The sequence below is a fragment of the Hibiscus syriacus genome, unplaced genomic scaffold, assembly GCF_006381635.1.
Source record: "Hibiscus syriacus cultivar Baekdansim isolate YM2019G1 unplaced genomic scaffold, ASM638163v2 tig00110303_pilon, whole genome shotgun sequence".
NCBI classification, from domain to species: Eukaryota; Viridiplantae; Streptophyta; class Magnoliopsida; order Malvales; family Malvaceae; genus Hibiscus; species Hibiscus syriacus.
The window spans coordinates 2,050,279-2,114,509 of record NW_024062672.1 but is presented as its reverse complement, the minus strand read 5'-3'; the positions used below and the strand labels follow the sequence as shown (position 1 = coordinate 2,114,509).

The 64,231-nt window shown below is 33.9% G+C and overlaps 6 protein-coding genes and 1 long non-coding RNA gene across 10 annotated transcripts; 2 read left to right on the top strand and 5 right to left on the bottom strand.

Annotated features, from left to right (window-relative positions):
* Positions 1 to 13,292: 13,292 nt before the first annotated feature.
* LOC120116720 (40S ribosomal protein S28) lies at positions 13,293 to 13,794 on the bottom strand. 2 transcript variants are annotated; one of them, XM_039137128.1, is made up of 2 exons: positions 13,756 to 13,794; positions 13,293 to 13,502 (listed from the first exon to the last, which is right to left on the bottom strand). In XM_039137128.1, exon 2 carries the CDS (start codon positions 13,499 to 13,501, stop codon positions 13,304 to 13,306), a length of 198 nt encoding a protein of 65 aa, XP_038993059.1. In that variant the 5' UTR covers position 13,502; positions 13,756 to 13,794; the 3' UTR covers positions 13,293 to 13,303. The 2 variants fall into 2 exon arrangements, with proteins under 2 accessions (XP_038993059.1, XP_038993060.1); XM_039137129.1 differs by having other exon boundaries at positions 13,746 to 13,764.
* A 1,766-nt stretch (positions 13,795 to 15,560) lies between these two features.
* On the top strand, positions 15,561 to 20,107 carry LOC120116879. Its single transcript, XM_039137270.1, has 3 exons — positions 15,561 to 16,185; positions 19,429 to 19,565; positions 19,673 to 20,107. Exons 1-3 carry the CDS (start codon positions 15,561 to 15,563, stop codon positions 20,105 to 20,107), a joined length of 1,197 nt encoding a protein of 398 aa, XP_038993201.1.
* Positions 20,108 to 20,888: 781 nt separating this feature from the next.
* LOC120116726 lies at positions 20,889 to 21,431 on the bottom strand. Its single transcript, XR_005515583.1, has 2 exons — positions 21,284 to 21,431; positions 20,889 to 20,987 (listed from the first exon to the last, which is right to left on the bottom strand). It is a non-coding gene; the product is annotated as an uncharacterized LOC120116726 (long non-coding RNA).
* Positions 21,432 to 25,707: 4,276 nt separating this feature from the next.
* On the bottom strand, positions 25,708 to 30,346 carry LOC120116783 (serine/threonine-protein phosphatase PP2A-4 catalytic subunit-like). 3 transcript variants are annotated; one of them, XM_039137194.1, is made up of 11 exons: positions 30,037 to 30,344; positions 29,381 to 29,437; positions 29,152 to 29,235; positions 28,648 to 28,719; positions 27,852 to 27,923; positions 27,633 to 27,673; positions 27,311 to 27,377; positions 26,657 to 26,848; positions 26,466 to 26,555; positions 26,251 to 26,358; positions 25,708 to 26,089 (listed from the first exon to the last, which is right to left on the bottom strand). In XM_039137194.1, exons 1-11 carry the CDS (start codon positions 30,127 to 30,129, stop codon positions 26,024 to 26,026), a joined length of 942 nt encoding a protein of 313 aa, XP_038993125.1. In that variant the 5' UTR covers positions 30,130 to 30,344; the 3' UTR covers positions 25,708 to 26,023. The 3 variants fall into 3 exon arrangements, with proteins under 3 accessions (XP_038993125.1, XP_038993127.1, XP_038993126.1); XM_039137196.1 differs by having other exon boundaries at positions 30,033 to 30,086; XM_039137195.1 differs by lacking the exons at positions 25,708 to 26,089; positions 26,251 to 26,358; positions 26,466 to 26,555; positions 26,657 to 26,848 and adding an exon at positions 27,095 to 27,169 and having other exon boundaries at positions 30,037 to 30,346.
* A 748-nt stretch (positions 30,347 to 31,094) lies between these two features.
* On the bottom strand, positions 31,095 to 33,349 carry LOC120116782 (protein WHAT'S THIS FACTOR 9, mitochondrial-like). The gene is made up of 2 exons (XM_039137193.1): positions 32,973 to 33,349; positions 31,095 to 32,410 (listed from the first exon to the last, which is right to left on the bottom strand). Exons 1-2 carry the CDS (start codon positions 33,248 to 33,250, stop codon positions 31,384 to 31,386), a joined length of 1,305 nt encoding a protein of 434 aa, XP_038993124.1. The 5' UTR covers positions 33,251 to 33,349; the 3' UTR covers positions 31,095 to 31,383.
* A 447-nt stretch (positions 33,350 to 33,796) lies between these two features.
* LOC120116801 (60S ribosomal protein L21-1-like) lies at positions 33,797 to 35,340 on the bottom strand. Its single transcript, XM_039137221.1, has 2 exons — positions 35,033 to 35,340; positions 33,797 to 34,212 (listed from the first exon to the last, which is right to left on the bottom strand). The coding sequence occupies exons 1-2, from the start codon at positions 35,267 to 35,269 to the stop codon at positions 33,955 to 33,957; spliced, it is 495 nt and encodes a 164-aa protein (XP_038993152.1). The 5' UTR covers positions 35,270 to 35,340; the 3' UTR covers positions 33,797 to 33,954.
* Positions 35,341 to 47,698: 12,358 nt separating this feature from the next.
* On the top strand, positions 47,699 to 50,155 carry LOC120116878 (vesicle-associated membrane protein 727-like). The gene is made up of 4 exons (XM_039137269.1): positions 47,699 to 47,829; positions 47,940 to 48,060; positions 49,894 to 49,956; positions 50,042 to 50,155. Exons 1-4 carry the CDS (start codon positions 47,699 to 47,701, stop codon positions 50,153 to 50,155), a joined length of 429 nt encoding a protein of 142 aa, XP_038993200.1.
* Positions 50,156 to 64,231: the final 14,076 nt, after the last annotated feature.

The following is a 64,231-nucleotide window of genomic DNA, read 5'->3' as shown; positions in this document are numbered from 1 at the left end:
ATCAAACTAGAAGAATTTGAAAAGAAAAATTTGGATTTGCAAAATTTACTTTCAAAGGTCAATGATGATCATCAAAAGAAAATTGATGATCTTAAAGCTTCTTTTAATAAAGTTGGAACAAAACATTTTGAAAATGGAGAAAATTCAAAATCCAACTTTGTTAGAAAAAGTTTTAAAAACTACAATCATAAAGGTCCCCAAAGAACCTCTAATGGAAAAATTATTAGAAGTATATGGGTTCCTAAAGAGCTCATTACTACTAAAGATAAGGATATCCTACACAAATGGATACCTCAGGGGACTAGGATTTTGGAAACTAATGAATATGGACCCAAAAGAATTTGGATACCAAAAATTAGAAATTAATCTATGTTTGTAGGAAAAGGAGCATTGTTACAAGGCACGGGAAACAAATCCAAATTCATGGTACCTTGATAGTGGATGCTCAATACATGACCGGAGACAAAAGCCGGTTCATTGAGCTTAACGCCAAAAATGGAGGAGAAGTGACTTTTGGTGATGATTCAAAAGGTCACATTGAAGGTATTGGTTCTATTGGTAATACCTCTTCCATACAAATTAAGAATGTTTTATATATGAATGGATTAAAGCATAATCTATTGAGTATTAGTCAATTTTGTGATAAGGGATTCAATGTCATGTTTGATATTAATGGTTGTAAAGTCATTGACATTGCATATAATCGGATTATGCTTGTTGGTCATAGAATAGGAAACATATATATGTTGCATTTAGATTCTATTGATATGACTAATTTGTGCCTAGTTGCTAAGGATGAACATGATAGTTGGTTATGGCATAGGAGACTAGGACATGCTAGTATGAGTGTTTTGCAACGGCTAATTCAAGGTGATTTAGTTCGAGGGTTGCCTAAGCTTAAATTTGATAATGATAAAATCTATGATGCATGTGCTAAAGGAAAATAAAAGAGAGTTTCTTTTAAATCCATTAATGACGTATCAACTAGTAGAGTATTACAATTGATCCATATAGATCTTTTTGGTCCAACTAGGACTACTAGCTTGGATGGAAAACATTATGCATTTGTCTTGGTAGATGATTATTCTAGATATACTTGGGTTCTATTTTTAAGCACTAAAAATGAAGCATTAGAACATTTCATTACATTTTCAAAAATAATCCAAAATAAAAAAGGTTACTCTATAACTAGTGTTAGGAGTGATCATGGCACTGAATTTGAAAATCTTGGATTTATTGAGTTTTGTAATTCTAATGGTATTAGCCATAATTTTTCAGCACCTAGAACCCCTCAACAAAATGGAGTTGTTAAGAGGAAAAATCGAACTTTAGAAGAAATGGCTAGAACCATGCTTTGTGAAAATAATTTGCCAAAATATTTTTGGACGGAAGCCACAAATACCGCTTGTTATATTATAAATCGAGTAATGATTAGGCCAATTTTAAACAAAACTCCATATGAAATTTTCAAAAATAAAAGCCTAACATTAGCTATTTTCATCCTTTTAGATGTAAATGTTTTGTTTTGAACAACGGTGAAGAAAACCTTGGCAAATTTGATGCTAAAAGTGATGAAGGAATTTTTCTGGGTTATTGCTTAAATTCTAAAGCTTATCGAGTATTTAATAAAAGAACTTTAGTTGTAGAAGAGTCTATGCATGTTGTTTTCGATGATAATCCCCTTCCGAGGAAGGATTCTTGTGTGAATGATGATGTAAGTATTATAAATACAAATGAAGTTAGACATGACGTTGAAGAACCATCATCAAAGGAAGAACCATCATCAAAGGAAGAAACAAAAGATTAGGTAACTCATGATCCTCTTGAGAATCCAACCATTGAAGAAAGGGAAGTATCTTATCCAAGAGAGTACAACTATGTCAATGATGGTGAAATTATAGGTGATCCATCCAAAGGGGTAACAACTCGATCTTCTCTTAGAAATATTTGTAATTATGTTGCATTTATTTCATGCATAGAGCCTAAGAATATTAAAGAAGCATTAAAATATGAACATTGGATTATGGCTATGCAAGAAGAATTAAATCAATTTGAGAGAAGTAAAGTATGGACATTAGTTGAAAGGCCTGATAATAAATCTACTGTAGGTACTAGATGTGTATTTAGGAATAAGCTTGATGAGAGTGGTAATATAGTGAGAAACAAGGCTAGACTTGTTGCTTAAGGGTATACTCAAGAAGAGGGCATAGACTATGATGAAACATACGCTCCCGTAGCTAGGATGGAAGCAATTAGAATGTTATTAGTATTTTCATGTTTTCATGAATTTAAACTATATCAAATGGATGTTAAAAGTGCATTTTTAAATGGTTTTATAAAAGAAGAAGTGTATGTAGAACAACCTCTAGGTTTTGAAGATTCAAAATTTCTGGATCATGTTCTTAAATTGACAAAAGCACTTTATGGTTTAAAACAAGCTCCTAGAGCTTTGTATGAAATACTGTCAAATTTTTTAATTGAAAAAGGTTTCTCAAAAGGGAAGGTTGATACTACATTGTTTTTAAAGCATAAATGTAAATATTTATTAGTAGTTCAAATTTATGTTGATGATATAATATTTGGTTCTACTAATGATGTTCTTTGCCAAGAATTTTCTAAGCTAATGCAAAGCGAATTCAAAATGAGCATGATAGGGGAGCTCTCATTTTTCTTGGGACTCTAAATCAAGCAAAGAAAAGATGACATCTTCATCAATCAAGCTAAGTACATCAAAGATATGCTTAAGAAGTTTGGACTGTAAAATGGGAAACCTCATGACACTCCAATGAGCTCTTCTACAAAGCTTGACTTGGATGAAGGAGGTAAATGTGTAGATGTTAAATTATATAGGTCAATGATTGGATGTCTACTTTATCTAACTGCAAGTAGACCAGGCATTATGTTTAGTGTTTGATTATGTGATAGATTCCAATCATGCCCTAAGGAATCACATTTACTAGTTGTTAAGAGAATCTTTAGATACCTTAAGGACACTCCTAATTTAGGACTTTGGTATCCTAGAGACTCTAGCTTTAGCTTTCATGCCTTTTCTGATGCGGATTATAGAGGATGAAAATTAGATAGGAAAAGCACCTCCGGTACTTGTCAATTCCTTGGAAATATGCTGATTTCTTGGTTTTCAAAGAAACAAAATTGTGTTGCATTATCTACCACTGAAGCCGAATACATTTCAGCTGGTAGTTGTTATGTACAAATTTTATATATGAAACAACAACTTTTTGATTATGGAATTGAAGTAGGTACCATTCCTATCAAGTGTGACAATACTAGTGCTATTTGTCTCACTAAAAATCCCATCCAACACTCTAGAACTAAGCACATTGAAATAAGACATCACTTCATTAGAGACCTTGTCACTAAGGAACATGTAGTTCTAGAATTTGTTGATACTTTGCACCAATTAGCGGATATCTTTACAAAACCTCTAGACAAGGAAAGATTTTGGACACTTAGGAGAGAATTAGGTTTGACCAACCTATCTTCACTTAGTGTTTAAAATAATTTTAGCACTTTTAAGACTAAATGAAAAATGCTTAGAATAGTAATTTTTGATTGCATTCATTGTTATTATTTAGGGGGAGTTTATGATTCTTGATGAAAATTAACTTTATGTTCAAATATAGTTTAAAGATTAATTTGATTGTTTAAACATGATTAATTTTCAATATATGAGTTGTCAATACCACTAGAGAAAGTTAATTTAGCATTTTGTGTGTCTAAAATCAGATTTTAGCATTTTGGTGCAGAGGGAATCGATACCCTCATGAGGGAACCGATTCCCCCTTTGAAGGGGAACCGATTCCCCCTAGGGGAATCGATACCCCACTGAGGTCTAGTTTTATCGGGCAAAACCCTTATTTTTGCCTCAAATCCTCTCTTCTCTTCACGCCGTTTCTCCCCTCTACTCTCTCAAATCTCCACTTTGCCTCAAAACAACGTTTTTAATCGGAATTCTCTTCAAATATCATCTTCTAAACTTGCTAGCATCATTAAAATCGTGCAAACAACATCAAAATCCACTCAATCTCATCTTTCAAGGTAAATTTTTTCAAAATTCTCTATTTCATTGATTTTGAACATAATACTAGTTTTAATTAGTTCTAGATAGAAATAGTGATCGGGCATTGATTGTTTAGTGATTAGAAACTAGATATTACAACTAATTTCATCAAAAACACAAGAATTTTTGAAAATTTCAAAATAAAAAAATTATTTTTCAAATTATTGTGTTTTGATTGAATTATGTTGTTGTTATGAAAACTATACATATATTTCAAAACCTTATTTTTAAATAGTTTTCAAAAACTTTGCCCATTAGGATTGGTTTAGAGAACCTTGAAATATTGAGGACTAAATTGAGTTTTGGGATTGATTGAATTGCATACATGTGTTTTCTAAATTGCAGGTTGTCCATTCTATTCCAATTTCCTAAACCATGTCCAATCCTAAACATGCTAGGTCATCATCTAGTCGCTCAAACCGTCAATCCAACCCACCTCCAAATCCTTCTCATATTCATGAAATTCTAATTCCTAATCCTAATCGCATTGATCCTAATATGACTATCCAAAACTCGTGCTTCAATCATCCTGGTCCTAGAAATCATCGTTTTTGGTATTATCAATATTTTGACTCTTACAAAATTAGAGAAGAATGTATCCCTTCTCGTCAAACTATGATAGATATCGATTTTAAATATCTTCCTCTTTTACAAGAGTGGAAATTTGATAAACTTTGTGACCTTGAACCTATAGTTTACCATCAACTTGTTCGCATCTTTTATTTTAATGCCGTTTGTGTCAAAAACCGAGCTCAAACTAAAACCATAGGAGTTTGTTCCTACCTCCTAGGACAATTCTTATATATTGACTCGGCTTACATAGCCAATGCATTAGGATTAGATAATGATGATATATCAAATGAAAAATAGGTTTTAGGTTCTCGTAATAAAAGAAGGGATAGTGTGAGTGTCTTAGACCTTCATGATCATTTTCTTCATCTAATGATTTCTTGGTGGTTTCGACCATCCGGAGGTCGTTACTCTACTCTTCGTGCTTTAGATCTTTGGTGGTTACATTGTTTCCAAAACAATATTAAAATAAATCTTCCTGAGATTATTTTTGCTGAAATCGTTGAAACCGTAAACTTAGTGCCAAATAAGAAACTTTGTTCCTCTCTAGTTTATGGTTGCATTCTAAGTAATATATTTTCTAAAGTCGGGCTTAGAGTAGGTCTAGATGCCGTTTTTCCTCTAAAGAAACAAATTAATCTTCTTTCCTTAACGAGAGCGGGATGGATAAAGGATAAGGAAACCGGTGAATGGGTTCGATCTTCTGAAAATACTCTGGGAGCTAGTTCTTCACGAGCTCCACCAGAAGCTGACGACGATCCCGAGCTTGAACAATTAATGCGAGACATCGATGAAGCCGAAGATGAGCCTGAGCAGCCCGAGGAAAAAGCACAACAAACGAATGAAATGCCTCCATATTTTCAATAGTTTATGGAGATATTCGATTTCCGATATGCTACCATAGATTCGCGATTTACTTCTATAGAGTCTCATTTATCCACAATGGGAGCTCAACAATTGGAAATTCTTCGGGAGATGCGTGCAAACAATGAAGCAACCAACGCTCGTATTAATGAGCTCACTCATGAAATGGCCGCTATGCGAGCTCGTTTTCCTCCTCCCGATCCTCCTACGGATGCTTGATTCTGTGCTTTGCTTTAGTACTTTGAACTTAAAGCTTATTGTTTAAACATTTTGAATGTTTTTGGATTGTTTTCTTTTTGTTGTTGGATATTTGAACTTATTTGATGGATTATGGATGTTTGAACTTATATATTTGGTGTGGTTAAATTTCTTCATTATTACATCATTTACATCATGTTAGATATATGACCAATTTTACCATGTCACATTGTTTATAAATATTGATTATGAAACTAATGGCTAACATTTCTCTTGATTGTGATCTTAGCAGCTTAAACTATATATATAATCAATTGGCTAAATGTTTTTAAATCCTTGTTTAAAATCTTTTCTGGATCTTTTTGATTTAACAAAAAGGGGGAGAAATGTTAAAAGCGTTTTATAGAGGAGTAGTGTTAAGAGTAGTGTTAAAGTAGTATTTTCAAAATCAAAATTCATTTTGAAATTAGAAAATCTTAAAATATTTTGTTATATCAAAAAGAGAGAGATTGTTGAAAATATTTTGATGTTTCGATATAACAAATTAAATTAAAAGAATTTTAATTTTGAAAATAATTTTTCTAAGCATATTCGATATATTAAATTGAATATCAAAATATTACTCAAAGTATTTCAAAGTTCATTTTAAATCCTTACTCAAGTGTAAAATTAAGTTTTAATCTTAAAATAATTTCAAAACGATTTTACAAAATATTTCGAACCATTTCAAAGCCAAAAATTCCAGATTGCTCAGAGGGAACCGATTCCCCCCCAAGGGGGTACCGATTCCCCCTGAATGGTTTGGCTCCGAGAATTTCAGTATGCTCATAGGGACCCAATTCCCCCCAGGGGTACCGATTCCTCCCACTGTTCAACTGTTGAAATATTTGAATTTTACACTTAGGGAACCGATTCCCCATGAGGGGTACCGATTCCCCCCACGCTCCAAGCAGAAATATTAATTGTTTTCACACTTAAACAGCTCCAAAAACTTCATTAATGATCCCCAACATTCAGAAGTGATTCAAGGTGTATTTAAGCAAGATTAGAAGCCATTGATCAATAAGAAGAAATATCAAGCAACTAGAATCAAGAGAGAATCAAAGAGAGAATCAAAGAGAAAACATCAAACCTCAAGTTTGAGCATTTCAAGCCTATTTTTCATTCAATATTCATTTTGCTTTCAAGAACACTTATTGTGCTCAATTGTATTCATTCTTGAGTGTTCTTTTCTTTGTTCTAGAATTGTGCAAACAATCTACCTTGTGAGGATTTCCTTGTATGTTTGCAAATTTATATTGTTCTCTTTGAGAGAGAGTGTTCTCAAGAATTTGGGGTATAATTCTTGAGGGTTTGTAAGGTTACTCTTTGTCCTCAAAAGAAAGACAAATTAGTGAATTTGTGGAAAATCCTTAGTGTGGATAGCTAAGGTAGTGGACGTAGACTTTGGTTGAGAAAGTCGAACCACTCTAAATCGCTGTGCAAATTTCTTTCAATTTTCTGCAAAAGCTTCCACCAAAATTTTAATTGCCAATTCACCCCCTCTTGGCCATATTCGTCAATCGATTAACTCAACATAGAGCGATGGAGGCCGGAGACCCACACATTCCATCTTCCGTACGGAGAGTGCACGATTACACTTGAGGATGTTTCTATGCACCTGAGGCTTCCAGTGGATGGAGATGTGATAACGGGGATGGTGCATGGTTCATGGACTGCTTTGTGCCGGGACTATCTAGGATGTGTCCAGGAAAGTTTTAACGGTGGTCGGATACCGTTAAATTGGTTAGATGCCAATTTTCGGGAGTTGAACGAGGACGCCTCTGATGATGAAGTTAAAATATATGCACGGAGATGCATACTTCAGCTGATATGAGGGTTGCTGATGTCGGAAAAATTGTGTAACCAAGTTCACTCAGTTGAGGTTCGACAGTTTTGGCTTTCCTGTACAGGGAGATGTGTCGAGCCACATACTACAAGAAAAATGCTATCGGCGGATGTCTCCTGCTGCTGCAGTTTTGGGCATTGTATCGATTGCCCTTTTTATGTCTCGTTGTCAAGAGAACGTTTATATTTACGCTACTATTGAGGTAATTATAAAAATGATTTCGTATATTAATCATTTTATACAGTGTATAATAAATTTTGTTTTCCTTGAATAGGTGGTCTACTGATAGGAAAAATTATCAAGAGCTACCTGATGATTTAGAAAAAATTAGGGTGCTAATCGATCATAAGGCTGGCACACAGGTATGTATTTTAATGTTTAAAAATTGATTTTAGATTATAGTTGTATAATTAGATTATTATTTTGATAAAAATTATATATATATGTTTTAGTTTGAATTAGTGTCATATTCTAATGATAATGTGAGGATGGTGATCCCACATGAGTTGAGGGGCCCATTAGATGTTTAGATGGCGATGATCCCTTTGATATGCTATGTAATCATCGAGTGGCACTCCACTGATCGTGTGCTCCGGCAATTTGGTTGTTTTCAACCAATTCCGGAAGCACCTCGCAATATGGACGAGTTGCATAGCACAGATAGACGCGGCAAGACCGATACATATTGGCTGGTGAGGCATCATGAGTGGGTCGTGCTGTGGGAGGATCGATATCAGCGCCTTCCCCGTAGAGAACCCATTTTTACTAACCTCTTGATGGTTGTTAACGATTATTATGAGTGGTTCAACAGTAACGGGAAATCATTTCTGCTTTCTGAGGATGCATGAAGGCAGACCTTTCAGCGACGTCGGCAGAGACGTTCACCGACACAGTACCATCGTCCCCCGACTCGTGAACGGAGAGCAGGTGCTTCCGGTTCATCCTCGGCTGCACCAGTATGACCTTTACAGCAGCCACCGTCTACAGCGACTTACATACCGTAGCCATATATGATGTCGCCACCGTCGTTCCCTTACCAGATGTCACCGCCATCACCGTCACCTGGTTTTATGACCCACTGCCGCCACCGTCACAGAGTTTTATGACCCCTCCTGGAGGATATTATGGGTCTATATTTGTAGATCCAACTTGGGGTTCATATGCCCACATTTTGGTGGGTTCAGACTCATCACCCATGGCCGCAGTACAGACACCTCATGTACAGTTTTCACACTCAGAGATGTCTGGGTTTTATGAATTTTCCCAGTTTTCACAGGCCGGTGGGATAGTCAGTCATACACCTCCAAGGTCCTTATTTTATGGAGGTGCTTCATCGTCATCAGCTCTTCATCAACCTAATGTTGCTGCTCACGATGACGACAACGATGACGATGATGGTGATGATGATGACAGCGAGGAGTTACAACCACTGATACGAATAAATCCTCCTCGAGATCGACAGCCACCGCCCTTCAGAACACATTCGCGTCGCAGACATCGATAGATTTTGTTTTTTTTATATATTTGTATTTAGTTATTTATTGTATATTTTTTATTGTAATTTTTTTTTATTTATCATTTAATACTTACTTTATTTCATTAATTTTGTTGGATTTATTTTAATTTATTTTGTTAAATTTGTTTGACTTTTTGTTAATATACTTTGGTTAATTTTGTTTATTATCATTTAATGTAATTTGTTTATCATTTACCATTTAATACTTATTGTAAGTTTGTTGTATTTAAAATTATATTCAAATACCAAATTGTTATTGTTTTGATAAAATTTAATAATTGTGTTCGATAACTTTCTTCAGTTTGTTACTTATTGTAAGATCGAATGACATTAACTTGAAGTAAATGCAAATTAAAGTACAAGAATTCTTATTTGATAAACAACTACATCAGTTCCTCATCAATTGTTACTTGATGACAGCAGAAGTGGACATGTTTTTCTAGTGTGTCCTGGGTTTCTACAATGTCCACATCTTCTGTCTTGTCTAGATCTTTCTCGAATATCCATATCACAATGAATTCGATTAGATTTTGGACGACCACGCTACCTTAATAAAGTTGGATTTGGTACAATCGAAAGCCAATCTTAAACCTCATCAGGGTCTTTGTCATTACCTATAGGGGGAACTTAAATTCGTATACCTTAAAAACTTCAGATAGTAGGTATACATGTTCCACAAAACAGTTATAGTCTTGATGCGTATGCGAGCAAGCTGCTATCACATGAGAGCATGGATACTTCAGAGCTTGAAAAAACCCGCAGTCGCACGATCTGTCCCGTAGATTTACTCTTAAAAACACAACTTCAATCCATTGAAGAGGTCGCAGCAACTCTGTGACACGAAACATTTCATGTCTTCTAGAGAAGCTTGTTACAGACATTCCATTTGATGCAACAATTTTTTTTGTAGATCTGCAACTAATCTAGGCTGATAAACATGACCACCTTGCATCTAGGTTTGAGCTTGTCCCCCGAGCTTCGCAAAAAGCGCCCCCAAACAAAAATACGTAGTTTTTACCAAAGCCACTACAGGTAAGTGACGTGTACCCTTTAAGGTTGAATTGATTGCCTCGGCCAAGTTGGTCGTCATGTGTCCATATCGATATCCACCGTCATATGCGTTCGTCCATATTTCTTTATCGACGAGGCTGATGTAATCGTATCCTTCCTCGTTTTTCGCCCGCAAATCTTGAAGCATTGATTCAAACGTTTGAGGAAGTAGTTCGTAACCTGATCAAAAAATGTATAACTTACTAACTTGTTTTCTTTGCAAAATTAAAATGATTGAAAAAAAACAAACTACATCAGTTTCACTTACCCATGCGCACAATTAATTGACGCTCATCATTCTTCTTGTACCTTCCATGGTAGTTCGCAGCAATGTGTCAGAGAAAATACCTATGTTGGACAAAGGGTGGTTGCCACATTGGATCCAAAGACTCCATTGCTGCTTTGATCCCAGCTTCGAGATCTGAAATGACATAGATTTTTTCCCTCGAGATAACATGTGCATGTAAGTTTCGGAGGAAAAAAGCCCAAGAATATGTATCTTCTCCTTCAACCAGAGCAAAAGAAACTAGAAGAATGTTGCGATTGTTATCTTGGATAACTACCAATAATAAAACTTGCTTGTATATTCCATACAAGAAAGTCCCGTCGATCTGGACTACAGGCTTGCAATATTTGACAGCATTAACGCACTGTGGGTAAGTCCAAAAAACCCGGTAGAATTGGCATCGGTCACGAAGAACTCGATCATTATGGTATGCATAGGAGGTTTCGAAGTCCCCAATTGTCCCAAGATTCAACCTCCGCACCAGCCTAAACTAGCCTGGAAGTTCATTGTAAGATGCATCTCATTCGTCATGAAGTTTGACAATGGCATTTTGTTTTGTCAACCAAGCTTTTTTATAGGAGACAGTGTACCCATACTGCGATTGTATAGCTGAAATCAACACAGCAACAGCTATATGAGAGCTTGCTTTTACCATGGGCACGATGGCTTGTCATATCACTTCAAAGTCCAAGTTGGGATGATCTTGGTTGACCCCTCCAACACAACATGTGTGAGGATCGTTGTATACTGTTAGTTCTCATATATTATTTTTCCTCTTCCTCTTCGATACGCGAACCATCTAATTGCATCTGTTTTCGTGTCGGACACAGTAGCATACATATTTTTCTGTCGTGGAGCGGTCGACTCTCGATTGAACATAATTACGGATATTGTAATTTTTTATAGCCATCATCGCTTCTTCTTTGCTTGAAAACTCAATGCCTAAAGATAATTCACCATTATTTATTGATGAGTAATATCCATAGTTACCGAGATGAGGCATATCCGCAAATTCTGGCCCGTACATTGCACCATAGTCAGTTTCATACATGTGTGCTGGAGGGTCAGTTTGTGCCACATTTAATGGAACTTCATCTACATTATCATCATCATCGGAGTTGAATTACGGTGATTATGGGTGAATAAATAGTCCAGTCTCAGCACCATCCGCACCAGGCTCATGAAGCGATTCTTCTAGTGGAGATGATGGTTCCTCCATGCTCTCCACATTTAGGTCGAAGAACCTACTACTTGCACGTCTTCCCCTTGAACTAGAAGACATATCGATATTGAGATCAAAAAAGCTCGTAGTGGAATGTCTCCCCTTGGAGCTTGAAGCCATCGTGTCAAATGGAAACTGCACAGATTGTTGCGTCGATGGCAACTTCATATTAAAGTCAAAGAAATTTACAGATGAATGTCTTCCCCTTGAATTGGACGCGATGTTTCCATACAGATTATTGATGGACCCACCTCGATATATATCGTAAGGAGTTACAGATGAATGTTTCCCCGTTGAAGTTGATGTGACATCACTATGATACGAATTTCCTATTATGACGTTAAAATCATTACACATTACTGTAGTCGGGCTGTAAACCTGATCAATTTGTTAAGTCATCTCATAGTGGGAGCTTAATGACAGACCCCGAACAACACGCACTTAAACAAACATTGCATACATCTCAATATCGACGTTTGAATAATTACTTTGAGAATCGGTCATCATTTCAACATCATCATTGTTCGATAGTTCGAACGATGTATAAGTTAATGACAACAATGATGTTGGAAATATGTACTGCAACGACGACATTCTTCTACTACTTCCAACATGAACCTTCCTCGAAATCTTCGTTATCAGCTCCTCAAGAGTTATGTTTTTCTTGAATGATATTTTAACACGCTCATTTGATACGAAAACAGCACCAGTTTCATCTTCTCGAATTTCTCCATCATAATAAACAATAGCTGAAAGTCGTGTCATTCTTAGAGTTTAAAAGTGCGACAATATTATATCTGTAAAAAAAACTGAAATAAACCTGATTAAATAAATAATATATGAACGAAAATATAACACAATAAAATTTTTACACATAAACGTAAATAATTTAAATAATATAATTTTATATTATTATCTGCACCGCAAAAATATTTCGACGTATGCTCTTGCTTTTCCCTTGAACTGACACAGAAATTAATTGAAAACAATTACTATAATATTTTTTCAAATAATCATAATAAACAATAAGTATAATAAAAAAAATATTATAACAAAGTTACCTTATAACGAAAGATACGGGGAGAGGGCTATTTATAGCAGAGAGAGAATTCTTTAAAGTCGAGAGGTCCGGGTAAATAATGCAAGGCGCGGTCCCTGCACAATGCCTTGCATTATGTATGTCTGATAATTGAGCATGTGATAATTGAAAAACGCGGCCTCTGACCCACGCTATAGCTCTACATGACGTAAGGCATGCCGCAGGGGTCGCGCTTTAGACACGAGTGTCTATGTCAGTGTAAAACGTACTGCAAAAGGTGTTAGATCAAAAAAAATAATCTGAAAGATGTCTGACAGTGAAAAATTATAAGGTATATATGATATTTCGAAAAAAACACCGATTATTCTTAGGTGATTGTTCTCAGGGGTTAAACAATTAAAAGATTATAGAGAAAAATACGTCTAGAAACAAATTCAGTTCATTTCATCATCATTAAAATTAAGCTTTTTTGGACAACAATTCACCCAAATCGGAAGAGTCGATATGCGAAAACATCTATCGGAAGCAATTCAGGAGAACACAGTAGATAATTCAAATCAATCCAAAATTAATTATAAAAAAAATCCGATCAACGAAGCCTCCTGGCTTCTCTCTCAGACTCGAGCAACGTCAGAATATCTCCTTCACGGACTGGTCCCTTCACGTTCCTCATGATGAACCGGTTCTGATCGTCCAAAAACTTAACTCGTACTTGAGTCACTTGACCTCGGGAACCGGTCCGTCCCATAATTTTTACCACCACAGCAAACTTAATCTGGCTATCCATTCTGCAAAAAAGAGGGTGAGATCTTAAATCATTAGCCCTTAAAACGAGATTATTTGATCAATAATTTGAAAACAGATTCCGCAAAACCAGATTAAAAGGAATGATTTCTCATAGAATCAACAAATATATTCCTAAAAACAGCTAAAAGGAAGCCAAGTATTCCTTAAAATAACCAAACGGAAGCAAATCTAATGCTAAATATAATAAAAACGATAACATGTAATGCAAGAGATTAAGAACTAACATGATCGAACCTTAAGGAGTAGTCGGATAGGTAGCGGCTGCTCTCTCTCAAGAGTATGAAGGAAGAGAGTGATATTTCCTCGATATGGTGTTTATATATTGACAAACTTTTGGAATGACGATTATGTCCATTAAGTTTGGCCTTTTCTAACCTGGCTATTTAGTCGTTTCATTATGATTTAGGGTTTCGGCACGAGTGAGGCCCACGGTTGCTGATTAGTAGCTCGTTGACGTGGCATGTTTAGGCCGCTCGATCAATATTCTCTCTCTTTTTAACAAAATATCCAAATTATTGTATTTTTAGAGTACATTACGCACTCAATTCTTTAATGAATCTAAACTTATAATTTTTTAAAAATCATATTTAAAGTTTAGTTTTAATTTTATTTTAATATTATATCATTAAAAAAATTATTTTTATTTTATTTTAATATCTCGTTCAAAAGTTAACATTAAATTTAAAAAATAAAAATTTAAGTATTAAAATGGACAAAAACAATTAGTTTATGTACTAAATGTGTTTAGGGTTATTAAAATAAAATGAAAACTAAAATTTAAGTATGATTTTGAAAAAAAATGAATATTTAGGTATTAAAACACGTAAAAAATTGATAGTTTAAGTAATAAAAATGTTCCTATAACATCATATGATATGTTTTGTATTTCCATTGTATGATGATTCATTGTATATCATCGATATGTTCTATTTTTATTACTGATTATGTCTCATTAAGTATATATTTAGTGTGTGATTATTTTCACGTGTAGGTAAAGAGCAGAGATTGGAGTAAGGAGTGTATGACATCTTATCTATTAAGAAGCACACTTACAATATAAGTAATAACACCCATCTAATCCATTTGATTTTTTGAGTTGGCATGTATATGCTATTAGTATTTTGTTTAAACTTTGCTTAGATATAGTTGGAATAAGTTATAAGCAGTTTTTAGGTAAATATATTGGTTACACTTTTTAGTTATGAACTGTTAGGTTGTTGCCTGAAAATGAACTCAATATGAATATTGTATAATTAGAAATGTGTTTTATGCGATTAAATGAACTATGGTTTATTGTTTAGCAATAATAGTTTTAAAGAAACAATTTTTTACCGATTTTCAATAAGAGAAGTTTTGTATGTTCTATGTGACATCTTTGACTTGTGCTCGATGACGGATATGGGAAGGAGGTGATAATTATTTGCGATCGCAAATTGTGTATCCAGATTCAATATTTCGAGGGTCTAAAGCATGGAAGATCAGCAGGATTAAAAATGAGCACCATCTTGATCAGTCATGGTGACGTCAAATTCAACTCTGAAAATATTAAACAATAAGTGATCATAAAAGAAAACAAAAAAATGTCAAAAGTCAAAAAAACGTACTATAAAAGTAGAGAAAATCATACAATGAAGATAGAGTTATTAGAAACTTTGAAAATATAATTATAAATATAGAGTATATTATGATTGACTTTATATTACGTGAATAAAAGTAACATACTCGTCACTCTGGAAAAAATGAGGATGCCTAGTAACTGCAATTTACGCTAATTAAAGGCTTATATAATTAATATTTATTGATTTTATTATAAAATAATGTTTGCAAAAACAAATAAAAATAAAGTCATTTTCTAATATCTTTCGGCACAAGTGTTTAATATAACTACGGTGACCTCCGATTCCAACTCAGTATCGGATTCCCTATTACAGCCGAACTGATTCACCTATAAAACACTAATATTATTTCTTTCACTTTAACCGACATATTAACTCAAGAAATCAGATCAAAATCCAGAAAATTAGATACAAAACCTTGCAATGGCTTGCCGTTACTTCATCAGTATCAGGCAAGAACACGAGAATGATTTAGAACAACTTGGTTTTACGATCCCACATGATCTTTTCCACATAGATGTAGAGATTCGTTGGATTTGGCCTCTTGACCCCCAAGTAACCTCAGAAACCTTCAACCAATCCATCGTCGGTCGTCGTGACTTGTTTTTATCCGAAGAAAATGGTCGAAACATCATACGTTCGACGGTCGCGGACTCGAGAGCATCCCCAGAACTCATTGATGCTGTCATTGTTCCTGATATATTGTCTTTCGCAAGGGATGTCGATAGTTTGCCTATGAACATTGGACGTCACGTAATCAACTTGAGAGCCGAATTGCTTGTTGAGGTGAGTCTTGATGGCGAGATCGATGAATTGATTGATGAATCGATGAGGATTTCCGTGAATTTCAGGCCTGCGAGTAAGTCGTCTATCGAAGCTTTGAAAAGGGTCAAATGGGGTGATGAAGATGAGGTTCATCTTCCGTTAAAGAAGAGGAGGAAACCGGGCGAGGGTTTGAGTTCAAGAAAAGGTTGCGCAATCTGTTTGGATGAGTTCTTGGATGGCGACGATGTCGCCTCGACGCCTTGCGCACATGTTTACCATCACGGTTGTATCGTTAAGTGGTTGGAAATAAGTCATTTGTGTCCGTTGTGCCGATTTCAGATATCGAATGATTGAAGTTCATTTTAATCTCTTTAGATATTCTTGATCCATGTATTTAGTACAATGTAACAAACAATTCCAATTTTATGAACAAGAAATGTAGCAATCAATATAAAAAGCGGTCTTTGTGACCCCACAACAACTGCTGCAGCAAGAAGCTTAGACTCACTCTGAATCAAAGCATTCTTGAAGATTTCGGGGCTATCAAGTATCATCGATTCCGGTGATCGGTTGGAAAAACCGGATTCCGAAGCCGAAGGTCAGCATCCGTGAACCCAAGGAGAAGGGTTTAACAGTTAGCGTCACACGGCTTCATTTTCATTGTTCTCTCCATTAGACATTCCGGTTGCTGCCACTATTTGTGAGAGCCACTCATCCACCTCTTTCTCGTTTTCGTTCGTTTCCGAGCGCACGGATCTCGCCTCTTCGACTCAGTTTTACAGGTCCCATCCACCATGGAGATTCATGGATAGGGAGAAGTGCAAATCCTATGAAGATTGAAAGACAAAATCCCATAACCTCCGGTTTATATGCACTTTTTGTGTATTTATGCATATTGGTTTTAATTGCAGTAAGGTGCTCGTAGGTTAGAGAAATGGATAACTTGGTACTTCAATAAAGTTTGATGCTAAATTAGGTTCATTTCGATTACCATATGTGAAATCTTTTTCTCGTCCGATCGATCGGTTCAAATAAAGTGTGTTACACTATAAACTTTCGAACAGGACAAATAGAACTCAAGTAATAATATCTAATATGACTTAATTAAGTCATATCCCTCTTAATCATTTTACACACATGTCTTGACTACATCGAAAAACTCTCTCTATATGAATTTGATCTTCATTATTAGAAGTGTTTATTGTTTAATTTTAACCGAATTAATTAATCAAATTAAACTAATACAATTAATTTGTTAGTGGTTGAAATACTTTCGGTTGGATATCAATTAAACTTTTTTTTAAAAATTAATTATTAATTAATTTGATTTAAAATCAATTGATTAATCAAATTAATTAAAATTTTAATAGATAACTAACATATTTCTTATTTAAGTAAAAATCCCAATAATTTTTATTTTTTAAACCCAATATTAAGAAAAAGAGGATAAAATTTTAGATATCTAACAAAAGTAAGATAACCTCCACTCCCCTCTATTGATCGAGGTAAGTAATTAGGAATATATATATATATATATATATTTTACTTTTTATTATTTTATTCGTAAATATTGTAGATGGAAATGGACAATTTTAAATAAATATTTTAATTTTTTATTTTGTTGTTCAAATCGAAACAAAAATATTAAAAAATTAATTAATTTGAAAATCAACCGAATTTATTAGTTCGGGTTGATTAAAGACTTCCATTTACATTCTAATTCGGTTGACAATTAAAGATTTAAGAATTTAATAAATTCGATTAATGCATATTCAGTTTGGTTATTAAACAAACTGACCGTTTGAATACGTTTATCCATCATTAGCGTACCAAATAAATATTCTTATATAATATATGTATTAGGTGTGAGCAAAACTCGACTCGACTCAAAAAATCAAAATTTTCGACTCGAATTTACTTCTAGTTGCAATTTCATAAACTCGACTCGAAAAAATTTCAAGTTCAAATCGAGTTGTAAAATGCAACTCGAGTAACTCCAAATTTTTAGTAATTAGTAGATTTATTTTTAAGTTTGAGTCAAGTTATTGGACTTTGTATGATATATGTATATTACATATAAAAAAAATATGAATAAATATATTTGTATTATATATATATGATTATAGAAAGTCACTTAAATTGGAATAAAATAATAAAATAATATTATAAATATTTGCAATTAAATTTAAACAGAAAGTTGAAAAATCGACTCGACTCGAAAAAATTTCAAATCAAGTCTGAGTTGTAAAATAGGACTCTTTAACTCGAATAACTCAAAAACATTTCACTCGATTCGATCGAACGCTCACCCCTAATATGTATAATATTTATTTTTTTAAGACAGAAGTAAAGTAAACATATTAATAAACTTAGGGTAAATTACACTTTTTAGTACTCAACTTTGCTCGTGTTCTTGTTTTGGTCACTTAATTTTTTTTTAATTTAATAATTCAACTTTTGAATTTTTATTATTTTAGTCACTTAATTGTTAAATAATTAATAGAGTTATTACAAGACATTTTCTTTTTACAAAATTATGAAAAGGCCCTAAACTTTCTTCATCTTTTTGTGAAATCTCCCTGAAATTCTCATTAAATCTATTCTTTTGGATTCCCTTTGATTTTTTTTTTATGTTGGAACATCTTCTTCCAAATCTCAGTGGGGAGGTAGAGAAGGAGGAAACAATTTTTATATTCTAATTCCATGTTGAATGGAATATGAAGATTGTAGATGAAAGTCATTTTTCACTAAAATTTGGGTTGAGTTTCACAAGTTTTAAGGAGATTTTGACAAAGTCTAAAATAATAGAATGATAGGGGAAGATGGGATGAGTTCGTCGGTTTCTCGAATGGTTTAAAAAGATGTTGAAGGACGGTAGTTCTAGTATTAACATGACATAGGAATGAAACATCTAAAGTTTCATCTTTTGGGGAGTTTAAAAAGATGTTGAAGGACGGTAGTTCTAGTATTAACATGACATAGGAATGAAACATCTAAAGTTTCATCTTTTGGGGAGAATGAGAAGAAATAAAAAAAGGGGGAAAAGGAAAAATGAGTTGGATAATATATGACTTCCACACCAACATAAAATTGTTCACACCACCTTATTATTTTTTATTTGATTACTGAATGATCAAAACAAAAGTAATTCAAAAGTGGAGTAATTAAATTAAAAAGATTATAGTTGAGTGACTAAAACAAGAATATGAAAAAAGTTGAGCGGTGAAAACATAATACCCTAAAATTATATATAACAAAGGTTAACGTTAGTTTTTTTTTAATGTAATTGCAAATTGAAGGACTGTCTAGTTTTTATTATAAAATCATGTTTACAAGTACAAATAAAAATCTCAATTTTTAATATCTTTTGGTGCAAGTAATGATAGCTTCAAACTTCAACACGTAATAGGTTTCCCTATAAAAACCCTTATTTCTATCGCTCCCAAGAAATCACGTCCACATTCAAAACCCAGATAGTCGATTTAAAAAATCTTGCCAATTGCTGTCTTCCCGTTACTCCTTCAAGATCATCCAAGACAACGGACTTCTTTAGAGCATCTTGCTTCTAATATCCCGCATCGTCGTCTCCACATTGATATAGAGATTCGTTGCACTTCTTCTCTTAATCCGGAGACAACCTTGGAAACCTTCAACCGGTCCGTTGTCGGTCGTCTTGTCGTGTTTTTTTTCTGAAGAAAATGCTCGAAACATCATACGTTCCACGGTCACAGACTCAGGAGCAACCCCATAATACGTTGATACTGTCGTAGTTCCCTAATATCTTGTCTTATGCACGCCATGCCGATAGTTTAACTGTGAACCTTGGACGTCAAGTAATTAAGTTGAGAGTCGAGATACTCGCTGAGGTGAGTCCCAATGAAGAGATTGATGAGTTGGTCGATGAATCGTTGGTGAATTTCAAACCTGCAAATAAGTCTTCTATTAAATCTTTGAAAAGGGTTAGATATGGAGGCGATGAAGATGAAGATTATCTTCCGGTGAAGAAGAAGAGGAAATTGGATTTGGGCGAGGGTGAGGGTTTGAGTTCAAGAAAAGAATGCGTCGTTTGTTTGAATGAGTTGCTCGACCAAGACAGGGTTACTTTAATGCCTTGTGGCCATATTTATCACTACGATTGTATTATTAAGTGGTTGGAAACAAGTTATTTGTGTCCATTGTGTAGATATGAAATGCCAACTGATTGAAATTTGTTTATATGTTGTTTATTGACGTATTTGATAAAGAAAATATAAAAAAAATCAGCATTTTTAAAATGTATAATTTGTTGTGATTCGATTGATCATATTAATATTTTAATATTTATTGTAATTTGAATAATTACGCTCGTAAGTTCTGTGTGATTTTTTACTCCATAGAACAGGTAGAGTTCTTCAAGAGCTTGTACAACTTTGATCTGCATACTCGTGCGTATGTCGAACGACTGAGGGATGAGCCTATGTTTTCGGTCCTGAACATGCTAAAAAATAAAATCTCAAGTCAACAAGGGTAAAAAAAATATTAACTAAAAAATTCAACCAAAATGAAAGAATGTAGGGGGAAATCCACGTACATACATATAATTGTAGAGGCTGAAGCTTTCTTCATTTCAAATCTATGGCCTGGTTAAAATCGGATGGTATGAAGTGCCTTTTACCATCTTCGTTCTTCATTAGTTTCATTCTTTGTGTTAACTTCCGAATCCTTGACTGAATTCCCCGTTGTTGCTTCAGCATCCTTGACCACAGTTCCCGAAGCTTCTTTTTCACTATCTTTATTCGACGGTGGAACTTCTTGCGGTGAAGGCATTGCTTCAGGATCCTTGGTTTTGGTTTCGGAAACTCTTTCTTTAAAGGTGGAACCTCGAGTGACCGCGGCTTTGCTTCGGAATATTTAGTTTCAGCAGCATTTTCGGTATTCTCATCTGTGCCACTACCTTCCATAGATTCAGTCTTTGCTTCTGTCTCTGAAGTTTCTTCCTCCTTTTTCTGTCTCAATTACCAAGGGTGGGAGCTTTGCATCTACATCCTTGACTTTCGATGTCAGAGAACGCACATTTTTGGCGTTAGCTAGCCTACCGGCGGCTTTCTGCCATGGAAATGTAAATGTTAGAGCTTTGATTAACAGAGAGAATAAACTGTCATCTACATACATGTAAACCAAAGCAGATAAAGATAAGCATAGCAGCATGGAGATTAATGACGTCCATAAAGTAAAAGTGAAGGCTTGGGGTTTAGGAAACAACCCTGATATGCAATGCCTAAAAGAAATGCTGCAAACTCTATGTGTATTAGCAACTTGTTCAATTAAAACAGTAAAGAATGATATCCAATGCCTACAGAAATGTATGTGTTAAAGCAAGAAATTCTCAGTCACATCTTGACTTCTTCGATTTGATCCACCCGTTCTTTTAAAACATCCTCAGATGCTTCCTTGTACATACCTTGAAGAACATAAAGGATGTGATAATGGAGTTCTTCAGATTGATGTTCTTCAATCTTACAACTAGGAACTGGCGTACTGCTGCTTTGCAACCAATTGAAAAGAAAGGGCAGTTCACGAGCTTCATCGGACAGACTATTATGCAGTGTCTGTCCATCTCAAGTCTTCAGAGGAAAGCAGGGAATTTTTGTTCACATGGAATTATCTTGGGCAAACCGAATCGTGTTTCTCCGATTTATTAGCCGAAAATCGAGCATCACACCCTTCATTTCCACAGGTCATTACTCTAAAGCTACAAGTTGGCATGTGCAGGGAAAGTTCTTCTGCAGTTTCAAATTTCATGTTACAGTGATATTCGTTCTTGGCATCAACATTCTTCAGAAAAATTTGTACAATCTTTTCTCTCTTGTCAACTGGCCAACATCCATTAATTTTCCATCTGATGAGCGAAATCATCGATACTGTCTTCTTTCCTCTCGCTTAGTAGCAATGCTGAAACCCTACTAAACAAATTCCTCTTCGTAACAGCGAACTCGTCGATAAGAAAAGCAATGATATCGTAAGGATTGTCGAATACTTCCGCCTCAGGAGCACCTTCCAAGACAACAGATTCAGCCAGATAAGTCTCTGTTCTTTCCTTAGGTCCACATCTACTGAACCAGGGGACGTGAAAACGCCTCCAGTTGTATTGTCGACACGAGCCGCAGCTAACCCAGGGAGGAGTGCTTGAGTTATCTTGAAAAGCAGTTCTGCATCACAAATACCACAGTGAAATGCAGGACCCGACTCTTTTGCATCTTTGATCTTCTCCGGTACATTCTCTACATCACCGGCAGGTGGTTCCGTACTTGTCGGCGGATCCGTAGTTGTAGGGGGATCCGTAGTTGCGGGTGGATCCGTACTTGGTGATTCCTACAAAAAATTATGTCAACCACAACATATAAGTATCTTGTTTGATGATAAATTTGCTTGACAACCAAAAAATTCTTAAAGTCTAATACACATTCAGAAACAAGGAAACCTACTGATTGAACTTGTAAGACAAAATCAAAGACAGATCGATAGCCAGATTCCACCCGGAAGCAATGTCGATTGTCAAATTTCATACCTTGATCTGTGAAGTATATTTATAGCAGGAGAAAAGCAGCCCAGAAAAATCTACGTAAAATAAATTAAAACACTACCTAAGAACAGTTTTTCAATTTCTTTAGTCTTTGAGCTTAATTTGGTGTTGGAATTATGTACTGCAAAATCACACCTAACAGGAAAGGTAAATAGTAATTTAAAAGAAAATAATTCGTAAACTGTGTCGTGATAAAAACCAATACCTTATAAACAAATTCGTCCCGATGTGTGTAATCGTTGTAGTAGGCGGACTGTCCCCATAAGTTAACACGGTCACTCCAAATTTCATACACCCTAAACCGGAGTGGACTGCTGGTGGTATTGCACTTATTATCAGAAAGCAGCCAGAGAACAACTTTTTTTTGGATAAGTCGAATTTTATTATCCAAGAGCAATGTTTGCTAAAAAAAATCACCGATCTCATGAAACAGAACGAAAATACAGGCTAAAACAAATTGAACGATCGATATTAGTCAATACCCCAGGCATTACAAAGTCTGGAGTTTACATCATCAAGCCTATTAATATTTTTACCCCTAAGTTTAATACGTACAAGATCTTTGATGGTGCTAAGTATTTCTTCAATGCTTCGAGAGCATCCTTTGAAGATTCTTCGGTTGCGTTCCTCCCACAAAACGTAGATGGTGGCATTCCAAGAGAGTTTGAGAATAGTGACTAGCATTGATTTACCTTTCCAAGTTTTGCATGCCCAAGTAATCATCTCCCAAGATAAGACAGTCTTGTGAATTCCCTTAAGGTGAAAAATCTGCTCTCGTAAAAGAGAGGTAGTCTTGCAGTTGAAGAACAGGTGGTTTCGGTTTTCTAAAGTCTCATTACATAAAATGCAGCTTCCATTAGAAACAATGCCTATGCGTTGAAGGCGATCCCGAGTAGGCAACCTATCGATCATTGCCATCCAAGCTATCATATTGTGCTTAGGAATGTTCTGCGGGAACCAAATTAGAGATTGCCAAGGAGCTTTATACCCCTTCGTTCTAATATCTTGCCAAATTAACCTTATCGATGGTGTTCCATTTTGAAGGATTGGATGGGCTTCAGTTCGTAGCTTAAGTAATTTGTTGATGCCCCAGCTCGTTGATGAACCTACTTCCATTTGCCAAAAGTCCTTGCCCTTTAGAACATAAGCATTTATCCATGCTACCCATAAAGACCCCTCATTTGCAAGGATATTCTTTATGAGTTTGATCATACATGCTCGGTTCCATTCTTTTAATTTTTTTAGAAAACACTTGGAGAGTGAATTCTGAATGTAGAGAGTAAATTGAGAAGTTGAATCCAGCTATCTATTTATAGGTTAGATATAGGGTTAAAATCGTCCATAAAAAATCATGATTAAAACCCTTCATTGTAATAGCTGAAACGTCCAGATGAACCTGACTCAAAAAAAGACATGACCACGAGCTGTACCGAGCCAGATGGCGGCGACGATGCACGAGAGTTCCCCTTGTTCTCTTTCAGTTAACAAGGAAGTGGAGAATCCAAACCTTAAATACCCATTCCTAATAGTGTTTTCAATACTATGTGGGATTGAGCATTACCAACATTTTGTATTAAACGAATCTCAATATATTTTGTAAAGATCAAATCACTAAAACATTATAAACAATCCGAATTTTAGGTAACGAAAGGGATCATAACCGGAGAATCAAATTCTAATCATTCTATTAATCAAATGTAACACTAAAAAGAGAGATTCTTCACGTATTTCTAAATGTCGAAGAATTCAGAGATTTGGAGACACCGCTCTTTCTCGTAGAATCATATATTCAACTAAAAAGAATAATTCAAACCTTTCCTAAGAACAAATCGCAATTATTTTTCTACAGATCCAAACATCAAAAGGTCAAACAAAACTAAATAAAAAAACAGATAAAAGAATCGCATTAAATTATTAATATTAGAAGGATCATAAATGGAGAACCAAATTCTAATTATTCCATTGGTCTAATGTAGCGCGTAAAAAATTTAAAAAAAGAAAAAGAAAAGAAAAGAAATACCTCCATCATATTGAAATGTTGAGAATTAAGAGATTATGGTCGAAGAAAAGCTCGTCATCTCATCTCAATAAGGGGAAGAAAAAAAGGAAGGTACAGCTAAAAAGAATAGGCCTAATATAATGCCGCTCCGTCTTCGTTCTTTATATTCAGTGTAACTGTTTCAACGATCCTTTTGGCCTTTTTACGGCAAATGATCCTCTACCAACAAATAGCTAATACTCTCAATATATGCTTCCTCACGTATGTTCATGCTCTTGCCAACATTTGATATACCTACCCACTTATCACGTAATTGAAATATGTGACAATAATCATTAAATTAGATCTCTATCATTTAATCATCTCACAGTACAATAAATTATTATTATGTTGTTCGACTCTGATTTACAGTTTCTCGATAATATTTTGTAGTTTGCTCTCCTTTTATAGTTCGTTTGTCGATATGATTAGATATGTTTATATCTATCTTTTGTTCGAATTTTTTGTTGGGTTTTTTAACCTTTTCTTCCTTGTGTGATCATGAGTGGTTGTAGGAATTTTTCTTGTGTTAATGATTATAGAAAAATATCATTATTGTGTGTTTAGTTTACCGTTGTGATTTTAAGCTTTTATTGTAATTATGGATATTTCGTTTATATCATCAAACTAGCTAATTAAAGTATTAAATATTTGTACTCTTAGACTATTCAAATTAGAAGAAAGGAATTCAAATTTGTGTCAAACTTGGCAATTAAGTTCTAAAATAAATTAACTTTAAACATTTTAATATTCAATTTGTATAACTTATGACCTCAATCAAACTCTTTTTCATAATAAGTCAATCATTGTACTTAATGAACATTAGTTTTTATATTTAAAAATGAAAATTAAAAAAATCTTATCATAATTAAATGATTAAACCTACAAAAATTGATTGCATAGGATTTTTTAAAAATATTTATGCTTTCACATGAAAAAACTTGGTTCAAATTGTACTTGGTTATATCTCAAAAAGCACATTTTTAAATGAAACTTGGATAAAGTATTCCCTGAGCAACCATGGCCGCCACCGTGCATCTTCTTCCATATTTTCAACGTTTTCTCGTCGGCCAAACACGACAGTACAGGTTTTTATTTTATTCTAAACTAGGGTGTCGTCCCTGATTAAGTTTATAAAGTTGATTTTATGAACTACATAGAATAAACTACTTTTCCATATCCGATAAAGAGCCAAAAAGATAGGATGAATCGAAACAAGAGGCAGGGAATACAGAAAATCGAAAACAAACACAAAAATCTACAATCGGATGGTGTGTCTTTTATCAGCTGTGCAATCTTTTCGACATAACATTCAAGTGTAACATGTTTTTGGTGCTCATCATCGTTGAAATATTAAAACAAAACAAAACATGGAATGTAAAAAAAAAAAAAAAAAAAAAAACTGGCAGGTATTAGATGCAAGATACTTCGGCATAAGATCAACCGCTACCTGACTATGTAACAGGAGGGAGGAGTGGAGGAAAAGTGAGGTATCTTGGAACCAGTTCTCACAGAGTTTCCTCATAGGAAGTAATCGGGCGTTCTGCGAGTAACATCGGGTTCTCCTCTCCTTGGAGCTGGCTCAAACTGCAGCAAGATGAACTAAACGGTTTTACACAGACACAAAAGGCATCCGGGAATTCAGTTTTGAAAGTTAGCAGTTGCTCTTTTAAGCTTTACCTTAACTCGCATATGCATGTGTGTGCAATGATAGGAAAAAGGAAAAGAGGGGGGAGGGAAAGCAAGACCTGGATGAATGTGTGATTCTTGCAATCATCGACTTCCAAAATCGAAGCCATGTTCCCGCAGCGATAACAATAATTCGGCGCACTAAATATAGTTACCACCTTTTGTTCCTATTACACGGAAATAAATAGGTAATTAAAAAACACCGAAGCATTTTATACTGTGTATACAAGAAAAAATAATAATACTTTGATGAATAAGAAACATGAATGATTACATGTGCCCAGTTAAACCCATCCATAACCAGCTGATGAGCTCTAGCAATCAATTTTAAGCTGTTTGTGTGATTGAATTGTTCAGATATATCCTGCAGAGAAGAACTAAAATTTTAATATTAAATTACTGAAATATAAAAAAGGGAATACAACAATAGAATCTTGAACAATGGTCGCTCCCAACATTAATTACCTGGCCAAATGTATATCCAGCACCACGAGGTGAAATGCCCCAACCACATCGATCATCTGGATCAGACCACAATAAATCACACATGGGCCCTTCGTGAGGAACTTCTTGAACACGATCAAAATTTCTTATGTTATCCAGGGTTTCAATTGAAGGGGACAATCCACCATGCAGACAAAATATTTCTGACTCCACCTAAAATGAAGAAAACGGCACTACATCACTGGAAGAAAACAACGGATCATTTCAACTACCATAATTTCCCTTCACTTCTAGGAAGGACAAAGTTGACTTGAACATTACCAAGTAAATATGTCTCTTTAGCTGGGACTAAACCAGTAAAGTAATAAAGTTGGTTATCTTGATTTTACAATAACCATTAAATACAATAAACAGTCAATTGCTTCCATTACATTCCAGAAAGATTTGGTGTCATTTTTAAGAGTTGCAATGCTATCAATTCCAACCTTTTCTTGCCCAAACAAAAAGACCACGGAGCAAAAGAATAGTATTGAACAACAAAGCCAAATGAAATAAAACCAAGACAAAAATATCAAAAATCAAAGATTCTAAGGGCAATCTGTGCCCTTAGTTCTTTCTTTTTTAGAATTTAGGTTTGAAGTCAAAATAATTGGCAACTCTATTAGTTCTACTTACCAAAGCAGTTAATGGAAAATAGTCAAATAGGTCCGTAAAGGTCTTCCAAACATTAGCATTGCCGTACCTGTAAATAAACAACCATAAAAAGTATTACATTGGATTAGCAAGACGCAGAAGCCACTAACCTTTTCCATGTGACTCCAATTTATCCGAAGAGTATAACTCCAGCAACTCTAATCCACTAGTTTTATTGATCATATTAATCAAGGCAATACTATTGCAGTTTAATATCTTAAATGAAAAAGGAAAGTAGAGCTAATACATCTCTGTCTCATAAAACTACACCCTTTCAAATGAAGGTTGTGTAATAGAAACTCACTTTCGCAGACATTCATCATAAAACCCATAAACTTGAGTGATCTGCCAAAAAGAAAAATGCCTCAAGAATTAGCTAGACATTCACATTATAGTTTGTCAAAATTTCATATCAGACATTGAATTAAGATTCAGATATACAACATATAATGCCATCTCAAAATTTTCATGTGCATACATATTTGGACAATTCGGGAAGGAGTAGAAGATGCAGATGTCATACCTGGCGGCTTTCATGATTTCCCCTGAGAATGGTAATCCGCTGCGGATAACGGACTTTCAAAGCCACCAATAGCTGAAAGAGAAGAAAATAGTTTCATCCAAATGAATGCACAAATGGCTTACTGCCTAAATTTTCTATTGATCTCTAAAGTTGTTGATTTCATTTTAAAAGATTACACTAGTTAATTCAAGACCAACTCTGAAAAAAAATAATATAATATGCATCTTTATGAACAGAAAAAGTAACAGTAAGCAACAACAATCGACTCCAGTGATTTTGATACCTAGCATCAACCTAGCATGGAGTATAGTTTAACGGAAGTGGAACATAGTGATAAAAACCACCAGTAAAATGTTTCGCATCAAGTACCTCTTGAGTTACGTCAAATTGAAGTGCATCCACCATATAGAGAACCAAAAGTGGTAAATAAGATAAAATGCAGTTACACTAAATCCAAAGCACCTGATCCAAAGGAAAATCTAAATTCATCATCTCTCTAACCATCAGTTAGCCTAATAACGGAATTACGGAAGAAACTTTCAAAAGGCAGAGACATCTCAAATTCTTAGCGTTAAAAGTCACAATATCAAACCATGTCAGTTCTCCCCACCATACCCTCCTCCCAAGTGCTGAAAGGAGGATGCAGTCATTTTGGTCACACAGTTTGGAGCCAGAAACCATAGAAGTCATACATTGTTTCTGCTTCTAGATGATGTTTTAGCAGAAACCAGAAACATATTTTATGTAAAGTGTAGAAAAATGCATTTTGTAATTTAACATTTACAACTGTACATACCGTAACAGTTTCAACAGAATAGTACCCACGATCAACGTAATCTCCCATAAACAAGTAGTTTGTATCCGGACACTGTCAATTGAGATAAAACCAACTGTGAGGTATAGGCTCAATACAAAATCTGTTCGCGAGCATAGGAAAAAAGAAAAAAAAGGAAGCAAAAGTGTAAAACAGACGAGGTGAATCAAGTATATGATAAGTTCTAATACATCCTAAGAATCCCCTAATGACACTCATAGTCATAGGTGATTATCTAACAGTTAAAAGAGAAAAAATATCAAAACATGGCTCTTAAGCATTAAAAAACCAGAGACAAAATTTTAAATGGCTGATACTTTCAAGGGAGCATACATCGAAATATCAGTACTGCAGCTACAAGATACATCTGCAGATCTCCAATTTTCAAAACATTGAGTTCTCAAATAATGATATTGCACACTACCTCAGCTGAAACAGAACTGAATACAAAAAAATGGGGTCACAGTTAAAAGTTAGAACAAGTACCTTCCCTCCAATTCGAAAAAGTTCAGCAAGATCATGAAATTGTCCATGAATATCACCACAAATTGTCACAGGGCTTTTCACAGGCTGTGATAAAATAAAATAAAATCAATCAGCATCTTCCTAGTTCATAGATGAGCAATCTCAACATTTCCAATATTCACTGATAATTAACCGATATAGATCAGTGTCTCCCGGAATTAGAGACTAAAGACCAGCTAAGATAATAAACCTGGACATTGCTTTCTTGCATTAATATTTCCTTTGCCTTGTTGCATAATGATTTGACCTGACAACGCAAACCGAACAAAATTTCCAACAGTTATATTGATTCAATATATATATATATATATATATCAGACTTCCAGTTATCAAACTGAGAACAACGTTTTTCAGTGAAAATGTCTTGATTTCTCTTGAAATTACCAAAACCAAAATTGGAATTTATTTTTCTGCTTTAAAATGGACAAAAAGATGCAATTTTATTAAATAATTTGAATAAATGTAAATTAAAATTTAACTAGCAAGAAAAATTACTATCATATATTGAGAACAGCTTAAACGAAATATTCTTTTCAGTGTAAATACCCTGATATCTTTCAAAATTGACGCCATAAAATATATCAAAATTTGATCTTCTCTTTCTGCTTTGAAATAAAGAAGAAAAAAAGTAAGTCGCAATTTCTATTAAATAACTTAAACAAATGTAATTACCAAGAAAAAAAAATTATATTATACATTGAAAATTGGTAATAATAAATTCAATTCAAAATCATTTTGTATTTTCATTTATCAGCAGAACAGAGCCGAATAATAGATCAGCGACAAATCAAAATCTCCGTTCTTTCTAAAGAGACAAACAGATCATGAGATGAAAAGAAAACGTACCTGCTGCTCGGAAAGTGGCTTACACTGCATGAGCTGCGAGATCTGTTCATCAAGATCGGCCGTTGAGTCTGTTGGTGACGGATTAGCCCCCATCTTTTATTTATCAGTTCAAATAATCGAAACTGAAAATCGCTATCCGGATTAGGGATAACGCTAAACCTACCTTGGATTGGGATTTTTTTTTTCAATTTTTTTTTTTTGAATAACCTTAGTCTTTTTTTTTTCTCTATACACTCTTTCTGTGGGCTCTTTTGCTTCTCTCACGAAGACGAAATGAGAGGGCGCGTTAATCAAGGCTGCCAACGGAGCGCGTAGGGTGCGAGTTTCCGACAATACACATCTGAGTTCATTATTATTTATAAGTCCGGATACGATTAAATTAAGCCTAAATTTAAAATTTGAACCCATCGGATCTATTTTATTATTTATGAATGAAATAACATTTTAGATTTAATTAAAAATATATGAACTATTATTACGTTTTCATCAAAATTTTATTATTTATGAATGAAATAACATTTTAGATTTAATTAAAAATATATGAACTACAATTACGTTTTCATCAAAATTACAAAAACGATTACGCTTTAGGTCCTAATAAAAATGTCATCTTTTTTGTTGATGAACTTGTTATATCTGAAACTTATTGTGAATAGTGTTTTCCATTATAAAGGAAGCAATTACAACAACAATTTGTGGACAAGATACACCATTTATATCGTATTGTTGTTCAAACAGCTCTAAAGTGACCAATAATAGATAACCAAAATGAACACCCCACAATCTTACACATAATAACGTGGATGAGTCATGTTGGTAACAATCCAATCATTTTAAGTTCATAGAAAGAATCGTTTTTAATATGAGAAAATTATTGTATTACATTTTAATTGAATTGAGAAAGAGAATATCTCAAATATAACAAATAAAATATAATCACAAATAGAACCTGGAAATTGAAATGACAAAGAAAATGAAAGTCCAAAGATTGGCATCAAATTTGACAATGCCTAAAATCACGCATAAAAAAGGTATAAACTGGAGTTTACATGTTATTTCACAACAAAGTAGGGGCAATGTCATGTTAGCATTGAAAAAAAAATCTAAACAAGGGTCATGCTTACCATTAAAAGACTGGGAAAATCTTACCACTCGCAATAATGTCAACCAGACATTATGCAGCAAGTCATCGGAACATGCCAAAAACCATATAATCGTCGTTTGATATTGTGAATCGCACTAAGGTTAGACTTAGAGATGAATCCTATTAACTGATACCTCAAGTTTTGATCGTCTTTCCCTTTCAATGTGGCTGCAATATGGAGGACCCTGTCAAGGTAATGACCGTTAATTTTTATCGAATTCATCTTCTGTATCGGTGGTCTCCTCCTCGTATTCATCACCTGTTCCAAACTCTTCATATTCTTCATCTTCATCTTCGTTTTCGTTTTCATTTTCATCTTCCTCTTTGTCTTCCACACTATTCTCCGAGTCTTTAAGCAAAACGTCTTCCCGGGGTATCAAATTCGTATCTTTACCACGGTAAAGAAGGCCAGTCCTCATTACATGATAAAACTTCTGTCTTATACGAACAAGAGGATGCGGGTTCACAAGTTTTCCCCGCCTATACCCTTCCTTGAGAGCCACAGTTGTTGTTTTGCACTTCAACGACAGGTAGAAGATCCCGGGATATCTAGTGAACAATCGAGTAAACTTATGCGGGATGTTTAGTTCCTCTCTCAAGCTTCTCAGGTAGTTCCTTTTGGTCTTCTTATGGATTGTCAAGCTCAAAAATTCGTGCAATACACCAACAGCCCTTTTCTCCATCAGCTCACTATTCGGATCAATATGCCGTGAATCTTCATACGGAGATATGTAGGGAAGCTTCTGAAACTCCTCCATCCAAGCTCTCACCTTCCTTTGTGCACCATAACCCCTTGGGAAATTCATCGGGAATGCCAATGTGGTTTGGCCCCTCTTAAATTCCCTGTACTCATCACCCCTCTCACCACCCTCGTTACTTCTTTCCAATGCCGAAACAGCAAATTCCTCACGCCACCCTGCAAGTCTCAAAGCTGAAACACCGGTCGGTGCCTTAACAAAGCTGAAGTAATCTGGATATTTCGGGATTAACACTTTCTCAAAGTTATCCGGCAAACCAAGATCCCATTTCAAAGAATGAAGGGACTGAAGAGGTGCAGTCCTACTTCTCATCATCATAAGCACCCTGGAAAGCCTCTCTATTGTATCATTCTCATTCGCCTTGTGTATGCTCTGCTCTTGTGAATCTAACAAGAGTGCAGTACCGGTCAACCGAAAGCAAGGCAGATTAGCATATCGCGGATGTGGGAATTCCTCAAAGAGAGTAGGGTACCTAAAACAAAGTTGGAAAAACCAATTCGCAATCAACAACAGCTAGCCTTGTAATTAAACTCAATAGTTAATACCAGTTTATTGAACAAGGAAAACCATTCTCCTGTTAGTGCATACGAGCTTATGTTAGGCTCGAGGTAAGTGCAACATACGAGCATATGCACGGCACAAATATGTTAAAATGTTTATAGCTTTCCCACATATTTGAAGGATTCTACTCCGCAGGAGTGAACAAACCAGCAGTTGCCCAGTAACAAGCACCCAGTAACAATGGCAAAACCTACATATAGGATACTGCTTTGTGCTTCTGCCATTGAGCATATATATAACTAAAAGCACGAGTTTTTTTCCCCAGAAAAATGGGTGATTTTGATATGCATTTAATCAAACTTCATATGAAAGCAATCGTGATTTTATCATATACATATATAACAACTTCTACATGAAAATGCAGATAGTAAACAACAAAAGTAGCAATTAAAATGAAGCATTTTTATCTACTCATCGTTGCAAAACCAGAAAAAGGGTATTGAAAAGTGGAGGATATAAGGCCAAAAAACTACCTGCGCAAAAAGCGAAGAACGGGGACAGTGAGGCCAAGGAGCTTTTGCCAATCGGCGAATGATTTGGCCGTAAGAAAACCGGTCGCTGACCGTTTTATAGCATTCTTCAAGAGGCAAGCCGCTTTGAGGTCGGTCTCGATGTCGATGACATGATCGAGGCTCCGATTTTTTACCCATTTCAGCCTCACCTTCACTATGCTCCTCCATTGTTGATGCTGAATTTGGGGATGTGAAATTAGGTTTTTGATTGAGGAAATAAAGGTTTCGGCTTTGAACATTAATTTGCAGATGTAAAAGAGTCACCGATTAAGGCGAATAAAAAGTTACAATCTTTGGTGATTTTTTCTTCTTTTCTGCTCTTTCTTGCTGCTGAGAGAACTGAAGCCATTACCTGTTGTCTTAAAGTTTAAACTTTTTTTACTGTTTACATGTTGATTCACTCTTTAGCCCAAACCAAAATGCCCTTTATGTTTATAATTTCTACCCCAAATCCAGATGCCCTTTAGTCCAAAACCCTAACTCTAAATTTTAATATTATTTATTATTAATAAATATAAATTAATAAAATTAATAATCGATATTATTAAAGTGATAAAACGATTTAATAACATTATTATGGATTTGAATCTACTAATAAAATTATAGAAACAAAGAACTTAGACTGAATTTTAATAAATATATTACAACTATACTTGGAACCCTTTCATTTTGCAATAATTATTTAGATTAGACCATTTTGTGCTTGTTTCCGCCTGAGTGAGTGACTACCGAGGAGTGTCAATTGACACCCAAAAGATTTCCAAAACAGATATAATAACACTATGATTTAAAGGCATCCATCATCTATTAAAATCTCTGCAAAAGCAGTATCTTCAACAGAAACTACGAACGGAAATAAACACGAACATAACCGAATAACTATTCCAGTTTCACTTCAAGTTTATCAAAAATAAACCAAAACCGCAAAAACGAAGGGGTGTATTTAATAACCACCCTTGAGATCATTAACAACATCATATGGAATGGGAGTGACTGTTTCCAATGTAGCACCCTCCACCATGAAACCGGGTTTAGGTCCCTCTGGTTGCCTCTTTGTGCTGATAACTTCACCCTTTGCCTTAGCCTCTGCTTTTAGTTTATCATTCTTCATCTTCCTAAGCTTGAATTCCTCAGTGCATCGTGATGGCTGTACATGCTCCACTCGCACGTGAATCCTCTTCCTGATTATCCTGTTACCGACCTGAAATCAACAATCATAATCATGCAAGTACACCAAGTTCAGATATTGATTATATGGAGGGTGATTGTGCTGGATTGGCATAAAGGTTAAACAAGGCAGTAAAGTTATAACAAGATCAGAGTCTCAAATGCAGGCATATTACAACAAATTCATTCAAAAATTCCTGCAACTTTGCATCTAATCTTACAGAAATATTAAGCTTGCGGTGATGGCATGAGAGCTCGGCACCAGCACAAGGGTTAAACAAGACAAATGAATGTCGGGAAAGTTCTAACATGATTACGACATGAAACGCAGGCATGTTACAGCAAATTTCAAGAAGAACAAACATGTAAATTTGTATCTCATCTTACTAAAATATTTATTCAAGCTCATCCCAAGATTGAATTTAGATTCTTTTTCTGTAATAACAGCTATCTATGTTAGCATTCTAAACCAGGTGATGGCAGGAACATATGCATGAATTTATGCAAGGATGCAAACTTAAGAAGTTATATTAAAATTTTAGGGGTACAAAACTATAAAATTTCAATGGTATAAAATTAGATCATCAATAGAAAATATGAAGAAAATTGAACTATTTGCGATTTGAAACTCCAAGTCCATTGATCACTTGTACCATATAACCAAGCAAATCCAACATTAAAATACCAGAATTAAACACAACTACTATTACACATATCATAATAATATCAGAAAAGGAATCCATATCTTCATCTTCAATACAAGATATTCAATTTCAAATAAAAAGTTGGCAATTCGAAAGAAACCAAAACCCAAACAAAGATGAAAATGAAACAAACCCAAATTTTATTTATACCTGCTTGTTGACTTCAACGCCAATAGCTCGTTTAGTGACGTTCCATACACGGCCGGTGCGACCATGGTAGAACTTGTGGGGCATACCCTTGTGAACGGCGCCGTTTACCTTGACGTCGACATAGTCGCCGATCTTGTAGATCCTGAGGTAAGTGGACAAAGGAATGTAACCCTTCTTCCTAAAGGGCCTGGAGAATGAATCCCTTGTTCGACAACGAACACCGTGACCTGCTGGCATTTTTTATACTCTCCTTTTTTCCCCTTTCAGTTGCAACGATCTTTATGGATAAACAAAACCCTAATTTTGATCATCTTATAGCCGCTTCTTTGACTTGTGTAGGGGTTTTTGGATTTTTTTTATTTTGGGCTTTGTTCATATTTGGGTTATTTTCCGTTTGAATGAACCCATCAAAGCCCATAGCATTAACATTGTTAGGTTTTTTTTCGAAAAAAAAATAACCTAATAATTTTCCTTTTGGTTTTTCGTTAAAGAGATGTAATAAAATCCAATTTTCTTTTGATTTATAATGGATCTCGTGTCAAAATTCTATAGTAGATAGGCTAAAAAATTCAGTTGATATTTTCATAAGTATTCTTAAACGTTCTCTTAATTTATTTATCAATCTTATAATATATTATTTTTCTTACTTTTATATATTTTATAATTTATATAGTTGATTTTGATCGTATAATGATATCTAATTACATAGTTTAAAACATTTAAAATGAAATTTTATGAAACTTTTTATATTGAGATAGCTAGGATCATTGAATAAGTATATTTTCTTAGTTTTATACTTATACATATATAAGTATGATCTAATTATAAAGGGTAAAACTTTTAAATTTTGTATTAATTTAAGATAGTTGAATAAATATAAATCCATAGATGAGATTAAAAACTAAAAATGACGATATTTCTATAAGAAAAAAATTTCAGTTATCAATTTGCATTCGATTAATATTTCTAAATCAATATATAATTTTTTGGCTTAATATAAAAATAAGTGTATAAATTATACCTGAAAGTTAACATTTTTTGCCTAAAGAATTTTTCGTTTAAAATAAGTGTTTAACGTTTTCTCCGTTACACTTTTAGGTGCATACCGATTAAAAAAAACTATTAAGTGACACGTGTCACATTTAGATATTTTTTAAAAATATTTTATTTAAAAAAGATAAAAATATATATAAACGTGACATGTGTCAATTAACGGGGATTTTTAATGGTATGTACCTAAAAGTATAACAGAAAAAAACGTTAGGTACTTGTTTTTAACGAAAAATTCTTTAAACACCAAAAAAATTTCGAGTATAATTTAGACACTTAATTTGGTATTAAGCCAAATTTCTTTTAGATATTACTTTGTATAAATGGTATTCTCTAACACTTTGTAGATGTTTTAGACAAACAACAAATATTATATATGTACATAGTTCACAAGTTTACCATAGAGATATTCATGTGTTCACTTATAATAAGAGACAGTTACAAATTTTTATATTAAAAGATAAATTTAAAAATTATATTAATCCCCTTAAAATAAATGGTCTCTGTCTTCCGACACATTTTCTCTCTGTCTTTTGACACACTTTCTTCTCTGTTTGGCTTTGTTGAAAACATTTTGATGGTTCGATATAACAAATTAAGTTAAATGAATTTTAAGATTTTACAAAATATTTTCTAAGTATATTCGATGTAGTTATTCGAATATCAAAATATTACTGCAAGTCTTTCAAAGTTCATTTTAATCCTTACTAAATGTGTAAAATTGTGTTTTATACTTACTATATTTTTGAAACAATTTTCACAAAGTATTTTGAACCAAAATCAAGCCTAAAATCAATTTTTCAAAGGAATGCACCGATGCACCAATCCATGCATCAATTCACCAATGAATAAATTGAACATCGAATGCATTTTATGCATCGATGCACATACCATGCATCGATGCACTCAGGGTTTTATGAAAACATCGAATGCATTTGATGCATCGATGCACAAGACATGCATCAATGCACTAAGGCTATTTTGAAACATCGAATGCATTTTATGCATCGATGCACACTTACTGCACCGATGCACTAAGTGTTCCAACGGTTAAAATATTTGAATTTTACACTTGATGCACCGATTCACCTTGTGTATGCATCGATGCACTGACGCTCTCAACTGATTTTATTAATTATTTTCACACTTAAATGACTCTATTTACTCCACTAATCATTCCCAACGTTCAGAATCAATTGAAGGAGTATTTAAACAAGCTTAGAAGCCATTGATCAACAACAAGAAATAAGAAGAAACAACAATATACTAGAATCAAGAGAGAATCAAAGAGAAAGCATCAAATTCATTGTTTGAGCACTTCAAGTCTATTTTTCATTCAATATTCATTTTGCTTTCAAGAACACTACTTGTACTCAATTGTATTCATTCTTGAGTGTTCTTTTCTTTGTTCTAGAGTTGTGCAAACAATCTACCTTGTGAGGATTTCCTTGTAAATTTGCAAATTTGTAATATTCTCTTTGAGAAAGAGTGTTCTCAAGAATTGGGGTATATTCTTGAGGGAGTTGTAAGGTTATCTCTTTGGCCTCAAAAGAAAGAACAAATTAGTGAATTTGTTGGAAAATTCTTAGTGTGGATAACTAAGGTAGTGTACGTAGACTTTGGTTGAGAAAGTCAAACTACTCTAAATCGATGTGCAATTACTTTCAATTTTCTGCAAAAGCTTCCACCAAAATTTTAATTGCCAATTCACCCCCCTCTTGCCCGATTCAATCAATCGATTAACTCAACAATTGGTATCAGAGCCTCACTCATTTGAAGGTTTAATCACCTCTTGAGTCAATTCGAGAAGAGTTATATCAATAATCAAGTCATCAATGGCCTCTACTTCAAACTCCGACTTCGGTCTTGATTCATTACCCGTCAACAAGCCTCCTTTCTTCAATGGAGCTAATTATGCTTATTGGAAGAATAGGATGATGTATTTCATTCAAGCAAGTGACATGAGAGCATGGAATATTATAGAAGACGGATACATCAAAACCTCCACTCACCCAAGATTGTGGAGTGAAGGAGAGACGAGAATGTTCCAGCTCAACTCCAAAGCTGTCCATATTATCTTTTGTGCTCTTGGACCAGATGAATACGGGAGAGTTTCATCTTGTACAACCGCCAAGGAGATATGGGACAAACTACAAGTCACTCATTAAGGCACAAACGAGGTAAAAGAATCTAAAATTAGTCTTCTAACTCATAGCTATGAAAATTTCAGGATGAAACCGAATGAAGACGTCAAAGCTATGACGGATAGATTCTCCACGATTGTCAATAGTCTCAAATCATATGGAGAAATCATTCCAAATGACAAGCTTGTAAGGAAGTTAGTTTACTCTCTTCCAAAAGCTTGGCAATCAAAGAAGACGACAATCATTGAGGCTAAGAACTTAAAATCCATGACCCTCGATGAACTTATTGGCTCTCTCCTCACGCATGAAATGATGCTTAAAGAAGAGGAAGACCTTGAGAAAAGAGACGAGCCAAAGAAGGAGACGGAGAAGAAGAAGAACATGGGAGTTGCTCTCAAATTAACAAAAGATGAGAGTAATTTGGATGAAGATGACGACGACGAGGAAATGACATTGTTTGCCAAACGGTTCAGAAAAATGATGAGGTCTAACCGAGGAAGAAAATTCAAACGAAATGGAGGCTTCAGAAATAAACCAAAAGAGAAGGACCCTATCATTTGCTATGAATGCAAAAAACCGGGGCATGTCAAATATGATTGCCCACAATTGAAGAAAAAGGGTCAATTAAAGAATAAGTACAAGGATCACATGGCTACATGAAGTGATGAAGAGGGTTTTGATGAAGAGGAACAAGAAGTAGCAAAGTTGTGCTTGATGGCATTCGGGGAAGATTATAAGAATTTGGGTACCAAAAATCAAAAATTAATCTATGTTTGTACGAAAAGGACCATTGCTACAAGGCACGAGAAACAAACTCAAACTCATGGTACCTTGATAGTGGATGCTCAAGACACATGACCGGAGATAAATGCCGGTTCATAGAGCTCAACACCAAAAATGGAGGAGATGTGACTTTTGGTGATAACTCAAAAGGTCACATTGAAGGTATAGGCACTATAGGTAATACCTCTTCCATACAAATTAAGAATATTTTATATGTGAATGGATTAAAGCATAATCTTTTGAGTATTAGCCAATTTTGTGATAAGGGATTCAATGTCATGTTTGAAACTAATGGTTGTAAAGTTATTGACATTGCATCTAATCGGATTATGCTTGTTGGTCATAGAATAGGAAGCATATACATGGTGCATTTAGATTCCATAGATATGACTAATTTATGCCTAGTTGCTAAGGATGAGCATGATAGTTGGTTATGGCATAGGAGACTAGGACATGCTAGTATGAGTGTTTTGCAACAGCTAATTCAAGGAGATTTAGTAAGAGGGTTGCCTAAACTAAAATTTGATAATGATAAAATATGTGATGCTTGTGCTAAAGGAAAACAAAAGCGTGTTTCTTTTAAATCCATTAATGACGTATCCACTAGTAGAGTATTACAATTGATCCATTTAGATCTTTTTGGGCTATTTAGAACTACTAGCTTGGGTGCAAAATAATATGCATTTGTTTTGGTAGATGATTATTCTAGATATACTTGGGTTCTATTTTTAAGTACTAAAGATGAAGCATTAGAAAAATTCATCATGTTTTCAAAAGTAATCCAAAATGAAAAAGGTTACTCTATAACTAATGTTAGGAGTGATCATGGAATTGAATTTGAAAATCTTGGATTTACTGAATTTTGTAATTCTAATGGTATTAGCCATAATTTTTCAGCACCTAGAACCCCTCAACAAAATGGAGTTGTTGAGAGGAAAATTTGAACTTTAGAAGAAATGGTTAGAACCATGCTTTGTGAAAACAATTTGCCAAAATATTTTTGTGCAGAAGCCACAAATACCGCTTGTTATGTTATTAATCGAGTAATGATGCCTATTTTGAAGAAAACTCCATATGAACTTTTTAAAAATAAAATGCCTAACATTAGCTATTTCCATCCTTTTGGATTTAAATGTTTTGTTTTAAACAACGGTAAGGACAATCTTGGCAAATTTGATGCAAAAAGTGATGAAGGAATTTTTCTAGGTTATTCCTTAAATTCTAAAGCTTATCAAGTATTTAATAAAAGAACTTTAGTTGTAGAAGAGTCTATACATGTTGTTTTCGATGATAATCCCCTTCCGAGGAAGGATTCTTGTGTAAATGATGATGTAGGCATTATAAATATAAATGACGTTGGACATGACGTTGGAGAACCATCATCAAAGGAAGAAACGAAAGATGAGAAAACTCAAGATCCTCTCGATAATCCAACCATTGAAGAAAGGGAAGTATCTTACCCAAGAGAGTACAACTATGTCAAGGATGGTGAGATTATAGGTGATTCATCCAAAGGGGTAACAACTCGATTTTCTCTTAGAATTTTTTGTAAATATGTTGCATTTATATCATGCATAGAGCCTAAGAATATTAAAGAAGCATTAAATGATGAACATTGGATTATGGCTATGCAAGAAGAGTTAAATCAATTTGAGAGAAGTAAAGTATGGACATTAGTTGAAAGGCCTAGTAATAAATCTACTGTAGGTACTAGATGGGTATTTAGGAATAAGCTTGTTGAAAGTGGTAATATAGTGAGAAACAAGGTTTGACTTGTTGCTCAAAGGTACACTCAAGAAGAGGGAATAAACTATGATGAAACATACGCTCCCGTAGCTAGGATGGAAGCAATTAGAATATTATTAGCATTTGCATGTTTTCATGAATTTAAATTATATCAAATGGATACTAAAAGTACATTTTTAAATGGTTTTATAAAAGAAGAAGTGTATGTGGAACAACCTCCTGGTTTTGAAGATTCAAAATTTCCAAATCATGTTTTTAAATTGACAAAAGCTCTTTATGGTTTAAAATAAGCTCCTAGAGCTTGGTATGAAAGATTGTCAAAATTTTTAATCGAAAAAGGTTTTTCAAAAGGGAAGGTTGACACTACATTGTTTTTAAAGCATAAAGGTAAAGATTTATTAGTAGTTCAAATTTATATTGATGATATAATATTTGGTTCTACTAATGATGTTCTTTGCCAAGAATTTTCTAAGCTAATGCAAAGTGAATTTGAGATGATCATGATGGGGGAGCTCTCATTTTTCTTGGGACTTCAAATCAAGCAAAGAAAAGATGACATCTTCATCAATCAAGCTAAGTATGTTAAAGATATGCTCAAGAAGTTTGGACTGGAAAATGGGAAACCTCATAAAACTCTAATGAGCTCATCAACAAAGCTTGACATAGATGAATGAGGTAAATGTGTGGATGTTAAATTATATAGGTCTATGATTGGCTCTTTGCTTTATTTAACTATAAGTAGACCGAACATTATGTTTAGTGTTTATTTATGTGCTAGATTTCAATCATGTCCTAAGGAATCACATTTACTAGCTGTTAAGAGAATCTTTAGATACCTTAAGGAGACTCCTAGTTTAGGACTTTGGTATCCTAGAGACTCTAGCTTTAGCTTGCGTGCCTTTTCTGATGCGGATTATTGAGGATGCAAATTAGATAGGAAAAGCACCTCCGGTACTTGCCAATTCCTTGGAAATATGTTGATTTCTTGGTTTTCAAAGAAACAAAATTATGTTGCATTATCTACCACTGAAGCGGAATACATTTCAACCGGTAGTTATTGTGCACAAGTTTTATGGATGAAACAACAAGTTTTTGATTATGAAATTGAAGTATGTACCATTCCTATCAAGTGTGACAATACTAGTGCTATTTGTCTCACTAAAAATCCCATCCAACACTCTAGAACTAAGCATATTGAAATTAGACATCACTTCATTAGAGACCATGTCGCTAAGGAATATGTACTTCTAGAATTTGTTGATATTTTGCATCAAGTAGCGGACATCTTTACAAAACCTTTAGATAAAGAAAGATTTTGGACACTTAGGAGAGAATTAGGTTTGACCAACCTACCTTGACTTAGTGTTTAAAATAAGTTTAGTATTTTTAATTAATTTTGGAAAATACCTATAACACTTTTATTTGCATTCTTTTCTATTGGTTAGTGGGAGTTTATGATTCTTAGTGAAAATTAATTTTATGTTCAAATGTAGTTTAAGGATAAAATTGATTAATTGAACATGATTAATTTTCAATATATGAGTTACCAATACCACTAGAGAAACTTAATTTAGCATTTTGAGGTTTTAAAACTAGATTTTTAGCACTTTGGTGCAGAGGGAATCGATACCCCCTTGAAGGGGAACCGATTCCCCCTTTGAATGGGAACTGGTTCCCTCTTTTAGGGAATCGATACCCCCACGGGTTTTGGTTATTAAACGCCCAGAAGAACCTTTTCTCTCAAAACCCTCTCTTTTATCTTAAACGTCGTTCATCTTCTCTTTCTCTCTAAATCTCCATTTTTTCCAAAATCATCAAATACAAGTCGGAATTAGATCGTTCTTCATCTTCTGATCCTGCTAACATCATTAAATCCTTGCAAACAACATCACATTCTCATAAAATCCAAATTTTCAAGGTAATGATTAAAAATCCTCTATTTCATTGATTTTTGAACTTAGGACTAGTTTTGATTAGTTCTACGATGAACACTACACCAGACATTGGTTATATGATGATTTTACAACCAATTTCGTCAAAAACACTCAATTTTTCAAAACTATCTTTAAATTATGAAATAAAAAAATCGAAAATTGTTGTTTTAATTGATGTTTTTGATTCAATTAGGTTGTTTTCATAAAAACTATATCTATTATGATTTTCAAACATTATTTTCCAAATAGTTTTTCAAAACATTGCCCTTTAGGATTCGGTTTAGAGAACCTTGAAATATTGATGACTTATTTGAGTTTTGGGTTTGATTATATTGCATACATGAGTTTAAATTTGCAGGTTACATATTCTATTCCGATTCTTAAACCATGTCAAATCCTAAAATGACCTAGGACATTGTCTAGTCGCTCAAGTCAAAACCGACCTCTTATTCCTCCACCCAATCCAAATAACCCAAATATGACCATTCTGAACTCTTGTTTCAACGTACCTGGTCGTGGACAAGATCTATAACATAGGTACCATACATGTTTTGAGTCATACAAAATCCAGGAAGAGCGTATCCCTTCGATCCAAGCTATAGAAGATATGGACTTCCAATATCTTCATACTCTTAAATCCTAGAAGTTTGATAAACTCTTTAAACCCAAACCTTTGGTTTATAATCAATTAGTCCACATTTTTCTATTCCAATGTGGTATGTGTCCAAAACGAGCGTCGATCTGAAACTATAGGAATTCGATCCTATCTTTTAGGACAATTCATTTTTATTGACTCCGGCATAATCACTACCCATTTTGGACTAGATAACTCAGGTTTAATGAAAAAGAGACTATGGATTCACCCTATAAGTCTAAGGATAGTGAGAGTACCCTAAGAACTCATCGTGATAGATTCCTTCATTATATGATCTCTTGGTGGTTTAGACCATCCGGAGGTAGATACTCCTCCCTTAGGAACATAGATATATGGTGGATATATTGTATCCAACATAAAAAGAAGATTAATCTGCCACAGATCATCTTTAGTGAGTTTCCATAAACACTGTTCCTTCCAAGAATATAGAAACCTTGGTTTATGATTGTCTCCTTAGTAATTCGTTTATCAAATTTAGTTTAGGGTCTCTTCTGATATTCCTATCTCTCTCCAAAACCAAATCAATCTTACTTCCTTGAAGAAATTAGGATGGAAAAATGATAAGGAAACGGGTCAATGGATTTATCATCCCGAACTCAGAACTTTGAATTGTGAAACATTTTGATGTTGATGGATTGTTTTATTTTGGATGTTTGAATTTGTTGGATAATTGGATATTTGAACTTACATGCATATATATTTGGCTTGGTTTTAACTTTCATTTTGAGCTTAATGTTTATTTTTGCATCATTTACATATTAGTTGCATTATGACCAATTTTTGCCATTTCACATTGTTTATGAATATTGAATTATGGAACTAATGGCTAATCTTTCTCTTGATTGTGATCTTAGTAGCTTAAGCTATATCTAAATATCAATTGGCTAATTTTTCAAAAACCTTGTTTAATAACGTCTTAGAGTCCTTTTGATTTGACAAAAAGGGGAAGAAGATGTGTTATAGTAAGGGGGATTAATTTCAAATTGATTTGAAAATGATTTTCTTAAAAATATTTAAATTACTCGAATGTTTTGTTATATCAAAAAGGGGGAGATTGTTGAAAACATTTTGATATTTCGATATAACAAATTAAGTTAAATGAATTTTAAGATTTTACAAAATATTTTCTAAGTATATTCGATGTAATTATTCGAATATCAAAATATTACTCCAAGTCTTTTAAAGTTCATTTTAATCCTTACTAAATGTGTAAAATTGTGTTTTATACTTAATATATTTTTGAAACAATTTTCACAAAGTATTTTGAACCAAAATCAAGCCTAAAATCAATTTTTCAAAGGAATGCACCAATCCATGCATCGATGCACCAATGAATAAATTGAACATCGAATGCATTTTATGCATCGATTCACATACCATGCATCGATGCACTCGGGGATTTATGAAAACATCGAATGCATTTGATGCATCGATGCACAAGACATGCATCGATGCACAAGACATGCATCGATGCACTCATGCTATTTTGAAACATCGAATGCATTTTATGCATCGATGCACACTTAGTGCACCGATGTACTAAGTGTTCCAACGGTCAAAATATTTAAATTTTACACTTGATGCACATTGTGTATGCATCGATGCACTGACGCTCCCAACTGATTTTATTAATTGCTTTCACACTTAAACGACTCTATTGACTCCACTAATCATCCCCAACGTTCAGAATCAATTGAAGGAGTATTTAAACAAGCTTAGAAGCCATTGATCAACAACATGAAATAAGAAGAAACAACAAGATACTAGAATCAAGAGAGAACCAAAGAGAAAGCATCAAACTCATTGTTTGAGCACTTCAAGCCTATTTTTCATTCAATATTTATTTTTATTTCAAGAACACTACTTGTACTCAATTGTATTCATTCCTGAGTTTTCTTTTCTTTGTTCTAGAATTGTGCAAACAATCTACCTTGTGAGGATTTCCTTGTAAGTTTGCAAATTTATAATATTCTCTTTGAGAAAGAGTGTTCTCAAGAATTGAGGTATACTCTTGAGGGAGTTGTAAGGTTATCTCTTTGGCCTCAAAAGAAAGAACAAATTAGTGAATTTGTTGGAAAATCCTTGGTGTGGATAGCTAATGTAGTGGACGTAGACTTTGGTTGAGAAAGTCGAACCACTCTAAATCGCTGTGCAATTACTTTCAATTTTCAGTAAAGGCTTCCACCAAAATTTTAATTGCTAATTCACCCCCCTCTTGGCCAATTCAATCAATTGATTAACTCAACAGGTTTTTCTCTTTGTTTTTCAAAGTTTAGTTGTTGTTACAATGACAGATATAGCTGAAGACTTGGCTAGTCTGGAACTGGATACGGGAGAGGATGATATATTTGCTGCAAGGGATAAGTTAGACAAAATTGATATCTCTTATGGTCTCTATTTTGAGGGCATTTTCTTAATATAAAGCGTGAATAACTTCCGGTCAATGTGGGCGACTTTAGCAAATGTTTGTCATCCGGTGGAGGGCATTGCTATTTCATATCTGGGTAACTGCAGGTTCTTGTTTCGACTGTTTCTTGAGATGGATTTGAACCGTATTGAGGTGGAGTATAACACCCTAAACCCGAATGGGCCTAACACTACAAGAAAATATACCTTTAATGACACACTAACAATGACACATGCTAATTTATGACTTGCAAAAAATATGTGTCATAAAAAAATGTCATGTTTTTTAAAATCTAAAGGATTTATGTCTTACAATAATGTGTCATATTTAATAGTCATAATCCAAAAAATTTGCAAAAACACGGAGTACAATTTTAATTGTGTGTCATCTGTAAAAGTCGTATTTTAATTGTTTCCCCCCATTATTTTCATCCTTTCCCACTTCTTCCCCCTCGATAACAAAGTTCACGATTGCTTCCCCCATTTTTCTCTTTTTCCCTTTTTCTCTTTGCAACCTCCTACTGGTTTGGCCAATCACCACAATGCAGGCGAAGGGTTTGGGAGGATTCAAGGCTAGGCAACTCCAGATTTGGAAAATGCCAAAAGAATACAGAGAAGAAGATTTCGTAGGAAATTAAAAGCAACTGCCTCTCTTAATTTATTTCTTCAATTGTTTTATAGGGCTCAACGGCAGGAGTAAGCAGAATCCTGAAATTAAATTGCATATAAAATAAGGTTTTCTTCTCATTTTTCTATCCAAATTCTAATTATTTGTTTTCCTTTTGTTTGGATCCTACAGTACTTGCCATGGAATCTGATTTATTTATTTACTTGTAGGCTTGCGAAGCTGTTAAGTTGAATTCATATTTTCTCCCTCTTTTGTTCTTTGGGACGAGATCTCAGCCTTATCTTTCCACTGCTCGATTGGATCTAGTTCTTTCATCGTTGTCAATTTTAAATTCCTTAAAAATTGAAATTCAATATTTTAAGTGAACGATTGGTGTTGTTAATTTGAGTAGATTTGGATCGTTAATTATTTTGGTAGGGAACACGGAATGTTGAATGCTTGCTTCTGGAGATTTTAGATTGAATAGTAGGAAAAGCTGAAAATGATGTGATTGTTGTTTTGTTATATATAATTTGTCTAATAACAAACTTCTGATATGATTCTTTTGGACATTTCTAACTTGTATAGATTAGAAGAGTTGTTGCTGAGTGCTGAAATAACTTTAGCAATGTAAACTATAACTTGAAACAATGTTTAGAGGACTTAACTATGTTGAGTTATTTGTATTTGACTCACTGGGCTCGATCTTTTGGCTAATTCCCTTTTAATGCTGGAGTTGTATCCCTTTAATTTGGGTCACTTATTTACCAATGCATATGTATTTCTGATGTTTGGTGAAACACCATTTTCCTGGGATCAATGGTTATGATGATAATTAATCAATCAATGTTTCTGTTTTTTATATTCTTTTCTTCTGGTGTATGGGGATAAAGAAGTGCTTTGAATTTATTTCATTTTCTTTGAAGTTAATAGGATGAACCATTTCTTATGCTTTTGGATTGAATTTGTTCACCTTTTAATACTAAATTCTATTCCTGGAAATTTACCGAGAAATGTTAATTTATTCTCAAGATCGCACAGAAGAATAAAGTAAATTTCAGTATTGATTCTAGCCTCTCCAACTATAATTTACTTGTTTAGACTTCTCCTGCGATTGGACCTGAGCAAGAACTATATTTTCTATTGGAACTTCTACAAGTTTGATCCAGTTTTGAACTGTATAATTAGGCCATTTTGAATTGTTCACCAATCACTTAAGTTCTTTAAAGTTTTTCATCTTTAGAATCATTTCTGCTAACATCAAAGGGCATATTTTTTTGTGTTGTTGCCTGCTTAATTTTTCATGATGTTTTTATCTTTGTTGTTGACTCCAACATCTGCATGGATTTGTTACATCGATATGGTGCGAGTGTAAGAAATAAGAGTCCTCATCCTTTAGCTGATGATGACGACGAGGACGACTTATTTGTGGACCGATTTAGTATTGCATATAATCTTGACCGAGAATTTGGGTAAGTAAATACTTGGCAAGGTTAAATTGTTACATTTGTCCAGTTATCCTATGTTGTTCATACACATGATAGTATAATCCTAACCTGTAGCGCCTTTCTATGTACAACAGTCCAAGGCTTAAGGAGCACATGCAATATTGCATGAACCATCCAGAAGAAATTAGTAAGCTCTCAAAATTAAAAGCTCAAGTAATTGAGGTGAAGGGGATTATGATGGATAACATTGAAAAGGCATGTATTTATTTTCTTGAGAAGTGGTACAAGTGTGGAAAAAGTGGATGTGTTATTTTGAATGTAGAGATTTAAGTATTTTGTAACAATCATTCTTTCCAGTGGCTGGTATACAGATTTCTTTGGTTACTACCATTAAACTTGCCTATAAAAATTTAACTTGTTATGTCGTTTGTTTTCTCAGCGTTCATGTACTATTGTTATTAGTATTCAAATTACCATTAGGTTCCATATTTCATGCGAATCATGAGAATTTCAAAATTTCAGGGGTGGTAACTATAGGTGACAATCGGAAGAAGAAAGCCCATTCCCATCAACAACAACCCCCTAATATAAGAAAACAAAGGGAGAAAAGGTCTTATGTTGCAGGGTAACATTAACATTTCTGGATTTGAGGCTTTATGATGAGCTTCTTGATTATCAGGAAATTGTCATCGGTTTTTGTTGCTTAAACCCTATTTTAGATCTTTAATCCCCTAAAACTTTGGTCTGAAATTTAGTTTGAATATGCTATTTCAATATTAGTATCCCTTATCTATCATCAGTAATAATGACAATATCATCCATGTGTAAATCAAAAGAATCGTCTCTTTTTGTTTGCCAATAGATAACTTCATGGCACCTATAAAATGATGCCCTAGGATATTGTTTTAACATATGTGAAGTCTTCTTCAAATAACACACTAGCTCTAACTCCCCCTGAGTAATGGATTTAATTGGTTTCTCATGACATTCGTCCTCAAAGTCGCCATGAGATTTTTAACGTCTAACTGAAATAAAAGCCCATAAAAAAGTAGTTGCCAATGTGACAATAAAGGAGAAGAGGTAGGTCTCTGGTTGAGGTAGTAACTTGCAGGTATAAAGTTTGGTTTATATGGTAAATCTGGTGGTACGTCTTGGTCAACTTTTACGAATAGCTGACTAGATTGTGACGAGTCTTTGAATATAGTAGTGTTTGGTTGATGATCAGTTTTTCTTGGTGATGTTCTTAGCCATCAAATTTCACCCATCTGTGTTGAGTGATGATTATGTATGTAATAAAGAATATTTCTAGATTGTTTTGGTGCATTAATGCCTTTTTTGTTATGCAACGTTTCTCCTTAGCTCTAGGTGCTTCAATTTTAGGGGATTTGATTCTGATTTTTATTTTCTATAATTTCCTTATTGGTTTAAATAAAATTTACTTATGAATTAGGATACTTGCCTGATATTTTGTTTTCCTTGTTAATTTATGAAAATAGGGTTTTATTTCATAATTTGTAAGCCTTCTATATAAGAGGTAAATTATTAGTGAATATAATAAGAAATTTTGTTGAATTTTCCATCAACTAAAGATTTTCTTTATTTTTAATGTTAATGGTGTGGATTGTTGAAGGTTGAATCTTCTATTTTGTTTATTTACTGAAAAAAGAGAAGAAAAGTGGATACCATCAAATATCATCACTAGTTTCTAAAGAAATTTACATTGTGATTTTATAGTTTTTGCCATATGAGATGCAAAAGCCATCTTGCTCTAGCATTGACTTCTGCAGCAGACATATATGAATGAGTTTTCCCGTGCATTAGTTTAGTAACATATAGTATGGTCACAGTCGAAACTAATTATAGTACCAAACCAAATATCTACTTGTGCCTTTAGATGCTCTGGAGTTTTTTTGCCGCCAGTAGTGCACATGCCTATGCATAGATATAGTTTAATGGATTTACTTTAACAAGACCTAAAACTTTTCATTCTAAAAGTTCATATTCCAAATTTTGGGACCATGTCTGAAATGAATGTTTTCCCATGGCGTAACAGCTAGTGTTCGGTTCACTAATTTCGTTTCTGATCAGAATTTGGATCGTGGGGAGAAGATTGAACTTCTAGTGGATAAAACAGAAAACTTGCAATTCCAGGTTGGTGTTATCTTCTCTTTTGTGGTTTAGTTTAGGGTCTGGGTAAACATCATAATATATATATGGTTTTGTAATAATGTCGTAGGCTGATAGCTTCCAGAGGCAAGGGCGGCAACTGCGACGAAGGATGTGGATGAAGAATCTGCAAATGAAACTGATGGTAGGAGGAGCTGTAGTTGTGTTGATCATCATTTTGTGACTTTTTGCGTGTGGGGGTTTCAAATGTTGACTTTGATCAGCCAAAGTTAAAAACAATTACAATATTTTTGATAACTTAATGTGAATATATTGTATGCAAATGAATTGCTTATATATAATATGATATATATATTTAGTATTATGAGGCATTAAATGTGATTTAGTTTGATTATTTGTCAATCCACAATATATATATATATATATATAATTTATGAAATACAATCACGACACAAGAATATGTGTCATCTTTTTTAATGGAGTGTGCTTCAATGACACGCAATGTAAGTCATACATGCGTGTCATAAATTTATGACACACAAATGTGTGTCATCTTCATTTATGACGGGGGCTTCAATAACGCACAATGAGTGTCATAAATATGCGTCATAAATGCGCGTCATAGATTTATGACTCACAATTGCGCGTCATCTGATATTTATGTCGGTGACTTCAACGACATGCATTTGTGTGTCATCTGCACCCATAGATGACGCGCAATGCGCGTCATTAAAGGGGTTTTTTTTTCTAGTAGTGTAAAGTGTCACATTGGGCTGCTGAGGTAATCCTTGATTTCCAAAACATGTTTATTTTCATTTCAAACATGTTGAATGGTATTATCAAAGAAATAAATAAAAATTATAAAATATTTTACAAACTAGAGCCTCGTGACACGTAATTTAAAACCAAAATAATACAACTTCAGGTTTTCAACTTAAATACATAAACAAGGTTCTATGAATACACATGCCCACAAAAGCTACAGTCACTACTAGAAAAAACTCTTTTAATGACGCGCAATGCGCGTCATCTATGGGTGCAGATGACACACATTTGCCTGTCGTTGAAGCCACCGCCATGAATTTCAGCTGACGCGCAATTGTGTGTCATGAATCTATGATGCGTATTTTTGACACGCATTTATGACGCACATTTATGATGCTCATTGCGCATCATTGAAGCCCCCGTCATAAATTAAGATGACACACATTTGTGTGTTATAAATTTATGTCATGCATGTATGACTTACATTGAGCATCATTGAAGACCCTGTCATAAATCTGCTTGACATACATTTGTGTGTCATAAATTTATGACATGCATGTATGACTTATATTGTGTGTCATTGAAGCACACGTCATTAAAAAAATGACACACGTTCATGTGTCGTGATTGTATTTCGTAAATTATATTATATATATATATATATATATATCGACAAATAATCAAACTAAATCACATTTAATGCCTCAAAATACTAAACCTTCGGGATTCATATTATATATAATCAATTCATTTGCATATAATATATTCATATTAAGTTATCAAAAATATTGTATTAATCATATGTCGATACAAAATATCAAGGCATAATAAAGTTTGTCACATAAGATACCCATTCTTTGTGAATATCATCAATGTCATCATCCGTGTATTCTTCTTTCCCATCGCCAACCTAAGTAAAAAATATGAAATAAGTATATAATTTATACTTATTTAAAATGAAGTATATAATTAACTATTAAAGAGTACTAAAATGATCAATTTTACATATGCATTCTTTGAAGCATAATAACATTATGCAAAGTCATCAAATCAATAGCATTATAAAAAGTACCAACTTTGTTCACAACAATATTACCACGAATAATAACATTATGCAGTATATGATGCAAAAATCAACGATGTCTATGGTTTTAATAAAAAAAAATATGGCATGAACAACTTTAGCAGTTTACTTGTACCCTTTTACGTCTAGAGTACTTGACAAAATCAAATTTCTCTTTTAAGTCTAGTACGTGTCTCACATTATCCAATGCTTTCACAACTCTACCGAACATTTCAAATTGTTCCTTTAGACATTGATTCATATATCAAAAACTAGTCCTGATTGCCACATGCTTAAAACGTGTAATTAGATTCAAGAATTCACCCATTACTTACAACATGATCTATCAATAGAAGTAAATAACAATAAGTTTACCATCAATGTAATCTTCCACTAAGTTAAATTCACAAGATTTTTAAGTTTGTTTCAAATTATAAACGATAACCTCTATACAGAAACGTGAATCATCAAAATAAAAGAACATTCAAACTACAAGGTGATAACTAGAAGTCTAGAATAGCATCTAACTATGAGTTTTTCAGCAGAAATAAAAAGAGCATGACAATTCTTATTAATATGAATAGACAATATGTTATCGTAGATGAATTTCTAATAATATCATCCTACTTCAAGTCCATATGATAGTTGTATGACTAATGTGTATGTATGATATTACAGATGTTTATCAGAAAAGTTTGCTTATATTCTTATTGACCAGCACTTGAAGTCCGTTCTCGACTATCTCTTTAATGAACTTACAAACATAATATCCACACTCAGTACCTCCCGACTGACGGGGACACTACAAACAGTTTACAATAAACGATTAGTCAAAATGAAAGCTGCAATTTAATCAAGGAATTATCGTTCGAAGTCCTCACCAAAACATTGATCCAATTGAGGCTAACCCTTTTGTTATATCCACTTTGAGCAGTGTACAATTTCATTACCCTATAAAAATTGATGAAATATATCAAAGAATATACTATAATGTTTCAATACTTTATGTCAGTTACACATCAATAACTTGCTTCAATTGCTGATAGACATTGGTGGGCCGTAAGGAATCAAGATAATAACAACTTGTTACTTTCATATCTATCACCGCCAACACCCAATGTCTTCTATAAAAACGAAAAAACCAAATTAAGTTACTAAAATATATTGATAATCAAATGAAAAATCAAATGAAAAAACAAACCCGAGATTATATGGCACTAGGACGATGTCATTGTCCTTTCCTAGAGACAATCAATCTGCAACGCTTCAAATTACCTCATCGCTATTTTTGAATTTTGCCTTACGTCCTGATGGAGAGATTGTAGATGGGCTCATAAAACAAATTCTATGATCTCTTTTTGGCCCATTCTTGATTTCCTCAAAAAAGTACCTATATATTAACATTAGACAAGTACGATGATTAAATATATTGTGTTTTAATAAAATTAAAATTAAACACTTACATCATATAACAAGTAATCACAGAACCGATCATCTCATCCAAAGTAAAAACTACTTCAAAATCTTCCCAAGTTATGTACGTGAAACTCTCATACCCAAACATATCGTCCTCACATTGCACTTTCATGGACTCCACATTTTTAAGTTATATATCAACCATACGTGCAAACACTTTCAAAACACAGTTGCTTTCAACTCGTAGCCTTGTCCTCATTTGTGCTCTCGTCCTCCTCTTTTGCGGTGTTCCCTCCTCATTTTCTTTCTTTTTTTCCCTCTTCGGTGTCCCTTCTCCTTTCTCCTCTTCTTTTTTCCTTTGCGGTGTCCCTTCTTCTTTCCCCTTTTCCTTTTCTTTCTCTTTTTCCTTCTTCGGTGTCCCTTCTCCTTTCTCCTCTTCCTTTTCAACAAGTTCTCTTTGTCATTTTTTTCCTTTATTACTTTCTACTTCATCTCCGTTCACACATTTTTTCCCCATAAACGCCAACACTTTTTCATACAAAAAAATATAAAGATATTATTTAAATTAGACCTATATAATTTCTTTAAATAAATGAAAATATTACCAAATCAGATCATTGAATGACTAGATGTCTAGGCCACTTCACTAGGAACCCCACTGTATCTTTAACCTTGTAAATGAACTCCTCATCTAGTGGAAACGGTAGTAAAACGTCTCCTTGCACACTCATTTCCATCATTACTTCAATGTTTTCACCTGTTATATAAAGTTAAAAGTAAGATCCGATATTCTAAAAAGTTAAAAAGAAATCTGATATTTTTTGTAATACCTGATAGATCATTGTGCTTCACTATCGTTCCTTTGGCAACTATATTGGAGGCAATATCAATAGCCAGATAACAGGAAGTATCCTACAAATAATTCATCTATATTAGTTGTAGTCAAGACTTACATTTAATTCATACTATAATTTAATAAGACTTACAAGTAATTCATCGGGTGGGTTGTCTTTAAAATCTTCTTTGCCCCACCCTTGGCAACTTGCGCCTTCAGAAGCATGATTTATCCCTTTTTGTAGTTCCTCTATTGCACCTTCAATTTGGTTGAACCTTTTTCAATCTTTTTCTTCTCACCATCTAAGTAGTTCTTCACGGTCTTGGGTAAGTAAAAGTATTGGTGTGGCCTAACAAATTTGCATATCCCTCGTATACGCCCACATTGTTCCTGGGTATCTAGGGCTTGGGTAAGTATGTCATTTGTTCCACAACTGACCTCTCCTAAAGTTTCTGACTTCTTCATCTCTTCCTGTAGTGAAAGCAAATATTCATATTCAAAATATTCAAAGGATTAAAGCTCATATGGTGCTACAACAATAAGATGAAAATAAATAAAGTAGGAATGTTCATAGGAACTTACCATTTTATCAACAACAATCTGGACATTCGGGTCATAACCTCATTTTTCCATTTATCTTGCCTTTTTCCACAACAATGCTCTATCAATCTCGTCTTCCTCTTTTCCCGTTTCTTGCATCTAAATTATAAAGAATAAAAATAATGAATTAACATAAACAAATGCATATTTAAACTATTCAATTAATTTACTACATACAATCTCAAGAGTTAGTCCATCATATCCTTTTCTACTCAACCGATGATTGTATCTATGTTGTCCACGCATTTGTTTAGCTTTCTGACTTGTTTCATGCATTAGAAACATTAAAACAGTCAAGACTGGTTTCTAAAACTAATATATATAACAAATATAGACTAGTTTCTAACATCCCACTTCTTTGAAAGTCTTTGTGATACAAAAACCTTCCAGTCATCTATCTTCAAATAAGGATACATCTCTGGAGGGTTGAACAGATTTGCATTAGGGTCATTCTTAAACTTCTCAATGAATTTCTTATACAGATAATGCTTAAAATTCTTCCACGTTATCCCAATGGATTGAAGGGTGTTCTTCCGACTCCTTGGATCAAGTTCAAAATTCATCTGAAACATAAATCATTAATTAAAAAAATATTATTTTTAACAAAAAAAATATTAATTGGACGTTAAGATCAGATGTTAGACTTACCAAAATGTATTGCCATAAGTTTTCTTTTTTTCCTGTTCAACGTCTCGCCAAGTGGCATAAGTGATAGGCACCATTGATCTTGCTACCATTCCCTCAAATGAAGCAAGTTTCGTTGCTTCAACGCCAATCGGAACACCTTTTTTATTGTAAGTAACGATAACTTTTCTTTTAGTAGTTTTTCCCTTTCTTTTCGGACCTCTTTGTTTAGAGTCTTCATCATGACTCGAAGACTGATCCGATTCCATGGTACTAAGTATAACCTGTTTCAACATGATTCAAATAAAAAAGTTAGTACATTGGTATTTCTTGCAGTTGGGACAAAATTAATAACATACAGATGTTGAAATAAAAACATGCCAAAAAGTAAAGATTTTATTTTGCACAAAATATTTTAAACTAATATGCCCTCGCCATCCGGGTGTGTACACAGAAATCATCATCAAGTTCTACTAAAGGGGAGTCTTGTGAAAAATCAAAAGTAGCATGGTATTCCAACATATCATCAGTTTCACCATTTGCTCCATACTTGTACATCTTATGTGGTGTGAAGCCGACAACAGACAAATTCACATCTTGTTGATCTTGAATATAAAAAACTTGTTTGGCTTGACTAGCTAATATTAAGCGTTCATATTGGTGATCAAGCCTAGCAAATCTAACCATTGTGAATCCAAAATCATCTTTTTTTATTCCACGACTATCAACCCAATCACACATGAAAATAGGAACAGTGAATATGTGATAATCAATATCTCATATCTCCTGTATACGACCATAGTAAGTAACAACTCTATACACGGGATTAGAGTCTTTTGCACTAGCAATCTGCATAGCATGTGCAACTAGAGATACTCCACTACATTGAGTTATTATTGATTCATCTCGAGATTTTGTATGGAACCGATACTCATTTATGGCAAAACCGCTATATTTCTTCACAACAAAACTTGATCCTTTGGCCAACTAACGAACACTCTCACAAATGTCTTCCCCATTAGCGAAATGTGTATCAACCTTGGTCTTAAGCCAACTAATAAATGTTCGACTGTGCTGAGTCTGCAACCATTTACTATTTTGAGTGGCACGGGGGTTATGATCCTTCAATTCCAACATATGTTGCCTAAATAATATTAGAAGTTATAATCATATTAAAAGTTAGAAAAAGTTTAATGCATTATATAGATTACAAAGAAGACACAGTGGTTCTTACTCTATATACGGCTCCACATCAACAGTGTTTCGTAATACACAAAGATGAACTTCATCAAGTAACTTTGCATCTATAACCTCGACTGTACCCTGTGATTAGGGTTTACCAGTGCGAATTCTTTCATCATCACATTCATGAGAATTGCCAATTGATTTCATGTTTTTAAGTAGTCTGAGAAAAATTCCAAGGCTTCCTCTGCCACATAACATTCTGCAATGCAACATTCGGGTCGATGATGATTACGTACATATCCTTTGAGTGTTTTCATGTATCTCTCAAATGGATACATCCACCTAAAATGAATCAGGCCACATAACCTCAACTCTCTAACTAAATGCACCATCAAGTGGATCATGACATCGAAAAATGAAGAAGGAAAATACTTCTCTAACAAACACAAAGTTAATACGATGTCATTTTGCAACTTGCCTAGCTTATTAACATCAACGACTTTACTACACAACACGTTTAAAAATGACACAAACCTATGATTGTTTTCCTCCTTTCACATGTAACACCCCCTTTATTGCAAAATGGAGAAGTTGTTGCATCAGTACATGACAATCATTAGAATTCAAACCATTCATCTTTGATACATCATTAGACACGAGATTTTTGAAATTTGAGCAATACCCATCATGCACTTTTATGGTAGACAGGGTCTCGTAAAACCGGTGTTTCTCCGTGGTATTCAATGTGTAACACGCAGGCGGAAGCCAAGTACGATTCCCTCTTGGTTGAGTTTGTAATTCAGGCTTAATGCCCATCGCCTCAAGATCTTGTCGTGCTCTTAACCCATCCTTCGTCTTGGCAGGAAAATTCAACAATGTCCCATAAACACTCTCACATACATTTTTCTCTATATGTATAAAATCTAACTGATGACGAACGAGCAACTTCTTCCAATATTCAAGTTATAAAAAAATCGATATATTATGCCAAAATATAGCTCTCTCATCGATGCTTTCTTTTTCCTTCTTTGACATTTTCTTCTTTGACATTTTCTTCTTAGACCCAGTCAGATAGTCGTAAATCTCTTCACCTGATAGTGGTTGTTTTATAACAACATCCTCTTGTTGATTGTTGAAATCTTTTTTTCTTTTACGAAGAGGATGTTGAAGTGGTAGGAATCTTCTATGACCAATAAAGCATACTTTTTTCGAATTTGGCAACCACTGTGAACAAGTATTCTCTGAACATATTAGACACGCATAATAACCTTTGGTAACACACCCCGAAAGATTACCATATGCAGGAAAGTCATTTATAGTCCAAAGTAATATTGCTCTTAGATTGAAGTATTCTTTCTTATAAGCATCATATGTCTTCACGCCAGTTTCCCACAAGAGGTTTAGATCTGCTATCAATGGTGCCAAGTAGACATCAATATTGTTACCAGGTTGTTTTGGACCTGATATCAATAGAGTCAAAATCATGAATTTTCTTGTCATGCACAAATAAGAGGGTAGATTATAAGTTATTAAGATAACCGGCCAACAGCTATGCTTGGAACTTAATGACTTGTGAGGATTAATACCATCAGCGGACAATGCTAATCTAAGATTCTGTTTTTCTTCTCCAAATTCTTTCCACGTTCTATAAACAAGCTTCCAAGAGGGGGAATCACGATGATGACTTAGCATACCGTTATTAGCCCGACCTTGTGCATGGCAAGTTAAGTCCTGTGCCATTTATGGTGACGAAAACATTATCCTAAATCTAGGGATGGGAGGAAAATACCACAAAACTTTTGAAGGTATGTTTTTTGTATTCTTCTTCCAACGAGATGTGCCACAAGTTGGACATTGAGAAGCATCCTTATGTTCTTTCCAGAATAGAACACAATCGTTTTCACATGCATGAATTTTTTCATATTGTAGACCTACTCCTTTTAGCAATTTCTTGGCATCATATAGGGAGTTAGGTATTCTATTGTTTAATGGTAAGACATCTTTTAGGGCACCTAACAATACTTTAAAACTAGCCTCAGACCACCCAAATTGACCTTTGATATGTTAGAATTTCAATAATCCACTAAGTGCATTATACTTTGACCCTACATAAAGTGGCTTCTCACATTCTTCAAGAAGTGACTTCCATGAATCGGGTTCTTTTTCTACATCTCTGAAGGCATCATCTAGCATATCTCTTGTATAATCAAAGTCGGAAGGAATAGATTTGTTAGGGCATTTAGAATAAAGCTCGGGCTGTCTTTCTCCATGGAAAGACCAAACCTTATAACTTTCATCGAAGTCAAACACAAACAGATGATAGCGTACGGTCTGAATTAAGTGGTTCCACAAATTGATACAATGTATACAATGACATCGAATAAGATCTGAATTTGGATCATTACTTTGTGCAAAGTCTAGAAAGGTGTTTACACCCACTTCATATGCATTAGATAACCTATCAGACGAAATCCATGCTTTATCCATCGACCATTACTTACCAACCTAAATAATTATAAAGTATTAGCAAAACTTCAACTTTATTACTGATGATTGATGAAATATTTATGTAAGATATGAAGAACAAAATGTTTACCCCAAATTACCGAGTACAAAGTAACCCTAAGAAATTCATTTTGTACTTTGTTATAGAATAATGTTACGGGGTTATGACCCATTCATAAAATCTAAAAAACCCAATCAAAACTGGAACAAACCCTAACAATGTTAGATAAATTATTTGAAAACCCAATTGAAAATAAGGAAAGTTTGCATATGAACCTAGTCCAACTGTCCCAACTATTTAACATTTAGATAAAAAATGATAGAACATGGAGCAGTTTTATATTTGGATTTAGAGTTTAGGATACTGCATCATAGTCTATGATCTAGATAGAAAAGAAAAGAATTTATCTTTAACATATGGGAGAAGCCATCTTTTTGGCTAGAAATAAGTGATTTAAGTTTATGAACTTGGGTGAAATTGATTTTGTTGCATGATGAGTAATTTTTAAAACTAAAGCATAGAAACCTGGGTGAAATTGGTGTTTTATTGCTAGGGAATAATTGATTAAAGAATCAAAGGTATTGTCTAAGAAGTTTGAATGCATGTAAATCACACGAACGAGGACTTGAGACAGCCTTTGAGGTGTTTTTGGCAGTTGCATAGTTGTTTGTTTGTTATCCCCCTTGTTTCCCCACCTCAGCATTGTGTTGTTGGGAAGCCATTGTTTATGTATTTCATGATACCTTATGGTGTTGTCAACTTTTTTTCTACTGTCAACATATGTGTTGAAACTTATCCCTTTTTAAGAAGGTGGATCTTGTTATTTTCCTTTTTTTCCTTTTCAATGTCTTTTGTGTAATTTCTATCATAAATAGGGAGCTCAAAGAAATGCATAATTTCACTATGGATCTACGATTGTGTAGACAAATTGTTTTGCAACTAATGCATTCACATGTAGGGAAATGTAAGCTCATATGAAGATATATCAGAGAAAACCAAAATTGTTATAGAATTGTAGAAACTCCAAGTGTTAGAGCTTCAATGTCGCCTACGGAGGTATTTTCCTTATAAAATTTCCATAAGTTATTATTATATTTCTTAACTTATTATTATATTTTTATCAAAATATAGCATCAATGTGGTAAATACAAAAGTTTTTAAGCAACAAATAATCGACATTGGGGTAAACAAATAGGCTAGAAGAAACAATATATGACTGTAAACATTTCAACAAGCATAAAAAAACATATATCACAAGACAATCAAAGTTCAACATTTTTGAACCAAAATACAAAATCCATCAAAACCCACAAATCAAAAAGAGTTCAAGAACTAGCACAAGATCAGTCCACTGAAGTAAAAAAAACCGAAATAACCCACTTAAACAACCTATGAAATGAGCAAATCAGTAGCGATTAAACAAATAATAGAAAATTAAACAAGAAACAAATCTCGATTCAAAACAACATATATGAAGTAAAAGCATCAAACCCATTAAATCAGACAAAATAGAAATCAACAAACCCACAAATATTAGAATAGAGAACGAGGATTACCTCTGGAAACCCTTGATTTTTGACTCCCTCGACTGCTTTTGGGGAATGGCCAAACCAGTGGGAGGTTGCAAAGACAAAAAGGGAAAAAAGAGAAAAAATGGGGGAAACACATGCGGCGTGAACTTTTGTTAACGAGGGGGGGAAGATCAAGCGGGAAAGGATGAAAATAAGGGGGAATTAAAATACGACTCCTAAAGATGACACACAATTAAAACTATACTCCGTGTTTTTGTAATTTTTTTGGATTATGACTATTAAATATGACACACATTATTGTAAGTCATAAATCGTTCAGATTTTAAAAAACATGACATTTTTTGTGACACACATGTTTTGCAAGTCATAAATTAGCGTGTGTCATCGTTTGTGTGTCATTGAAGGTATATTTTCTTGTAGTGAGTACAATACTTTGAAGAAGATGATGAAAGTCATGTCGCGACGGTGTTCCACGAACTGTTCGAACAACTGACCAACCTACGGAAAAACATCTAAAGGCTGAGCTTACAAGTCCAACAATATAATCGCTAACCTAGAGCAACATTATGAGTCCCATAAACATAAACATATTGAAGACATGATACTAAGAAGTAGGTACATGCAATATCTAGATCAAGTGCTACCTACTTAAGGCTTAATTATTCTATCACTGAAGTAAGAGTCTCAACATTCCCTTAATCCTCTGCTAAGGGTCTCACCATGAGTACACCCATAAAGAGTCTTTAACCCTGATTGCTATAACTACTACACATTATCTAAATGTGACACTAACACTCATGTGCATTATCTAAATGCAATACTGACTAGTATCTGGTCTCACATAGCCATCAGACACTAGACAACTGAGTATATCACACTCGACTAACCCATCCTAGCGATTGTTAGGCCTTATGTATAAATTAGCAATAGTAGTGCCTTGCACAATTTCTTAGGTGTTCTCGGATATCTTATATCAACAGACGATCGTCACTGGCTGTACTAGGCTAATGTGATTATACAATGTATATCTAAGTCCCAAAGGCCACACAACACTGACATCATTAACCTACTCCTCGTGAGTGGTCGGACCTTACGCCCTAAGAATGCCCCTCTCGATCAACTAAGATAGTCTAACTATACCCTGGTATAGCTCGACACATTAAAGTGAGGTCAATCTCTCACTAGCTACTATCTCATTCGTTCTCTTATCTATAACATTATGCGAAGGTTTATTAAGTGACTTTATCATGACTATTCGTTTCTTATGGGCGTTGTAGTTGTTCTTTACCTCTAAGGGGATCTCTACATGTTTAGCGATCTTTCAATGATTACGGTATTTTTTGTTCATTAGCTATGATACTAGCTAGATACATGAGTTGGGTTTATTACTAGGTAGCGATACTCTAATCGCTCTTACTACACTTTCCCTTAATTCGCCCTTGACTTGGAGGGATAATTGTACGTTCGCCACTCACTGAAATTCTTGTAGTATTCAACCACTCTAGTTTGTAATATGATTATTTTATCATGTTAGGATTTACGGAAGCTCGAATCGACAACCGAAAGGGTTTACAAAGAGGGATAAGAATGATTTTTGTGTTTAGGGAGTAAAGAGATTGAAAGATAGAAAATTGCACAGCAATTTATAGTGGTTCGACTTCTCAAGCAAGTCTACATCCACTACCTTAGCTCATCACCAAGGATTTTTCAGCAAATTCACTAATTTGTTCTTTCTTTTCAAGGACAAAGAGATAACCTTTACAAACTCCCTAGTTTTTCATGGGCTAAACTAGAACATTTCCCTAGCTTTTCACGGGATCAGCTAGAACCTTTCCCCTTTACAAAAGGATAAAAGAAGTAAACAAATAAACATCTCAAAGATAGGTGTTTACAAGAATTAAGCTCACAAGAACAATATTTACAAGAGATAATGAAAATAAGAATGAAAAACTTCTTCTCTTATGTTTGAATTCTTGGATAATTGTTCTCTTATTTCTTCAAGTGTACTCAGCTTGTATTTATAGCTTGGAATGAGTTTGAAGTCGTATATATCCGTTGGGGATGCTTTGGATCCGTTTGGGGATTATTTTTCTATAAAACAAGACTGCCCAGAGCAGGGGGTATCAGTACCCCTTCAAGAGGTATCAGTACTACCTTTGTTAAATTCAAATTAAACTAGCCGTTAGAGCCAGGGTATTGATACTCATAGGGGTATCGATACCCTTTTTTACATTCGATATTTGACCCTTCATAGGGGTATTGATACCCATTCATAGGGGTATCGGTACCCAGGGTATTGATACCCATAGGGGTATCGGCACCTCTTAGTATTTTTGCTCAAACCCGAATTTAATGGACTTTGAATTATTTTTTAAACCTTTTAAAACTTTGAATAAATTCAATTCAAGTACAAAAACATTTTTTCTTAGATTTGTTATATCGAAACATAGTTCAACAATCTCCCCCTTTTTTATATAACAAAATATTTGAAAATTTATTTTTGGCAAAACTCCCCCTAAATAAAATGTTTAATGAAAAAGTTACCAATTGTTTACAAAAGGATACCAATTGTTACCAATAGTTAAAAAATATATGAAAATGTTAAGCTCTTCATTTTTCATTTAGAATTTGAATTTTTCAAACCATACTTCTCCCCCTTTTTGTTATATCAAAAATAATTCAACTATTAAAGTTCTAAAATAACATTGGAGAGTAAGTGGTAATTTAACATTAAAAACATTTGAAAAATCAAAGCTCCCCCTCAATAAATGCATTTCAAACAAAATTTAGCTTTAAGATCTTGACACTTAAAATTGAATTTCAACAAAGAATAACAAACATATCAGTAGCACATGAAATTCAATATATCCAAGTCTAAAATACTTTATGCAACACCGATTATTGAAATTAAGTGCATATGCATAAAGTTTTCAAAAAATGTTATGCATTTGAAAATTTTAATATCAATTGTTAGAGATATATCATTTTCATTTAAAGCACATGCATAAACATTTAAATTTAGGTCAAAAATTTTAAAGATTTATAAAATCAAAGTATTTGAAAAATTGATATCAATTGTTATAGAGATATCATTTGCATTAAAACCAATTTTGACCAAAATTTTATTATGATGAGCTAAAAATTTTCTGAAAAATCATTAAAACTTTAAAATGTTCATCATAAAACCTTTTTAACATACATGAGATTAAAACAATATTGCATAATCATTTAAAACAAAAACTCATGCATGATTAAAACCAAATGAGCAACCAAATAACCAAAATTAAAAGCATTAAACTTAGAGGTTACCCATTCCTTTTTCATGTATGGCTAGAGCATCTTGAATATCATCACTTTCATCACCATTGCTCCCACACACCTACAAGAGACATTTAAGTGGATTTTGGTATCCAAATTGCTTTGGATCCTTGAACGTTAGTTTCAATGTCCCTTGTTCCTTTTGGAACTCATACTTGTCTAATTTTAAAACGTTTTCCTTTCTTCAAAGGACAAGTATGTTCCTTGTGACCAGAAAATGACAATGTGAGCATTTTGTCATTTTTAAACATAATAAGTCGTTTTTAGAAATTAATTCTTTTTCTTTTGTTAAGCTTTCAAGCTTAACTTTTAAATCAAAAATTTCTTTTTCTAAATCATTTATTTTGATTTTTGAAAGTTCTAAATTATTTTTCAAAATTTTATTTTGATTTTCAAAATCGACTTTTACTTTCAAAATCAATTGATATTTGATTTTGAGTTTTGAAATTAATTTC

Bases quoted from the DNA above. Each gene is read 5' to 3' on its own strand.
- LOC120116720 (XM_039137128.1), bottom strand. From the start codon at position 13,501: ATGGATAGCCAGATTAAGTTTGCTGTGGTGGTAAAAATTATGGGACGG.
- LOC120116879 (XM_039137270.1), top strand. From the start codon at position 15,561: ATGGCTTGCCGTTACTTCATCAGTATCAGGCAAGAACACGAGAATGAT. The intron at 16,186-19,428 runs GTTGTATCGTTA...TACTCCTTCAAG, and splicing joins CGCACATGTTTACCATCACG to ATCATCCAAGACAACGGACT. The intron at 19,566-19,672 runs GTCGGTCGTCTT...ATACTGTCGTAG, and splicing joins AAACCTTCAACCGGTCCGTT to TTCCCTAATATCTTGTCTTA.
- LOC120116783 (XM_039137194.1), bottom strand. From the start codon at position 30,129: ATGGGGGCTAATCCGTCACCAACAGACTCAACGGCCGATCTTGATGAA. The intron at 26,556-26,656 runs GTAATTAATGTT...TCTTCTCTGCAG, and splicing joins CTGGATATACATTTGGCCAG to GATATATCTGAACAATTCAA. The intron at 26,090-26,250 runs GTCTTGCTTTCC...ATCTTGCTGCAG, and splicing joins AGAATCACACATTCATCCAG to TTTGAGCCAGCTCCAAGGAG.
- LOC120116782 (XM_039137193.1), bottom strand. From the start codon at position 33,250: ATGTTCAAAGCCGAAACCTTTATTTCCTCAATCAAAAACCTAATTTCA. The intron at 32,411-32,972 runs GTAGTTTTTTGG...ACTTTGTTTTAG, and splicing joins GTTCTTCGCTTTTTGCGCAG to GTACCCTACTCTCTTTGAGG.
- LOC120116801 (XM_039137221.1), bottom strand. From the start codon at position 35,269: ATGCCAGCAGGTCACGGTGTTCGTTGTCGAACAAGGGATTCATTCTCC. The intron at 34,213-35,032 runs GTATAAATAAAA...TGTTGATTTCAG, and splicing joins GCGTTGAAGTCAACAAGCAG to GTCGGTAACAGGATAATCAG.
- LOC120116878 (XM_039137269.1), top strand. From the start codon at position 47,699: ATGGATTTGTTACATCGATATGGTGCGAGTGTAAGAAATAAGAGTCCT. The intron at 47,830-47,939 runs GTAAGTAAATAC...TATGTACAACAG, and splicing joins AATCTTGACCGAGAATTTGG to TCCAAGGCTTAAGGAGCACA. The intron at 49,957-50,041 runs GTTGGTGTTATC...ATAATGTCGTAG, and splicing joins CAGAAAACTTGCAATTCCAG to GCTGATAGCTTCCAGAGGCA.